At 47.8% G+C, this 70,089-nt stretch overlaps 2 protein-coding genes, 1 long non-coding RNA gene and 1 pseudogene across 4 annotated transcripts; 1 reads left to right on the plus strand and 3 right to left on the minus strand.

Moving 5' to 3' along the window:
• Positions 1 to 1,380: 1,380 nt before the first annotated feature.
• Positions 1,381 to 24,796, minus strand: IVD (isovaleryl-CoA dehydrogenase). The gene is made up of 12 exons (XM_084776554.1): positions 24,358 to 24,796; positions 16,971 to 17,060; positions 16,700 to 16,751; positions 12,111 to 12,280; positions 10,458 to 10,551; positions 10,131 to 10,267; positions 8,496 to 8,592; positions 6,463 to 6,556; positions 5,602 to 5,683; positions 5,004 to 5,108; positions 4,829 to 4,901; positions 1,381 to 2,666 (listed from the first exon to the last, which is right to left on the minus strand). Exons 1-12 carry the CDS (start codon positions 24,502 to 24,504, stop codon positions 2,533 to 2,535), a joined length of 1,275 nt encoding a protein of 424 aa, XP_084632680.1. The 5' UTR covers positions 24,505 to 24,796; the 3' UTR covers positions 1,381 to 2,532.
• LOC311594669 lies at positions 12,287 to 21,702 on the plus strand. The gene is made up of 4 exons (XR_014778186.1): positions 12,287 to 12,631; positions 18,015 to 18,055; positions 18,143 to 18,268; positions 20,942 to 21,702. It is a non-coding gene; the product is annotated as an uncharacterized lncRNA (long non-coding RNA).
• Positions 24,797 to 32,394: 7,598 nt separating the features above from the next.
• LOC311593610 (small ribosomal subunit protein uS4-like) lies at positions 32,395 to 33,092 on the minus strand (annotated as a pseudogene). Its single transcript has one exon. The product of its transcript is annotated as a small ribosomal subunit protein uS4-like (transcript).
• A 19,432-nt stretch (positions 33,093 to 52,524) lies between these two features.
• On the minus strand, positions 52,525 to 65,542 carry KNSTRN (kinetochore localized astrin (SPAG5) binding protein). The gene is made up of 9 exons (XM_084777293.1): positions 65,244 to 65,542; positions 65,059 to 65,150; positions 61,925 to 62,051; positions 60,715 to 60,762; positions 58,118 to 58,223; positions 57,812 to 57,905; positions 57,424 to 57,479; positions 55,596 to 55,670; positions 52,525 to 53,195 (listed from the first exon to the last, which is right to left on the minus strand). The coding sequence occupies exons 1-9, from the start codon at positions 65,450 to 65,452 to the stop codon at positions 53,064 to 53,066; spliced, it is 939 nt and encodes a 312-aa protein (XP_084633419.1). The 5' UTR covers positions 65,453 to 65,542; the 3' UTR covers positions 52,525 to 53,063.
• Between the last annotated feature and the right edge of the window lie 4,547 nt (positions 65,543 to 70,089).

Below are 70,089 nucleotides of genomic sequence, written 5' to 3' on the forward strand. Positions count from 1 at the left end.
TATAAAGCTGCTAATGTCATGAGGGTCCTACTACCCAAGTCATTAGCAAATGGCTGGGATTACGGCTTTTAACGTGAACTTCTGGGGGACACTCTCAAGTCAGTAGGGTTCCAGCGGGCACGACTGACTGACGCGTTGCATTCTGTCAGCTTGTAGAGGCCAGAGGCCAGCTCTCCATCCACCTATTGTTTCCAGGACTCCAACGCAGGTTGTCTCGCGTGGTGGCAAGGCAGGCTTGCAGGTCCCCTGCCTCATTCTGAACACCTTCAGTGGGTTGTTCCAGAGACCTTTTCTCAGCTGGTCACCGTTTCTATTGCGTTCACGAGCGCAGGAGCGGGACCCGGAGAGGGAACGCTAAGGGGCCGCCAGAAGCTCAGGAATTCCCCTTCCTGGCCCTTGGTAAGGCCCTAACTCCACCTGTCTCAAACCTCAGCACTTGGCTGTGGGCCTGGACCAAGCACTGCTGGGCTGGGAGCCAGGAAAACCAGTTTTACTTTTGGGAACTGAGAAGGAGTGCGGCAACCCACTTCTAGAGTGTTCTCTGTGGCGGCCTCAGGGTACTACTAGCCTATCTGGCTCCTAGCTCCGATTCTGACCTTGAAAAAGGTCAAGATATTAAAAAATCAAAACAAACAACCCCCCACCCCCACCCCTGCAGAGGTTAGGCTGGGCATGGTGTCCCTTAATCCTAAAAACTTGGGAGGTAGAGACAGGAGGCGGGAGGATCTCTGAGTTCAAGGCCAGCTTGGGCCATACAGCAAGAGACAAAACAAAAGAAAACTCAGAGATGTGCTAGGTGGTGTGGTTTATGCCCATCACCATGGCACTCGGGAGGCAGAGGCAGGAGGATTCTGAGTTACAGGTTAGACCCTGTCTCAAAAAACAAATACCTCTCAAGCCTGGCCTCTGGATACTTAAGGTTCTCCTTCTGTCTTCCCACACTGGACTTCCCTACTCCTTTAAGAAAAAGCACAGGGTGGTGCATGTGGCTCACACTTGTAATCCCAGCCCTCGAGAGATAGGGGAGATCTTGAGTTCAGGCCACTCTGGTTCAAGGCCAGTCTGGACTACAGGGAGACTGAAATAAAAGCATGAGGAAGTTGGTAGGTGGAGGGAGCTGACTCAGTGGTACAGTGCTTGCCTAAATAGCCCAGGTTCAATCTCAGTGACATAAAAGAAAAGTCAAGTCACTGGGAGACAGGGGTCTGAGACTTCCCATGCTGGCCTCCTGTCCCATTACCAAAGGGCAGACATGGGGGCAGGGTTCTTCAAGGGCGGATGGAGGGGCTGGGCTCTTCAAGGGCACTCTCAAGATGCAGTCTGAGGGTCATAGCAAATGGCTGGCTTCTCCTCCAAGACACTGCTTTGGGCACAGAAGGCTTTACTTTGTAGTATGTTTAATAAAAAACGGCAACAGTGGCTGTGCAGTTGTAACAAAATTATCCACAGGGTGTCTCGAGAAATGTACAGTCAGAGAGGCTGGAGCTGAGCCAGGCAACCCAGCCCCGGCCACAGGGCCTGTCAGCTGCCCAGTCAGCTGCAGAAGGTCACATGAGCAGGCCCAGTGGTAGCTGTGACAGAGTGATGCAGACATTCAGGTACATCAGGGAGGCCAGCGTTCTACACTGTGTTGGCTAGACCGTGGACTCTGCCCTTCCTTGGCTCTGCCCTACAGGCATTCTGGAGCTGTTTAGACCTTGGAGGAAACAGCTAACAAGGACAGGTTTCTGCCTTTCCTCAAGAAAACAGACCACTAGGCCTGGTGGTGGTGGTACATGCCTTTAATCCCAGCACTTGGGAGGCAGAGGTAGGTGGATCGCTGTGAGTTCGAGGCCAGCCCGGTCTACAAAGTGAGTCCAGGACAGCCAAGGCCACACAGAGAAACCCTGTCTCAAAAAAAAAAAAAAAAAAAAAAAAAAAAAAAAAAGAAAGAAAAAAGAAAAGAAAACGAAAACAGACCACTAAAGCTGGGTATAGTGGCACACACCTTTAATCCCAGCAGTTGGGGAAGCGAGGCAGATAGATTGCTGTGAGTTCAAGGCCAGTCTGGTCTGCAAAGTGTCCAGGACAGCCAGGGCTACACAAAAAACCCCCTGTCTGGGATGGGGTGTGTGCGTGTGTGTCGGGGAAGATCACTAAGTATAAGAAAATTGAAAGAGGCCATGCTTCCGTTACACTTGAGCAGGGAGGGCTCTCTGCCAGCAGCTTGCCCAAAAAAAGGAGTTGGGTCCCTGTGTGTCCTCAGGTGCCATGCCAGAGGGTGAGAATATCAAATTTAGAAGTAAGGGCACAGTCACTGAAGCCCTCCCTAGAAGCCCCCAGAAAAGCCTTTTTGCAGTCGTTTTAAGCTTTCATGATTGGCTGGCAGGCTGGAGAATCCCACCTCACAACAGGGTCGTGGGCTGGCATGAGAAGGGAAGTTGGGCAGCAGAGCTTCCTTACACAGGCGAGAGGGCTGCCATGCCTCGGCTTCCAAAGAAAGGCCTCTTGGTGCCAGAACCAGGGGGCGATGGGCCGTGAGGCTAGCGGAGGCTAGCGGAAATCTGCGTTGAAAGCTCTACCGATGACCAGCCGCCTCACCTCGCTGGTACCGGCTCCGATCTCATACAGTTTGGCATCTCGAAGAAATCGGCCCATGGGAAAGTCATTGATGTAGCCATTCCCACCTGCGAACCAGATGTGGGAAGAGAAGAGACAGAATTGGAGGGAGAGGACAAGGTGAGAAAGCAAATGGATGGCCAAGGAGCCAACCTCCAGGATCTTTAGGGAATGGTTCCTTTGCATATAACCTATGTGCACTCTCCTTATGTGGACCTCACACTCTAGGCAGATGCTCTACCACTGAGTTATAAGCCCAGCTCATACCTTAAGTACCACTAGGCTGTTTGTGTATCTACTGTGGCATGTGTACCATTTAAACAGTTGCCGTATATTGGAATGTTTAGGGCATCATGACAAGAGAAGTCTAAGTTTAGCTCAGGTCCGATGTTTCTTTTGTTTTACATTTATTTATTTTGTGTGTATGTGTGTGCATGCATGCACATGTGCCCTGACACACATGTAGAGGTCAGAGGACAATGTGTGACATGTGTTAGTTTTCCTGGTAGCCAGCACAGTTACCCAGAAATCTATCCGCCCTCCTCCCACTCCTCCCAGTGCCAGAAAAATTCCAAACTACTGATGATCTTCTTTTCTGAACATTTCTTTCTGTTTCCTTTTTGAGGTAGGGTCTAAGCTGGCCTGTGACTCACAATGTAGCCAAAGACGACCCTAAACTTCTGACCCTCTTACCTTTAGCTTCCTGAGTGCTGGGATTAAAGGGGTATACCAACTGTGATCTGGTTGATACAGTGCTGGGGTGCTAGCTTTGTGTATGCTTGGCAGGGATACTACCCTGACCTATAGCCCAGGCTGGCCAAGAAGTTACTATGTAGCCCAGGCTGGCCTCAACCTCCTTGCAATCCTCTTGTGTTCATTTCCCAAGGACTGGGATTATATGTGGGCACTAGCATACCCAGCTTTTTCTTTGATGTATTGGTTGAACTGAGAAGAGTCCCAGGATTATAGCCTGTGGGGAAAGGTCTGATTAAAAAGAAACAAAAGCAACAAGGGAGCCTTGTTGGGGTCAGGAAGGCACAATAGGGCTGGTCTAGGAGGTTTCCCAGAGTGCTGAGGACCCAGACAAAGGAAGGGAAAAATTAGGGGGCTGTGGCTGTACACTGTCCACCTAGCATGCCCAAAGGTCTGGAACCCGCAGCACTATGCAAACAGGTATGGTGTGGCACATGCCTGTGGCCCCAGGACTCAGGAGGTGGGGCAAGAGGATTGGAGGTTCCAAGTCATCCTCAGCACACTGCATCCTCACATATGTGAGATCCTGCTTTTTAAAAATGCATGATGATGATGATGGTGGTGGTGGTGGTGGTGGTGGTGGTGGTGGTGATGCTGGGAAGTGTTGGCACACACCTTTAATCCCAGTACTTTTGGGAGGCAGGTGCCGGCAAATTTCTGTGGGTTCCAAGTCCAGCCTGGTCTACAGACTGAGTTTCAGGACAGCCAGTGCTACACAGAAACTCCCCCTTCCCCCAAAATGCAGAATCAGTGGCTAACACGGGCAAGAGAGGTGGGATTCAAACCTAAGCCTGTGCCTTTCACCACTGGCCAACAATGAACGAGGGTGCTCCACCTGAGGCATCTCTCTCCCCATTTCCTGGAGACCTTACACCAGGCAGGGAAGATAAGGACAGCTTGTAGCCTCTTTTCCTTTTCTTTGGAGTTAGGGTTTCTCTGCGTAGCCCTGGCTGTTCTGGAACTCACTGTGCAGACCAGACTGGCCTTGAACTCAGAGATCCACCTGCCTCTTTTCCTCCTGAGTGGTGGCATTGAAGGGGTGTGCCTCCCCCATGTGGCTCTTTTCCTCTTTCCTTTAAAAAAAAAATTGATTTTACATATAAAGGTGTTTTGCCAGGATGTTGGTCTGTGCACTGCATTCATGCCTGGCGCTCTCAAAGGACATAAGAGGGCGCTGATTCCCCCTCGAACTACAGTTACAGATGGTTGTGAGCTGCCACTTGGGTGTCGGGAATAGAACCTGGGTCCTCTAGAAGAGCAACCAGTGTTCTTAAACACTGAGCTGTGTCACCAGGCTCCACGCTCCCTTTAAAATACTAAGCATCCAGTTATTTACTGACTGCCGTTACCAAAACTTCCCTTTCCTCTTCAGGGTGGGCAGATAGAGCCTAGAGGTGCCAGCGTGGCTGTGGCTAGCTTAAGCAGGGTGAAGAGTGGAGAGGGACCCCAGGAGTAGAGAGAAGAGGGGGGCACTCACCTAAACACTGAATGCCATCCAGGGCAACCTGCGTGGCACATTCAGCTGCATACAAAATCACACCGGCACAGTCCTGTGGAATAAGGCGCTGCTCAGCCGGGTCCCGACAAGTACACAGGTGCCCACTCCACTAGATGACCCGCCGCTGCCCGCCCCCCCTTTCTTCTTCCCTCACCTTGGCAGTGATGTGGCCCTCATCACAGGCCTTGGCGACATTGTAGACATACTGTCGACATGCCATGAGCCGGGTGTACATGTCAGCCATCTTTCCCTGCATCAGCTGGGGACAAAGGGAGGCCATGGGTCAACATGCTGGGGACACGCTAATGACCAAAAGCAGGTGAATGGCAAGGGCCACCTGACAGTCATGAGGACAGGTATGAGGAGCCAGGGGCACGGAGGCGAGATGGGACCTGCCTAGGACAATGGAGACGGGAACAGTTCTAGGAGACTGTTCTAGGCCAGAGAGCTGTCCCTTAGAGTCCGGCTAGCTTCTAGCAGCTTCTTCAAACCAGAAAGGTGAGATGAGAAATACAGTTCCCTTTCCCCTAAGCCCCAGTGTCCTGCATGCTTTACTCTTCAGCCTCTCAGTGTCCAGTTCACTCACAACGTGATGAAACTCCAAAGCCAGGCTGAGTGTGACAGTAGCTGCATTCTACAAGCTCAAGCTCATTTTGCAAGGGGACAAGACCATCCCACAATGTGCGTCTACCTCCTCCACAGAAAACCTTTAATTCAGCAGAAGAGGGCACTTCGGCAAGTGTTCCACTCACCTGGAATTGGCCAATCTTCTGGCCAAAGGCTTCTCTCACATGCAAATAGGGGATGGTGTGGTCCAGGACAGCCTGCATGATCCTGCCACACGGAGAAAGACACTATGAAGAAGGAATGCTGTCAGGTGGACTGGCGCCAGAGGGTTAGGCCTGAGGGTTGGAGCGGGAGGGTAAGGAACTGAAGTCCCTGAGCAAAGGTAAAGGAACCTGAGAAACTCCCTACTTGGTCACACCACCGCCTGCCCAGGTTCATGCCCACCCATGCTCCTCTGCACCTTTCTCTGAGATGAAGTGGGTGTGGCAGTCTGGGCCTCTTGATTCATAACCACTCGACTAAACAGAACTGCTCCTCAGGCCTCACCTGCCATCTGTCACCTAATGTCATTCCCCTTTTGTGTGAAGAAATTAAGTGTAGGAAGAGATCTTATCTTCTTTTCTCTTCTTCTTCTTCTTCTTCTTCTTCTTCTTCTTCTTCTTCTTCTTCTTCTTCTTCTTCTTCTTCTTCTTCTTCTTCTTCTTTGAGACAGGGTTTCTCTGCATAACCTTGGCTGTCCTGGACTCAGGCTAGCCTCAAATCATAGTGATCTGCCTGCCTCTGCCTCCCTGAGTGCTGGGATTGAAGGTGAGTGCCACCACACCCAGCTAAGAGGAGATTTTTCTAAGACAGAGGATAGATCTTGAAGTAGCTTCCCTTGTGTCTTCTCTCCCTGTCAGGGCAAGGCTGCTAACCTAACAAGGAGTCTGGAGAGCTCAGGTCCCCCGAGCCTCACGCTCATCCACAGGTTCAGCAGCTCCCTCAATAAGCCTCAGCCTGGTGAAGCTTCAGGTTTACTCAGGAGGCCTCCAGCCCCTCACACTTACCCAAGGGGCCCACCTGCCAGCACCAGGCGTTCTAGGTCCAGCCCACTCATCAATACGTAGACACCCTTGCCCTCTTGGCTCAGGATGTTGGCAGCTGCGGGGATAAACGCCAGTCAGAGAGGGGTGTTCACAGCCTCTTTACTCTGATAAAAGGCACTGTGTCACCCAAGGCACAAAAGTGCATTACTCAACCTTCAAGTAGGGTTTTGAGTGAGAGGAAAAAAATGAATTTTGACACTTTTAGCTGGAAGCAGAGTTCTCAGGAACCCTGTCCCAACCACAACACTCCAGAGCCCCAAGCTGTTAGATCTGTCCCTTCTCACCCAGGACCCCCTGGATGAGAAAGAAGAAAAACTGATTGGTTTAGAAGTCGCCTGGCCCCTCTTTACTTCTTTCTATAGCTGATGTCTGCTAATAAATCAGAAAACTCATCATCCTGAGGCTGCCTGCTTGGGTTTGGGGTCACCTCTCAGCAATGTTCATGAAAGCTGCATTGTCTACGAGTTGGGGTGCTAGTGACTGACTGAAGTGATGGAATGAGCTAATCGTGAGACATAGTTATAGTATATAAGTACAGGTTATTGGAAGCAGCCATGCAGGGGGAGGGAGAGGGAGAAAGAAAGAGAGAGAAAAGTGCACAGAGAGGAGAGAGAGGAGGAGGAAGAGAGGAGAAGAGATACAGAAAGAGAAAGGAGAGCAGAGGAGAGAGCGGGGAGCCAAGATGGCTGGATTGTATAGTGAAGGGAAGGCCCTGCCCCTGGGCTGGAAAGTTCAGGGTAGAGGGCTGGGCTTGCCAGCCAGGCCCTGCAACAAGTAGGGACCCAGGGATGTCTGAAATCAAAAGGCAACCAGACTGATGCTCCAGAGCACCTACCCCCTAATAAGGACTTGGGAGGTGTAGGCAGTACATTTTGCAGAGAAACTTGACAGCTTAATCTGCCTTTAAGGCTAGTGGATGATTTTTTTTTCCTTTCTACAAAAGTGGGTCTGCATGGGTAACCCTTCCTAGAGACTCCTCCCCACAGCATACTGTTTCAGGATGGTTTACGGGTGATGCACAAAGCAGTCCTAATTGATGACCAGATCCGAGGCCTCAGCTCTCTCACAGTGCTACATGGTGTCACGTTTGTAGCTACAGCACAGGGGAGAAAATAGTCCTGCAAAATCCAATTACCTCTCCTTCATCGAGTCTGGCTTCTGTCAATTTATTCAGATGGGCTCTTAGCGTCATTACCGAGGGTAATTCCGGGTGTTGTGGTTTGGGCATGAAATGGCCCCCCTGCGTGTTGGGTGTGCTGAAGGCTTGGTTCTCAGTGCAGCAGGGTTCTAAGGTGGGGTTAGGGACGTGACTGGGTTGTGACGGCTGATCTCATCAATGGATTAACCCGATGATGGATTCATAATTTGATGGCATTAATGGAGACAATGGAAACTTTCAGAGGAAGAACCTCCAGGGAAAATTGGCCATTGGGGTGTGTGACTGTGAAGAGGCTAATGGGACTCTGGCCTCTTCTGTCTCTGCTTACTTAGCCTCCATAAGATAAGCAGTTCTCCCTAGGCCTTTCTTCCCTCACGCTCCGCCTCACCACAGGTGCAGAAGCAACAGAGCCAAAGAACCACAGGCTTGACACCTGAAACCATGAGTCAACCAAGTTCTTGTGCCTTCAACCCGTTTCTGTTGGGCTATTTACGACGGTGACAAAAAGTCAGACTAGCACATGTTGTAGGCTGTACAGCCGCGTGCACAGGAAGCCTGAAGGATGTCAGTGGACCAGGGTAGGCCTCACCTTTTGCCTTCAGCTACTGGCAAGGTGTGCTATCCAGGGAGGAAAAGCCATCCTTCATCTAGGCAGGCAAGCAAACAGCAGCAGCGACTGCGGCCAGGACAGACGGCTGTCCATCAGCTCCAGGCCCGCAGGCTAGCTGCCTAGCACGGGGCAGAGAATGGCAGTGCACCTCTGTACTGGTGAGATGGGCCTTTCCAACTTGCAAAGGAGCCAGGGTAAGGACTCCCTTATTCTCTGGACACTTACCAGGAACCTTGCAGTCTTCAAAGATTAGCTCACAGGTGTTGGAGCCCCTCATGCCCAGTTTGTCAAGCTTCTTGGAGGTACTAAACCCAGGCATACCCTTTACAGGAAACCAAAGGAGGCCCTGGTTAGACTTGCCGCAAGGGGGCCTAGTAGAGAGAAATCTCACTTGACCTACAGGTTTTGATGGCTGCCCAGCATGCCAGCTGTGTCTCACGCCCAAGCGCTCACTCTGAATGCAAAATTCCCGTCTTCACACCCCATCAACCTCGGTCCCAACTCCTCTGCTGCCAGCCTGCCTCTCCCCAGTTCTCAGGGGGAGCGGTTCTTTCTCAATGAAACATCCAGTCCCCAGCTCTCCTCAGTCTCCCCTGGGAAGATAGCTACTCACAGCCCGGGCCAACTTGCCCCCTGTTCTTTTGCCACCTGTCCCTAAAGGAATCCCAACCACCTACAAGCCTGGACTGGGATGACACAGAGGCACGTGCGTTGCCAAGCGCCCAGGGGAGCAATGGCACATGCGGTTCCCTGTTACCTCCTGGCCTTTTCAGTTCCAGTCAGCTGCTCCTCCTCCTCATGGAGTGTGCTGCCAGCCTTTGCACCATGTTCTTAAACCCTCTAGCGTTCCCCTGCAGCTGCGTCCCCAAGCCTCAGAGGCGCCAGCTTTCTTTCTTCACCATAGTTAGGCAGATGGCATGAAGCCAACACCTGCTCCCTGAACTATATATCTCCAACTGTTTCCAAGGTAGGGCATACGCCTTTAATCCTGGCACTTGGGAGGCAGAGGCAGACAGAGCACTGTGAGTTCAAGACCAGCCTGGTTTATATAATGAGTCCTAGGTCAGCCAGAGCTACACAATGAGACCCCAGCTTTAAAAAAACAAAACAAAACAAAACAAAACAACAGGGGCTGAAGGGATGGCTCCAAGGTTAAGAGCACTGACAGCTCTTGCAGAGGACCTGGGTTCAATTCCCAGCACCCACATGGCAGCTTACAACTGTCTGTAACTCCAAGATCTGACCCTCACAGACATACATGCAGGCAAAACATCAACACACATTGAAAACAAAACAAAACAAAACTTCCTGGTTTTCTTTGAAAACCTTGCTATTTCCTGTTTTTAGTTTTTTGAGACAGTCTTGCAGCATAGCCCTGGACCTCACTACGAAGACCAGCTAGCCTCAAATTTACAGCTGCCTGTCAAGTCCTGCTCAGACTACAAACACAGCTCACCTTGTCTGGCTCGCTTTAAAACCAAGCCAAACCCAAAACGGAACTCTTGAGTTCTAGTCTAACTCCTGATGGGTCTCGTCCTTGCCCATATTATCAGAACTATGGTGAGATCATCATCTGCGTTCCCGTGCCTCAGTCTCTCCCACCGTTCCCACTCGGCACAGGAAGAATATCTTCCAGTGTTTTGTTTTCCCATTTCCATCTTCCCCAACTTACTGACTTCAAACTTGACCCAGCCTCTCTGGGTCTCTTTTTTAAAATTAATTAATTAATTAACTAATTAATTTTAGGCCACCTTCCTCAGCCTCAGCTCGCCCACCACATCCTGGGAGGGAGCGAGGGAACTACCACTGTCACTCTGCTTAGAGGTGGCATCTCTGTGACCCCTCGCCCACCACCCTCACCTTCTCCACGACGAAGGCTGTGATGCCCCGAGAAGGGGGCACAGCAGTCAAATCTGTCTTGGCATAGACAACCAGGACATCTGCATCGGGGCCATTGGTGATCCAGAACTTGCTGCCGTTCAGAAGGTAGTAGTCTCCTAAAGGCAGGGCAGGATGTTGGCTGTTTGCTGAAGTCTCCTGTCCTGGTTCAGCCAGTCAGGTCACAGGATGGCTGAGAACCAGGACTGGGGAACCAGCCGAGAGGACCCCCCCCCCCACAACAGCTACCCTCTCACAGTGAGTCTGTTTTTCTGCCTTTCCCAGATACCTTGGGGCAAGTGACCTTACCTTTCTTTTCTGCTTTTAGCCTCATGGAGACAACATCAGAGCCAGCATTGGGCTCACTCATGGCCAAGGCTCCGATGAATTCACCACTGACGAGCTACAAGGAAAACCAAAACCTGCCTCCTTAGGATCCCGGGGACTGCCTCTTCCTGCCCACTTTCCTCCCCTCAAACTGCCCCCAGAGCAAAGCAAGTATCTACAAGACCTCTCTCCTCGCCTGCTTCCCCCACTTTTTGGCACTGTTGGGGATTGGCTCCAGGGTTCTCACACCCACTAAGCAAGGGATTTACCACTGAGCCTTCTCCTCGCTTCCCAATCTTTGTATTTTAAAAATTGTATTTTAATTTGTTCTGTGTATATGCACATAGTCTACTGTGTGTGTGTGTGTGTGTGTGTGTGTGTGTGTGTGTGTGTGTGTATCAGAGGACAATGTGTGGGAGTTGGTTCTTTTTTTGAGACAGGGTAGAGCCCTGTGGAGCCCTGGCTATCCTGGACTTGCTTTGTAGAACTCACAGAGATCTGCCTGCCTTTGCTTCCCCGAGTGCTGGGACATAGGCTTTGGTTCTTTCTCCATCATGTGTATCAAACTCAGGTCATCAAGTGTGGTGGCACCTTTACTCACTAAGCCATCTCACTGGCTCCAATTTGCTTTTTGAAACAGGGTCTTCCCAAATCCTCCTGCCTTTGCCTCCCAAGGAGCTGGATCTCTACATACGTCACAAGCCAGCACATGACGGCTTGAAGGTCCCCAGCCCCTGTCCACTTCTTTCTTGTTTTTCAAGACATGGTTGTTCTATGTAACTCTGGCTGTCCTGGAACTCACTCTGTAGACCAGGCTGGCCTCAAACTCAGAGATCTGCCTTCCTCTGCCTCCTGAGTATTGGGATAAAGGTGTGCACCTTTAATTCCTTTTTCTTTTTTCTTTTTCCAAGACAAGGTTTCTCTGTGTAGCCTGGGCTGTCCTGGAACTCTCATTGTAGACCAGGCTGGCCTCAAACTCACAAAGATTTGCTTGCTTCTGCCTCCCCAGTGCTGGGATTAAAGGCCTGCACCACCACAGGTGGCTGCACCTTTACTTTCTTAAAGTCCTTGTCCAATGTTAGTAATCTATTTCATGAGTTAAACTCTGCCCTTGTTTTCATCTTATTTTTTTGTTTTGGCATGTTGTATATTTGCACATGTATGTGCCCATGTGTTCCTGTGTGGAAGGCACAGACACACATGTACTCATGCTTGTGGAGTCTAGGGGTCAACACTGAGTATCTTCCTCTATCGTTCTCCACCTTATTTAAATGTATTCATTTATTTCACCTGCGTGCATATCTGTGCGCCTGATGTGTGCAGTGCCCAAAGTGGCCAGAAGAATGGGTCAGATTCCTGGGGAATGCAGTCATAGAGGGTTGGGAGTCACCACGTAGGCACTGGGAATCGAACTTGGGTCCTCAGGAAGAGCAGTCAATATTCTTATCCAATGAGCCATCTCTCCAGCCCCTCATGTACTCCGAGGTTTTGACTTAAGTATTTTAAAGTGATCTCAGTCCCATTCCTAATTATATTTAGCTCAGGGCAGCAAGCTAAGAATGAGAATCCGCTTGTCACACGGGATGGGGTGGGGGGTTAGGGCCATGTGGGCTTCTTCATTCGCCATCTCCTCACCTTCGGCAGGTATTTCTCTTTCTGCGCCTCACTCCCGTTGCGAACGATCTGGTTGACACAGAGGTTGGAGTGAGCACCATAGCTGAGCCCCACTGCTCCAGAAGCCCGGGATATCTCTTCCATCACCAGCACGTGTTCTAGGTAGCCCAGGCCAGAGCCACCAAACTGGACTGGAAGCACCACCGCGTGCAAAGCAGAAAGGCATCCAGGTTACGTTGGCACACAGTCAGGAGTCTTACCTTAACTGGCAGGGAAGATGCACCCTGGGAACTATCCCAAGCTTCCCTAGCAAGGTTGGAAGGCTCTTGCCAGTGTCTCTGCTTAGAAGGTCACACAACTGGTTCTGCTTGCTGCTGAGGGCGTGCTGCAATTCAGAAGACCATCGTCTCCGACACTGGATTATCTCAGACATCGTCAACGAGGATGAGCAAAAACCTGAGCACCTGTTCGCTCTTCCAGACGTTACGGAAGGCAGAGGCAGACGGATGAAGGGAGAAGGCGAGGAAACACAGACGGGGCAGGTAGGAAGCGGGCTATGTTCCGAGCGCCAAGGTTAGCTACAGACTGTGCGTGTGCCGGGGCTTGGGAAGGTGAGATTGTGAAAAAAAGACTTGTGCTTTTTACTTGCCCATGTGCGTTTATGCACGTGTGTACGAGTGCCCTCAGAGAGCAGAAGTAACCTTCTTGGATCCCCTAGAGCAGCACTTCTCAACCTGTGGCTATGACCCCTTTGGAAAACCTCTATTGCAAAAAATATTTATATTACTATTAATAACAGTAGCAAAGCTGCAGTTATGAAGTAACAACAAAATAATGTTATGGTTGGGGGCAGTCAGCACAGCATGAGGAACTGTGTTACAGGGTTGCAGCGTTAGGAAGGTTGAGAACCACTGCTCTAGAGCTAGCCCTATAGGTGGTTGTGATCCACCCAACATTGATGCCTGGGTCATCTGGAAGACCTAGAAGTGCTCCCACTAACAGAGCCACCTCTCTAGCCCAAAGTGAGATTTTATAGCATAGCTCTGGGAACAAAGTGGGACTGATACATATAGATGTACCATACACACACAGGTGTGTACACATGTACATATGAACACACATACAAGTGCACACATATACAAATACATACACAGAGGTACATACATAAAATTAAAAAAAAAAGAACAAAAAAAATCTTAAAAAAAAAAAAAAGAAGCCAGGTGCAGTGGTGTACACCTGTAATCCCAGTACTTGGGAGGCAGAGGCTGGCAGATCTCTGTGAGTTCGAGGCCAGCCTGGTCTACAAAGATAGTCCAGGACAGCCAGGGCTCTGTTACACAGAGAACCCTGTCTCAACAAACAAACAAACAAACGAAAACAAATCCAACAAAAACCTAGGAAGAAAGAAAGAAAGGTTTGCAGGACAGGCACAGTAGCACACACCTGCAATCCCAGGCGTTGGTGGGGGGAAGATCATGAGCTCAGTGGTATCTTTGGCTACATAGCAAACTCAGTGCTGGCCTGGGCTACCTGAGGCCCTAGCTCAACAATTAACAAGGAAAGGAAAGGAAAGGAAGAGAAAATGAAAAAGAGAAGCAAAGTTTGTTTTCCTTGACAGCTGTTAAAAAAAAAAAAAAAATCAAAATGGCTGGGTCCCTGGTGCCTCAGCTCAGCTGCCTGTGTGAAGACCCTATAAACAAGCTGGCTCTGATGAGGAAATTGCGCTGCCCCGTGGTCTAGGGGAGCACAGCTACAATCCAGGCAGACAAGCAGGGAAACAGAACTCCTGTGTGGCCCCTGGGGCCGGCTGGCATCACTTGAAAGACAGAAAGAACACATTCAAGTCCTACCAGGTTACAGAGTGAGTTCAAGGCCAGCTAGGGCAACTTAGTGAGACTCGCTGTCAAAATAAAAATACAGGAAAAGGGTGGGGACATAGTGGGATATAGCTCAGGGTTAGGACTCTTGTCTGGCACAGGCGAGGCTTTAGGGTCAATCCCCAGTGAAAACAATAGCCCGGGCTTTCTCTTTTTTTTCCTTTTCCTTTTTTGGTTTTCGAGACAGAGTTTCTCAGTGTAGCCCTGGCTGCCCTGGAATTTGAGACCTGGAATTACCTCGACCTCAGAAATCCACTTGCCTTTGCCTCCTGAGTGCTGGGATTACAGGCATGTGCCCACCCCCCCACCCCCCACCCCCAGCTTTTGGCTTTCTTTTCTTTTCTTTTTTTCTTTTTTTTAAGATTTATTTATTTAGTATACAGTGCTCTCTCTGCCTGTACACCTGCAGGCCAGAAGAGGGCATCAGATCACATTGTGGATGGTTGTGAGCCACAGTGTGGTTGCTGGGACTTGAACTCTTAACCTCTGAGTCATCCCTCCAGCCCCTTGGCTTTCTCTTCAAAGATGCCCACTTGAAAGGATTTTATCTGATTTCTTTCTTGTTTTATAAGTTCTGGGGATCAAACCTAGGGCTTCATACAAAGTACACACTCTTGCCACGAGGCTACACTCTGACCCCTAGCTTCTTTTCTTTACTTCTTTTTTCTTGTCTTTCTTTTTTTTTCAAACTTCTGTTGTTCCTGTCTTTCATCTGAGTATTGGGATTTCAGGCACACTCTGTTTCTGCTATGTTGGGGACACACAAACATTCTAGCAAAATGAACTACATCCTCAACCTCTCCCTCAGGGTCTCATGAGTCTCAGGGTGGCCTTGAACCTACAACCTTTCTACCTCTATCCGTCAAGTGCTGGTGTTACAGGTGTTTATCGCACAGCCTAACTTCAGCCCATTGATTTTGGACTGCTTATTTGTTCCATTAAATATACTCAAATTGGGCCGGGTGTGGTGGCGCAGCCTTTAATCCGAGCACTCGGGAGGCAGAGGCAGGAGGATCGCTATGAGTTTGAGGCCAGCCTGGTCTACAAAGCGAGCCCAGAAACACCCCAGACTACAAAGAGAAACCCTGTCTTGAAAAACCAAAAACCAAAAACAAACAAACAAACAATATATATCTATATCTCTCTCTATATATAGAGATATAGATATTGATATATTAGATTTATTTTATTTTATGCACATGAGCATTTGCCTGCATGTATGTGAGTGCAAGCCTGGTGCCCTTGCTTGTCAGCTCTCATGGAATTGGAGTCAGTGTTTAGCTGTGAACCACCACGTAGGTGCTGGGAACTCGAGGTGGGTTCTTTGCAAGAGCCACACTCTTTACCATTGAGCTGCCTCTCCATCCACACTGCCACATCCCCTCTTTGAGCCAGGGTCTTAGCTCTATGGTCTAGGTCAGCTTTGACTTCCGGTCTTCCTGCCTAACCCTTCCAAGTACGGAGTGAGAAGAAGGCCAGGACGAAAAGTCAATCACATTGCTCTCATGCCCCAGGGGTGTGGCTGGATGAGGAGGCCAACAGTGCACATATTCATCAGGACCATCACCCAGACAGGGCCTTTTTCTAGAAGGCAACACAGAACTAGAATATACCAGTTCTCTGCAACCCTGCCCCAAAAAAGGAAAACCAAGTCATAGCACCCACAGGGGATATTGGGCAAGCCCAAGATCCAACTGAAAAACGTCATGTGCCCACCTTACCTGAGGACCCAGATATCTCTCTTGGTCCCATTTCTGACACCAAATGAGCTCTGCGGATAAGTTATAAGCAGAGGCCTTAGGGCGTCCCCCAGGGGGCACAATCTTCCCCCTTTACAGGCCATTGGTGAGACAGAGCTTAGGAATCATCTGGAGCAAGGTGATCTACAAGGGTAGATGCTTGACTTAGAATTTTCTAAACTCCCCAAAATCACCTAGAGGAGCCTGTACAGCATGCAGATGTGACAGGGTGTGAGGCTCTCATTCAGTCTTCAGCACGGAACAACAACAATAACAACAACAACAAGAAGAAGAATAAAAGTAAAAAGCAAAGCTGGGCGTGGTGGCGCACGCCTTTAATCCCAGCACTTGGGAAGCAGAGGCAGGTGGATCTCTGTGAGTTCGAGGTCAGCCTGGTCTACAAAGCGAGTCCAGGACAGCCAGGGCTACACAGAGAAACCCTGTCTCGGAAAAAAAAAATAACCAAACCAACAACAACCACAGAAAGCAGAGATCCTGGGAGCTCTTGCTCTCTGCCATCACTAATGATATAAGAATTGTCCCGAGCTTAAAGTCAAGGGGTGCCGCCTCAGGCTCAAGGGGGAGGAAGTTCTTTCCAAATGATCTTTCTTTCCTCTTCCTGTTTGGCTTCTCTCTGTGTGTATGAGGGCATGTAAAATGATGTATGTGCACATGTGGATGTGAGTGCGCACACCTGTGTACACGTGTGGAGGCCAGAGGAAGATATTGGGCATCCTCTTCCCGCGCTGCACCTCATTTCTTTAGGAGTAGGATCTCTCACTGAACCTGGGACTTGTGGTTTTTGGCTAGACTGGTAGCCAGTGAGTCCCAGCGAGCCCCCCAACCTCAGCCTCCTTCAGTGCTAGGATTACAGATGTCTCGGGTGGGGGTGGGGGAGGGGAGGTCTGGCTGTCACACAGTGCCGAGACCAGATCCCTTCCTGCCTGTTTTGGCAACAGAGGGAGTTCTCTTTAGGGAAAGAAGCCATACTCACGGGGGGCTGTGATGCCCAGGACTCCCAGGCTCCCCAGTTGCTTCCAGAACTCCTGTCAACAGACAGAGTGGGGCGAGCTATGAGAAGGCAGTTAGCTAGGTGTGGCCAGAACAAGACCGAGCTATTCGGAGGAAGGAACTATACTCTATACTCTTAGGAGTGAGAGGCCCCTGCCACCAGGAGACAGTGTGCACCTTTTTAAGCATAAGTGCAAAGCAGGCAGCCTTTTCCCCAGAAGCCTCCACTCCCACTCTCAACCTTGCAAACTCACTCTCAGGTTCTTGAACTCGTTGGTTTGATCGATCTCGTGAGCCTTGGGGGCCAGATTCTCCTGGAGGAACTTAGATATAGTCTGACGAAGCTGGAGGGAGAAAGGTAGACAGAGACCGCTGAAACCAAGACATGCTTGCCACTGAGGGCAATGCCCCTGTGGTTGAATTGGCACATTCAGGGAGCTAGGCCACGGGCAGTCTCACCACATAGCATCAAGCTGAGGCTTAGGGGCCCCACTAAATGACGCTTCCTTAGAGGTGGTTGTGTAGGCAAGTTCTATGCCAACTTAACACACGCTGCAGTCAGCAGAGAGGAAGGAGTCTCAACAAGAAAATGCTTCCATAAGATGGGGCTGAAGGCAAGCCTGCAGGACATTTTCCTAACTAGTGATCAGTGGGGGAGGGCCCAGTCTATCGTGAGTGGGGCCACCGCAGGGTGGGGAGTAGTTCTGGGTTCTATAAGAAAGCAGGCTGAGCAAGCCACGAGGAGCGAGCTAGCAAGCAGCACCCCTCCATGGCCTCGACATCAGCTCCTGCCTCCAGGTTCCTCCCCTGTGTGAGTTCCTCTTCTGGCTTCCTTCAAGGTAGAACTATAAAACCAAATAAAGCTTTTTTTCCCTCCCCAACTTATTTTTGGTCACGGTGTTCATTATAGCAATAGTAACCATGATTAACACAATGATTGGCTTCTCTTTCTTAAGGAAATGATTAAGACGTTATCATTTTTTAAAAAAAGATTTATTTATTATGTATAGTGTTCTGTCTGCATGTACACCTGCAGGCCAGAAGAGGGCATCAGATCACATCATAGATGGTTGTGAAAAGATTTATTTCTTATGTATACAGTGTTCTGTCTACATGTACACCTGCAGGCCAGAAGAGGGCATCAGATCACATCATAGATGGTTGTGAGCCACTATGTGGTTGCTGGGAATTGAACTCAGGACCTTTGGAAGAGCAGGCGGTGCTCTTAGCCACTGAGCCATCTCTCTAGCCACCAACATTATCGTTTTGTTAATTTTAAGATTGATTTTTGCCCACAGTGACCTTGAACTCCTGTACCTGAGTCTCTCAAGTATTGAAGGTGAGTTTTTTTTTGGTTTTTTGGTTATTTTTGTGCCACACTGACTTTTTTCTTTTTTAAGATTTTATTTCTTTATTATGTATACAGTGCACATCAGATCACATTATATAGATGGTTGTGAACCACCGTGTGGTTGCTGGGAATTGAACTCATGACCTCTGGAAGAGCAGTCAGTGCTCTTAACTGCTGAGCCATCTCTCCAGCCCCCTGAAGGTAAGTTTTAAAATGTTGCTCCTCTGCGTAAAAGTACTCCATGCTTTCCTGCGATACTCAGAGTAACATGCAAGCCCCTAAGCCAGCCCGCATGGACTGTCCTCTGCTGGCCATCCAGCATTCCCCTTACTGCACTCCGGGCACCCAGTTCTCCCCCCCCCCCCCCCCCCCCCCGCCTTGCACTTCTGGACACTTGTCAGTCTCTTTTCCATCCTTGAGACTTTGGCTGAAAGAGATTTCTCAGTAAGATCAGAAACTAGAGATCAAGGACTGTGCGTTAGCAACTCGGATCTCAAGCCTGAGGTCTCCAAAGTCTCTGCCGACCACACAGCCGTGGACTCCAGAGTTTCTTCTGTTGTTGTTAATTTAAAAAAAGAATATTTATGTATTTATTCCACCTGTGTATGGGGGGGGCACGACTGCACATATATGGGGGTCAGAGGACAACTTTTGGGAGTTGGTTCTCTCTTGTTGCCATGTGGGTCCTAGAATCAAAGTCAGGTCAGCAGATTTAGTGGCAAGTTGCCTTTGGCCACTGGTCCATCTTGCCAGCCTACTTTGAAGTTTCTAGAGGTTTCCCAATATGGACTAGGGCTACAGGAGAATCACGTCCCAGGCACTTCATGCGGTCTCTAAGTGGCACAACCTTCATCCCCAAGCCAGGGCTCTGGTTCGGCTACAACTGTTATCCTGCTCTTCCCTTCCCTTTCCTCTTTCATTTGGCTACGAGAACATGACCCAGCTACTTAATAACTAACCTCTTCCCACTTTGAAGCCAGAGTTTGCAATGTCATCGAGGCCTTCTTATTACACATCACAGAAGGGCTGGATGAGGCGGCTCAGCAGGTTAAACACCCGCCTCAGAAGCCTGAGGTTAGTTCTCCCTGAAGCCAGGAAGAGGAAACAGACTCTACAAAGTTGCCCTCTGACCTCCACGTAGACACACATATTCATGCAACAGTAATACAGTTGAAAAAAAATATTTTTAAAAAGACAACACTATAAAGTTTGGTATAGTGGTACGGAGGCCCATGGCTCTCTGTGAGTCCAGCCAGGTTTGTATAGTGAGACACTGTCTCAGATGGAGCGGGGGAAGGAGCGAGGACGAACACGTTATAGGAGGAGATATGTTCAGAGTATGTGGAGAGTCCTCATGCAACAACTTAACACCACATGCAATGAATATACACAGATGGCATGTGTTTTAAGGGAGGGAATGGTGCATTATAAAGCTGGATATAGGGGTGCATGCATGGAATCCCAGCAGCATTCAGGAAGCTGGGCAGGAAGACTGCTAAAATTTCCAGGCCAGCCTGGCCACTTAGCAGCATCCTTTCTCAAAATGCAGAACCGTACAAAATACAAGCTGTAAATGAAGGCAATCCTCCTTAAAGTGTTCAGGTTAGAGCACTGAGACAACACTGACTTAAGAAGGCAAGTGAGGCATGGACAAATGGCCCAGGGGTTGAGAGCGTGCACCAGCTAGTTTATATCCATTTGATACAAGCGAGGGTCATGGGAAAAGGAGCCCCAATAAAGAAAATGTCTCCATAAGATCCAGCTGTAAACAAGCTTGTATCTTTCTTTCTTATTTTTGGTTTTTCAGGACAGGGTTTCTCTGTTACACAGAGCCCTGGCTGTCCTAGACTCTCTTGATCTCAGACTCACAGAGATCGCCTGCCTTTGCCTCCCCAGTGCTGGGATTTAAAGGCGTGAGCCACCACCGCCAGGCTCTCAGCCTGCATTCTTACTGTAAGAAACAGCATCCTGCCGGTTGTTCACTCTTTTTTTTTTTTTAATATTTATTTATCATTATATATACATTGCTCTGTCAGAAGAGGGCACCAGATCTCATTATAGATGGTCATGAGCCACCATGTGGCTGTTGGGAATTGAACTCAGGACCTCCGGAAGACAGACAGTGCTCTTAACCTCTGAGCCATCTCTCCAGCCCCTGTTTCTTCACTCTTGAAGTAGAAACTATTTAATTTATTTTTATTTTACCGGAGCTCACAGTTGAGAGACTTTAAACCTTTTTTACTTTACTTTTTTTTTTTTTTAAAGATTTATTTATTTATTTTATGTATATAACTGCTGTATCTGCATGTATGCCTGCATCCCAGAAGAGGGCGTCAGATCACATTATAGATAGTTATCAGCCATTATATGGTTGCTGGGAATTGAACTCAGGACCTCTGGAAGAGCAGCCAGTGCTCTTAACCTCTGAGCCATCCCTCCAGCTCGCCTCTTTTCTTCTTCTTTCTTTCTTTCTTTCTTTCTTTCTTTCTTTTCTTTTCTTTTCTTTTCTTTATTTTTTTTGAGATAGGGTTTCTTTGTATAACAGTCCTGGCTGCCCTGGAACTCTCTTTGTAGAGCAAACTCAGAGATCTGCTTGCCTCTGCCTCCTGAGTGCTAAGATTAAAGTTGTGAGCTATTATGCCTGGCTGAGAGACTTTAAACTTTTTTAAAGAGTTATTTGTTTATTTTGCCTCCATATGATCAGGCTGTATACAAGCCTGTATTTTCTTAATTAGTGATTGATAGATACAGGCCAAGCCCATTGTGGGTGCTCCTATCCCTGGAATGGGGGTCCTGGGTTCTTTAGAAAAGCAGGCTGAACTGGCCATGTTGAGGAAGCCAGTAAGCAGCATTCCTTCATGTCTCCTTCATCAGCTCCTGCCTCCAGGATCCTGCCCTGTTTGAGCTCTGTCCTGACTTCCTTTGATGATGAACAGCAATGTGGAAATGTAAGCCGAACAAACCAATTTCCTCCCCAAGTTAGTTTGTCATGATGTTTCGTCACAGCAATGACAACACTAATACATAAGGTATACTCTTTGTTGATAAGCTATGATGTCTGGATATCTACGTGGACAAAATGCACTGTTTGCTTATGGTATTCTCAGTTCATGATGAATTCTAGATAAATTGTACCCATAGCTAATCTATATAGTTAAATCACAAGACCTTCAAAACTTAAGAATAAAAACAAACAAACAAAAAAAAAAAAACCAGGTTTCTTCTTTGGAAAAAAAAAAAGAGTTATTTATTATTTTATACAGTATTCGGACTGCATGTGAGCTAGCAGACCAGAAGAGAGCACCAGATCTCATTATGGATGGTTATGAGCCACCGTGCAGTTACTGGGAATTGAACTCAGGACTTTTGGAAGAACAGCTAGTGCTCTTAACTGCTGAGCCATTGCTTCAGCCGGTGACTTTAAAAACGAGATTTTGGAGTTTTACAGAGACTTCGGATTTTTTTTTTAAAGTTAGATTTTTCATTTTGTTTGTTTGCTGTTTTTTGCTCTTCAAGACAGAGTTTCTCAGTGTAGCCTTAGCTGTCCTGGAATCAATGGCTCTGTAGAGAAGGCTGGCCTCTGCTGGGCATGGTGGCGCAGGCCTTTAATCTCAGCACTCTGGAGGCAGAGGCAGGCGGCTACACAGAGAAACCCTGTCTTGAAAAAGAAAAAAGAAAAAAAGCAGGCCGGCCTTGAAGTCAGTAATCCACCTGCCTCTGCTGCTAAGTGCTGTGATTAAAGGTATGTACTAGCACAGCTGGTACTGTTTTTTGTTTTCATGTTTCTTTTTTTAAAATTAATTATTCACTTTACATCCCAGCCATAGCTCCCCCCCCCTCTCCTCCTGGTCCCACTCTCCTCCCTCTTTCCCCTACACGCCTTCCCCCTACTCCTCAGAGAATGGGTTGTCTTTGTTTTTTTGAGACAGGATTTCTCTGTGTAATAGCCCTGTCTGTCCTGGACTGATGTGTAGACTAGGCTAGCCTCATACTCACAAGGAAGATTTGGCCTGTCTCTGCCTCCCGAGTGCTGGGATTAAAGGTGTGCACCACCATGCCCACTGAAATTGGATATTTTTTAAAGAGACAATTTTTAAAGTGTTTGAATTTGTAAAGTTGAGTTTTTTTGTTTTGATTTGGTTTGGTTTTTCAAGATAGTGTTTCTCTGTGTAGCCCTCAAACGCACATCGATCCACCTGCCTTTGCCTCCCTAGTGCTGGGATTAAAGGCGCACCATGCCCAGCTGTAAGGCTGAGTTTTTAAGGGGCTTTATAAGTTTGTAAAATATTTTATCCTGTGATGTCTTTATTAACATGTGAAGTTGGGGATTAAAAAAAAAAAAGGAAAGCTTAACGGTAATGCGTTTGTGTGTCAAACTGACAAGGGGTCAGTTGTGCTGGCTAGTTTCGTGTCAACTTGACACAAGCTAGAGTTATCAGAAAGGAGGGAGCCTCAACTGAGAAAAATCTCTATAAGATTGGTGGTAGACAAGCATTTTTAATTACTAATTGATGGGAGAGGGCACAGCCGATTTCGGGTGGTGCCATCCCTGGGCTGGTGGCCCTGGGTTCCGTAAGAAAGCAGGCTGTGCAAGCCACAAGGAGCAAGCCAGTCAGCAGCACCCCTCCATGGCTCCGGCATCAGCTCCTGCCTCCAGGTTCCTGTCCTGCTTGAGTTTCGGTCCTGACTTCCTTTAGCGATGGACTAAGATGTGGAGACATAAGCCAAATAAACTCTGTCCTCCCCAGGTTGCATTTGGTCGTGGTGTCTCTTCACAGCAATGATAACCCTACCTAAGACACGGTGCTTTGCAGGTTCAACTCCCAGCACATACGTGGAGGCTCCCAACCATCCCTAACTCCAATTCCAGGGCATAGGAGTCCCTCTTCTAACCTCTGCAGGCACCCTGTACACAGACATACATTCTGACAAAACACATGTACACATAAAATAAATGAATCTAAAAGTAACTTCAGAAGGTGAGTGAGATAACCAGCAGCACACATCTATTTCCCCCCTATTGACACAGGGTGGCACAAGGACAAAAAAAAGCCACTCCATATGAACACAAATGTGTCAGATGCTTAAAAGCACAACTGTGGGAAAGTCACATCCTAAAAGTGCGTTTGCCTCAAAGATCTGAATAAAAGTATTATTTCCCAGGACACAGGGAAAGCAACAGCCCAGGAACCGGACAACAGGCTAGTGGAATAACAAGCCAGGACCTTAGAATCCCAGCAGATTCTAAGACAGAGATGCCCAGGGCTCTTCCTCCACTTAGGTTAACATTCACGGCAATACTTGCCCCTGGCCATCACTCCTGAGCAATTTCATTAGGACATCTGCAGTGGTTGCTTAATATTTTATATATTGCCAACCCATCCTTGGAAATTACTCACTGGCTTTTGTTGTTGTTATTGTTTTGAGACAGGGTTTCTCTGTGTCGCCCTGCCTGTGCTGGAACTCACTTTGTAGGCCAGGCTGGCCTCGAACTCTCAGTGATCCACCTGCCTCTGCCTCCCTGAGTGCTAGGATTAATGGTGTGGGCCACCACACTGGGCTGCTCACTGGCTTTGATTAGAGAAAACAGTCTGAAACCCAGCAATAAGAGTAAGCAACCTGGGTGAACACATTTTTCAAGATATTGTTCAGCTGTATGTTTTAGGCCTGGGTAAAGGGAAGAAGGCAGACTAAGATTGCATTTCAGAAGTCCTTAAAGTCTTCCACTCAGAAAACAACACCTTGGTGGTTATGGATCAACCATAATCTCAACCATACATACATTGAGAAATAGAGCTTAAAGCCTGGTGTGTTTGGCTCACACCTTTAATCCCATCACTCTAGAGGCAGAAACAAGCAGATCACTAGAGGTCAAGGCTAGCCTGGTCTACAAAGCAAGGTCCAGGTCACCCAAACTATACATACGGAGACCCCAGGGTAGAGGACAGATGCATAGAGAGACCAGGTTGGTGTGTAAGTGGATTCATCACTAGTGGATTGCCACTAGAGGTAGGCCGACCAATCCACCCATCCAAACACCACCAGTCTCCCAGGAGCTTTGGTCCTTATTCTTAGCAGGAGTTCAAAGTCAGGAGACTTCTGCTTTGGTGTCTGTCTCAAATCTTCCCTCGTTAGAGATAACGATGAAAGCAGAGGTTTGGGCATAATCAGTAGGGAGAAGGCGCGCAGTTCCTCTCCCTGGCTCCCGAGTGACACTTCCAAGGCCCGGCAGGCACTTGTCACTTGTGGGGTAAGACAGGGACACCAGGCCTTGGGGCAGGCCTCCCTACCTGCTTCTGCTCCTCGTTTAACCCGTTGATATCATCGTCCACAGGCAATATCGAGTGGGACCGCTGCGGGACAGCGAAGGGAGCCGGTGATGGCCGCAGTCTCCAACTATTCACCCTCCGACCCAGCAGCCGGAACACAGTCGCCATCTCTGCCTTGCACTAGGACCTCGGGCTGCTTTTGCTTGCGTTCCACCAATCCTGGCTTCATCACTCTGTCCAATCAGAAAAGGGGTGGGGCCTCAGCAGCCAATCATGCTCGGAGGCCAGCGCCAAACAAGCCAATCAGCCGTGAGGCGGTAGCTCCCGGGCTTGCAGCCTCCGGTACTCGTTCCTTGGGTACAAGAGTCAATAATGTATTATCTCGTTGTGTTAAGTTCGCAACCTTTATCTGCTAAGGATCATCTTAGTGGGAAAGGAAGTACTCCAACATAGGGCGCCTAGTTTGGAGGAATAAACGGTCCAAACAGATCTAGGCTTGCGGAGCCTTATGAAGAATCTCTTGATTTAGAGTCCGCAGTGATTGAAAACAGTAAGATTCCCTTGGTTTTTATGTAACAGGATTTGGTTCCTCCTCCAGAGGAGGAGGTTGCCAGGGATTCACTGTTATCCAGATTCTGCAAGGACTTTTTCTCCTGGGGGTGACAGGGCAGGAAGGGATGAGTGAGTGGTGTTTGGGGTTCCCTGAAAAAAGCCACGTGTGTGTGAAGATTCTACAGACTCATTAGAACTTTTTGATTGCAGGTTTACAGCCAAAATTATCTTGGAGTATCTTTAGTTTGTTTTTCCTTTTCCTTAATTTTGTTTTGTTTTGGTTTTTTTTGAGACAGGGTTTCTCTGTGTAGCTTTGGCTGTCCTGGACTTCCGTTGTAGACCAGGATGGCCTCGAACTCACAGAGATCCACCTGCCTCTGCCTCCTCAGTGCTGGGATTACAGGCGAGCGCCGCCACGCCTGGCCTTTAGTTTCTTTCCTAGCCATTTATCTCCAACTCTTATCTATACCTGACCCAATATTCTTGACCACCGGGTAAGAAAATTTATTTTTAACGAACTAATTAGTTAATTAATTAGAAACAGGGTATCTCTATGTAGCCCTGGCTGTCCTGGAACTCGCTGGCTTTGAGCTCAAAGAAATCTGCCTGCCTCTGCCTCCCAAGTGGTTCCACTACAAGTGTACACCACCACACCCACCTGTAATTTATTAATTTAGCAGACCACTAACTTTTACCAAGCCAAAAATATAAGAATGTCATCAGATAGCGTCTGAACCCCATGGCAGAGATTCCCCTGGTTTGCAATAACTCACCTGCCCAGTGTGGGAACCGAAGTCTTTGGTTCTGTGACAATGAACATATCCTGTAGCCATTCCACAGTGGAGTACATCATTAAGGACAATCTGATGCTGGGCATGGTGGCACACAGCTATAATCCCAGCACTCTGGGAGGCAGAGACAGGTGGATCTCTGTGAGTTCAAGGACAGCCAAGGCTACACAGAGAAACCCTGGGGGTGGGGTGAGGTGACAGGCATGAACAATCTGAATTTTGGTTCCCAGGACATGGCCACCCATATTGGCTTAGAATAAACTCTTAGTGCCTTTGAGGCGACAGCTATCTTTTATGTCTTTAGGAAGAAAGATAGGCTGATAGGATTTTCCACCTCTATGCTAATGTCCTCTGTCCCTGGAGTGTAACATCCAAAGTCCAGGAAGGGAGCTCTGAAGACATGTCTTGGATCTTTGCTATCTCTTTTAAGTGTCACCTGATACTTCACATTAAACTTCATTGTTCGAGGCACCCTCACTGGGCAGGGACTACAGCACAATGTGAAACATCCACTTAGTACCCACAAGGCTGCGGTTCAATCCCAGCATTTAAAATTAAAGTAAAAGTGATTGCGTACTTAATTATATAGTGTGGCACTCAGCACCACGTCCTCATTTTTAGTCCTTCCTGCCACATCTGATGTCCCCACTACCGGTTCCCGACACTAAAGTTACTCTTCCTCACAACTTGAAAGGGCTGCATTCTGGGTCTTCTCTGATGAGAGGTCAAGAACCCAGCACACAGCATGACCAGGAGCTGTAACTGCATTCGCCTATAATCTCAGCCTTTGGGGACCTGAGGCAGGAGGACCAGGACGAACACACAAAAATAAAAGCACACAGAATCACATTCCTCTTATTATTTCTACTCTGTTGAAATTAACTTACTAGCTGTTTTGAGATGGTCCTCGGTCTCGGTCTCTTGAGAGCCAAGGGGACTTTGCAGCTGAGAGTGATAATGGCTTCCCTCAGTCTCCCATCCACAGAATGAGAAAACCTTGAGTCTTTGCTTCTGACCTCTGCGGAGGATGTGAAACATTGCTTTGTAGGAAATAAGGATCAGAAGCTCAAAGATCAATGAAAATCCCTGTAATAGATGAGGTTCTAGACCAACCCCCCAGCCCAGCAGCTCCCACGCCAGTCTGGAAAATTTTATTTAAAAAAAAATAGTGAGAATACACTCGCATGCTCAAAATTTCAAAAAGCTAGAAGTTTCTTTACATCCTGTAAGTAGTACGTTTATTGTTTTCTTCAGCTTATTGTTACCAGCATCATTATTATGGTATGTGTGAGGGCAGCTCCTGTGTGCAGATACTGTGCACATGAACATCAGAGGACAGCATTATGGAGTGGGTTCTCTCCTCTTGATGAGAACAGGAGGTAGGAGCTGGGCAGGCAGCTTAGGGATGGGACCCTCGCCAGAGCCTTCTCTGGACAATATCAAACAGGTCCTAGACCAGGGAATGAGGCTGAGAAAGAAAAGATCAGAAATAATAAACTGAGGCGAGAAATCGTCGGAAACGCAGGATAGACTCGAGGGGGCCTGCAGTCAGTACCACACACGCGACGCTTGGCTTTATCCACCAGTTCAATGTATACACATCTCGGGCATGGGGGAAACAAAGCGGAAGGGCGCTCTCAGGAGATAATGCGGACATTTTCACAGGAAAAGCAGTGTAATCTCAATCGACTCTCGGCCTTGAGGCCACAGAGTACTTTTTCTGATAGTCTGAAGACCCTGAGTGTGCACTTGGCAAAACATCTTGCTTAACCATGGTCTCAGCAATCTGTGTGGTTCTTATGCTGGAACAAAGAGCCACGCATATGGACGGACCCTAAAACAACTCCCGACAGACCCTAAAACAGCGGCTTTGGAGACATCCTTGGTTCTCCAATCAGGAACGCCAGAAGGAAGCTCTAGCTCTCGTGTCCTCCTGAGTGAGCTCGCCACCTGGAAGCTGGGGTGAGGGTCGGGGCGGAAGCTCCATGAGCCCATCTGCCGAAGCACTTTGGAACTGGATCTTTGTGCTTTCGTGGCATAAATGGGTTATATCTATTCGCCAGTTTCCGCCCATCTCCCAAATGCTTTAGTTAAGTTCCATCTTTAGAGGGGGAGGAAAGACACAGCCATGGCAATCAGCTCCTTCTGGCCAAAACCTCTGGCTTTGGTGGAGACCTAAGCTTTCTAAAACATAAAAGGATTAATCCAGGCAGGCAGGCCAAGGGACCGCTCCTCAGGAAGGCCAGTTCACCTTGAGGCAAGCTAAAGAGATGGGTGGAGTCACTATCCCTTTAATGATTTACACACTTCTCCCTCTTAGAAGTCCCTCCCTCTAGAGCTGTCTCCACAAGCTGCCATGAAGTCACTGGGTCTACTTTTTCTTTCTTTCTTTCTTTTTCTTTTTTTCCTTGTCTCTTTCAGATGCAGGCCAGACCTTAAGGATGCATTTTCTGGTAGTTTGGCTTTTTTACTTTTCCTTTAAAGCCAGCTTAAGTGGCATGGTTTTTCTTCCCTTCTCTTTCCCTCCTTTGGGCAGCTTCAGAGACTCACAGTTTACCTCTCTTGGGGTTTTCCTTATTATTTATTTATTTATTTATTATACAATGCTCTGCCTGCATGTACACCTGCAGCCCAGAAGAGGGCGTCAAATCACATTACAGATGGTTGTGAGCCACCATGTAGTTGCTGGGAATTGAACTCTGGACCTCTGGAAGAACAGCCAGTGCTCTTAACCTCTGAGCCATCTCTCCAGCCCCAGGGGGTTTTCCTTTTTAAGCTCTAATAAAATTGTCTTCTTTGAATAAACTTTGGCTTTGTATAACTTTCAAGCTCTAACTGCCTCTTAATTCTCTAAATGGTAGAGAAAACTGTTCCTGCATCCTTCCCCGTCTCCACGGGCTCTGGAGATCACACTCAGGATGCCAGGCTTGGGTAGCCTGTGCCTTTATCTGCTGGGCGGTCTCACCAGACTGTATTAGTTTCTTGAATCCCCCTGATGCAGCAGTGCAGGGAATAGTTTAGTAGGTTGGTCTTTTGCTTGGCTTGGGTAGACACAGCCTCTTCTGCTAATAATGCTCTTGGCAACTTCTCTCTGTTGTCTCTCCGCACTGTTGCAAACACTATCTTTCCAAACAATGCAGCCTTGGACCCCAACCTACATCAGGCTACAGTGCACCCCTCTATGAACAATAGACAGAGCCTATTAGATAATTCCCAATGTATCTAGTCCTAAAGAATGGAAAGTCATAACTGGACAAGACTGTTTTTCAGTTCTTGCACTGTAAGGCGAAACTGTGTGTTTGGGAGAGCTCCCTATTTACTGCCTTATACTTAGGCATAGTTTGATGTCCATATGACTAAAATCCAGGGCAGAGGGAAATGGTTACATAGTCTGTCGGACAAAACAGAATCACTCTAACTATGTTCCTTAGTAACCAGATTCTTAAACCCATAAAAGAATTCTCCAAAGAATAATATGGGCCCTTGACTATGCTTTGCTTTAAAAAAAAAAATAAAAAATAAAAATTTCCTCACTACTTTGCAATTTGTGTGAGCCCTTATTTTAATCCTTTTGAACAAGAAGCCAAAAACCTGGAAACAGGCAGCCTAGATCTGCCCACTGGTAACACTGTGGTGCTTTATGTAGGCCCACGTGATTATGCATATGTTATTATCAGGGTGTTATGACACATAGCTATAATCTCAGCATTGTCAAAGCAATGGCAGGAAGATCAGGAGTTCAAAGTCATCCTCAGCTGTATAGCACATAGAAGACCAGCTAGGCTGCGTGAGACTCTGCCGGAGAGATGGCTCAGCAGTTAAGAGCATCTGACGGCTGAGTTTGGTTCCCAGTGTCCACATGGCAGCTCACCACTGTCTATGTCTAGTCCCACGAGATCTGATACGCTTCGCTGGCCTCCTTGGGCATTGCGTGCATGTGGTACACAGATACACGGTGGGGGGTGGTCTGATGTATTTTGATGCTAATTACTGCTTGCTGTCTGACCCACCTTTTGCTTAATAAAAAGCCATCCTGCCTGGACAGGGCAGGAGATAGGTGGGGCCAGGAGAGAGAGGGATCCTGGGAAAAGGAAGAAGAAAAGACTGCCATGAGGAGAAAGGAAAGAGACCTGAAGTGAAGAGAGGAAGGCCGCCATGGGTCAGCTGGAGGAGAAGCACATGGCTGGCAAGGATGGAGAATCCAGCCCAGATGAAGAACATGAGCAAATATATGAGATTATGGATGGGAGGTAGCTTGATAGAAGTTATTAGAAACAGATGGCATGGGATTGGGGCAGGGATCCCATACCTGCCTCGCTACTGGAAGTACTTTAGAGGATTAATATCTACTCTGCCCTAGGTTAACTAAGGCTATTTTAAAATATAACAGGTGTCTGTGTCTTGATTGATTGCCAGCGGGTTAGAAAATACTGCTGTAATAATAATTATAGGCCTAGTAATAAACATTATTAGGCAATATTGGTATTTTAACAGCAACAGAACAGAGTATTCAATCATGCAATATGTATCTTCTTAGTCATCTGTATCTTATGTTGTTGTTTTCTGGCTGAGTTGGAGAGCTTCCACTCTCAGAGGGTTGCGAGGCTCAATCTATCTTGAATGGTGGTGCAGTCTATTTACAAGCCTGCTGGCTCTTTAGAAATCTCTTTCTGTGTCATTTTACCTAGCTATTCTACCCTTCTTTTGAGCTCCTCCAAACCCAAGAGGGCTCCTTAGCAATCTTTCCTAGAACTGTTTTACCTGTGTCCTGCTGGCTGCTTCTCTGTTGTTCCTGCGAGCCCAGAGAGAAAGCGCTTACCAGGAGCTCCTTCCATGAGGGCTCTTCCAGAGAGAGGAGGGAGAGAGAGAGAGAGAGAGAGAGAGAGAGAGAGAGAGAGAGAGAGAGAGAGAGAGAGAGAGAGAGAGAGAGAGCACTCTCAAAGGTCCAACTGCTGTATGTCTCTGCTCTGCCAGGCATGGTGGCGCATGCCTTTAATCCCAGCATTCAGGAGGCAGAGGCAGGCGGATCGCTGTGAGTTTGAGGCCAGCCTGATCTACAAAGTGAGTCCAGATCAGCCAAGCCTATACAGAGAAACCCTATTTCAAAACCAAACAAAACAAACAAAGTCTCTGCTCCTCTCCCACACCCTTGGCAGGCTGAACCATGTCATGGTGTGGGGGCTCCAAGCCAAGTCAGCAGAGGCTGAACCATTTCATCTTTACGGTGGGGCAGCTCAAGGCCACCCAGCTGATTTACCTCTGTCATAGAGAAAAGACCACAAGACCTCTCTCTCCCAAGCAACTTGCCTTAAAATATGCAGGTACCTTCCATTCTTTAGCATTCTTATCTACGGAGGCTTTCAGAGGCACATGTAATTGCATCTGATATCCACTTTAGTTTTTATATTTTGCTAACAATTAGGTTTTCTATGTACAATAATCAAGTATCCTGTAACACATGTGGGTGCTGAGAGTTGAATCTGGATCCTCAGGAAGAGCAATCAGCGTTCTTAACCATTGAGTCACATTTTTTGTTTTTGTTTTGTTTTGTTTTTTTGTTTTAGTTTTGATAGCCTATCACTGTGTATCTCTGACTGGCTTCTGCCTCAAGTGCTAAGAATATAGGTGTGCACTACCACACTCACCTCTCAGACTCTTTCTCTTCTTTTTAATTAAAAGTAATTTCTGTATATGGGTTTTGTGTGTGTGTGTGTGTGTGTGTGTGTGTGTGTGTGTGTGTGTGTGTGTGTGTGTGCTCGCATATGTACCACATGTGTGTCTGGTGCTGGAGGAGGCAGGAACAGGGTGATTGGTCCTCTGACACTAGAGTTACAGATTGCTGTGAGCCACCATATGGGTGCTGTGTATCGAACCTGTGCCCTCCAGGAGAGCAGCCAGTGCTCTTAACCACTAAGCAATCTCTCCAGCCTCCTCCAATAGTGCGTTCTCCCTCTCTCTCTCTCTCTCTCTCTCTCTCTCTCTCTCTCTCTCTCTCTCTCTCCACGGCCCATCTTGCCCAGTGATCTGGGCATCACAAGCCACCTTTCTCTCAGTGCCTTAACTTTGATTTTTACCTCATTTTCTCCCTCCTCATTTTTAGAGTCTTCTGACAGGCTTCAAGTTTTGGGTCCCAGACCAGCTGTTTATCACAGATCTGTTTTGTGTTCCTTTTCCCCTTAACCTTAAATGAATGGTAGGCCAACAACTCCAACACACCTTTTTTTTTCTGACTAATTCAGAGGCTACTGCAGAGGACCCCACTTGCATGCCTTGTACCTTTTGTAGTTCCTCCTCCTTTTTGTGAGTTCTTTTTGGTCGGATATGGGGAGGGAGTGTACCCCTGTGTGGATGAGCATTGTTGGCATGGGCACAGCCTTGCCTAGGATACCAATGCTTCAGACTCATGGGAGAGGTGAGGCTTTCCCCTGGTCTGAGTACAGATGCTGAGGAATGGTTTATCTTTAGCTAAAAACAGTCTGAGCAAATGTACCTACTGCAGCTTCTTCCTCCTGGATGACTACACGACCATAGCCCCTGGGCCCTACTGAGACCTCCTGGCCACACCATCTAACCTGCCTCCTGGTTCATGCTATATGGAACAAACAGGCTGGGTATCGTGGCTGCTGGTGCATCTCCAACCTAGCCCCTAGCCCGTTGCCAAACCAGTTTGAGCTTTACATTACTTGTGCCTGCCTGGTCTGTCTGTCTGTCTGCCTTTTTAACCAAGTGTAAACTGTTTTATTAGTCAACTGGAAAACTAGACACTCCTCCAGTCCACGAAGGTATTAGTTGAATCCTCTTCCTCATCAGCACCAGCGCCAGCACCAGCACCACCCTGGCCTTTCTTGGCATTCTTCCTCCCCACTCAGCCTGGGCGGCCACCACCGTAAGGAGAACGGACGGAGAAGTCAATGTGCTTCTGGGAGTCCAGACGGACAATGAAGGATGGGATGTTCACCACCTGCTTGCCGACCCTGATACAACGCTGGCAGAAAAGCACACCGGCATGGTGGGTAGATTTGGACAGGCCCGGTTTAAAGACCTGGGTTTGCAGCCGCCTCTCCAGGAAATCCTCTATCTTTAGGCCCAGGGTGGAATCCAGCTTCATCTTGTCCTCATCCAACACCCCAATACGCACAGGTCGCCTCAGTAGAGCCTTCAAAAAGACGCCGTGGGTCCTTTTCATCCAGCGTCAGCAGCTCCCGGGCAGCCTTGCCGATCTTGGCCAGCGTAAGTCTGACTCTCCACACCCCACGTTTGTTCCGGGGCCTACATTCTCCCATCAACTTCATTCAGTTCCTGGTCGAGATGAGATTTCTCGAAGGGTCTCCATGGGGTCACAGAGGTTTGGAGACAAACCCCACTTCCGGCAACCGGCAAGTTGGCTTCTCTAGGCCCGCTGCGCCTACGAACTCACGCTGGTGACCATGCCTGTCTTTCTTAATCTTCCATGGTTCCTTGTCACGTTTCCAGGACTCAGCTGCATAGGGCAGTGACAGGCAGACAGCTCAGCCTCAGTAGCACGTCTTAGTCCCCAGAGCAGGCAATGCAGCTTCTGCCACAGCTCCCTCACAGTCTTATTCTCTATGTGTTACGTCATAGACTTGGACATGCTCTCCGGCCCAATGTCTACTCTCTGGATGGCCCCAAACTCTTGGTGGGCCTCATGCAACAAGGAGGCATTCCTCATTAGATACAGAAGAAGACAGCCCCACTGGGACTCCCCCCTACAGCCTTCCGGCTCTGACTCTCCCTCTGGGCGGACAGCTCAGCCTCAGTGGTACGTCTTACCACCCACAGCCAACGCTACTACAGCAAGGAAGCGCCGCCATTCTGTGCCACATGGAGGGATGGCCACTCTAGGATTCCCCCTGCTCAGAGAATATTTCACCATGTGCATCAAAAATCACACATCCATACCTCCCAGACTCCTCCTTGGTTTTGTCATGTCCCTATTTAGGCATCAAGTATTGTGAGAACCTTTGTTTAAAAAAAAAAAAAAAACAGTCCGTAAGAGAAGTTTTGGTTTCTTTGAAAACTCAGTTCTGTTATGTCAATATGTTTTTGTTTTAATCCCAAGTGGGAGATTTTAGTTTGGGCTTTAGTCTGTCCACAGCTGATAATCGCCTCCTGCGGGGCATGGACTCTGAGGGAGATAAGTCAGAGAGCCAGGGGCCAGAAAGTGTGGCTTGCGGCGGTGGTGGTGGTGATGGCGTGTGATGCGTAGCAGTCTGGAGAGACCAGAGACAGATGGTGTGGTGGCTTGGAGACGCGGTGACCTGGAGGAGACTGCGTGCTGCGTTTGCTGCTGACAGAGATTGGTATTGCCCCTAAAAGAACCCGTGGGCCTTAAATAGCTGGGAGAAGTAAAGGGGTCTGTGTCCCCTCTCTCCTTTGACCTTTCTCATATCCAGGGTTAAGGGGTTGGTAGACGGGAGGTAGAGGCTTCAATACCCCAAATAAAATAGAGTTTAAAAAAAGAGTGTCAACACTGCCCGAATCACAGTATTGTCATGACTGGCTTAAAGAGAAGGAAAGAAAAGTAAAATAACTCAGGGGGAGAGGGGGGAAGGAGAAGAGGAGAGAGGAAGAAGGGGGGGGCAATTTATTTTATGAAACCAGGATAACAATGATACCAAAATGTGACCAGAAAGTTTACAAGAAGAAAATGACACAAGTCAGTATTTCTCAGGGACAGTCACCAAATGCTAGCCACATATTAAAATAGTGCATCTAATGTTATTCCAAACAGACAATAGAGTCAACCCCGGTGAGAGAAAAATCCTGAGGTGTTTTAATTCAAGAATCAGAGCGTAGAGGGAGGGGGAAAGGCAAGTTAATTAGTTAGCAGCTGCAGATAAACCTCACCTTAAAAGCTGTCACAGCTGATTGCTGGCGCCTCTGCACCTTGTTAACCTATAACCCAGATGACTGCAGAAGCAAGCGTGCGGCCCTGAGGCAGGAGGGGTGGCCCGGTGGCCAGGAGGACCTGAAGGACAGCTCCCAACCACCTGTGATTCCAGTTTCAGGGGATCCTAGGCCTCTGGCCTCCAGCATTTTAGAGTGATGCACTCAGGTGCACTCCCCCACCCCCCCACCTTCCGCAATTAAATTAAAACAAGAGACTTTCTGCTTGTAGATTGCACTCCTGCCCAGATCTTCCTTCTCTGCCCTCTATTCTATGGCTGAAGTGGGTTATTTTCCTTTCTTTATACAACGCTTAGGGGAAAAAAAACGCTTTGGTGGCTGAAGAGATGATGGCTGCTGTTCCAAAGGACCCGGGGTTCAGCTCCCAGCACCCACATAGTGGCTCACGCCTGTCTGTAACTCCAGTTCCAGGGGATGCGATACCTTTACAACCACACTTATACAATCAGGCAGAACACGAACGTACATAAGATAAATAAGGAATTTTTAAAAAGAAAGAAAGATATGCTCATAGCTTTAGAGATGTGGACATTCCAACTGCTCCCCAGCTTTGCTGCTGTTGCTGGTGGTGCAGGCTGCAGAGGCCTCAGTTAGAGGCTCAGCCTAGTGTGGACGTTCCAACCGCTCCCCAGCTTTGCTGTTGCTCGGCGTGCAGGCCGCAGAGGCCTCACTTAGAGGCTCAGCCTAGTGTTCCTAGGCTCTTGTTTTAACTCCCGTGAGAAATGAAGACACTCGTACGAGACACTCGTACCTTCCCTTTGCCTGTTTGGATTATTGAAACAAAGGACCTCAAGAAATTGCAATCTCCTCCCCGCCCCCACCCCCAGTCCCCCTCAGGAATCTCATACTTGGAGGAGGAAAAATCTGAGCCCTGATGCCAGTAAGTGAGGAAGCCTGTCTTCCAGAGATTTTTACATAGCTCTGAAAATTTGACTACCCTGCAGGAGAAAGTGGAGCAGATAGTGACGCTGGGCACTGCCACATCTTGGCCAGGACTAGTGTTAGGGGACAACTCCTGTCCTCTATTGAAACCTAAGCCTCATGCCAGGACTCCCAAAGGACCCTCAGGGAGGGGTGTTACAGCGTCATTTCTGTTACTGTAATATATATACATATGTATATATATATTACCATACAGGGTTGGGGAGATGACTTAATGGTTAATAGCGGTTGCTGCTCTTGTACAGGTCCTGAGTTTGGTTTCCAGCATACACACTGCGCACTTGTATCAGCTTGTGACTCTAGCTCCAGGGGATCTAAAGTCATCTTCTGTTTTCTGTTGGGAAGAGCATGCGCGCGCACACACACACACACACACACACACACACAGAGGGGGAGGGGGAGGGGGAGGGGGAGGGAGAGGGAGAGGGAGAGGGAGAGGGAGAGGGAGGGGGGGAGAGAGAGAGAGAGAGAGAGAGAGAGAGAGAGAGAGAGAGAGAGAGAGAGAGAGAGAGAGAGAGAGAGAATTTATTTTAGCTCACGAAGGTTGCAGTCAATCAAGACAGCAGCTCAGCAGCTCGGCTAGTCCCGCTACTTCAAGAGCAGGGAGAGACACACACATGTCTCTACTTCTGCTCAGTCCAGAGTCAAAAACTCTTCACTCCTATGCAGCCCAGGACCCCAAACCAAGGACTGGAGCTGCCCACAGTTGGCTGAGTTCTACCACATCAATTAACGCATAATCACGTCAGCTCCCCCACAGACATACACACTCAGGCCAACCTGATGAAGACACTCTCTCACTGAGAATGTCTTCCAGGGTGATTCTAGGCTTTATCAAGTTAACAGTTAATGGGTGGAGGGGTGCCACATGACTTCTTTGTTCCCTCTCCCTTTTTTTTTTTTAACTATCATTTGTTTCTTTGACTGACTTGTTTGTGGTCTAGCTTGTTATGGTCTTGGCTTTCAAGACAGGGTTTCTCTGTGTAGCCTTGGCTGTCCTGGGACTTGCTCTACAGATCAGGCTGGCCTTGAACTCAGAGATCCCCCTGCCTCTGTCTCCGAGTGCTGCTCCACCACAGAGCTGAGAGGAAGTTTTGACTACAGGAAGCATGACCTCCTCAGGGAACAGGAGCTTCCGGAGAGGTAGCCAACTCTACATGGATTTCTTGTTTGGCTTATATAAAACCCGAGGGACTACCTGGGGTCACCACTATTATTTCTGAGTTGTTCATTTTGTGTGTGGGGGTGTTTTGCCTTCATGTATGTATGTATGTGCAGCACAAGCCGGGTGCCTTCTGAGGGTTTCAGATCCCTTGACACTAAAATTCTAGACAGCTGTGAGCCACCAGGTAGATGCTGGGAATTTAATCTGGCCGCCTTTGAGATCAAACATTCTTCACCGCTGAGCCATCTCTCTAGCCCCGTGTGTTAATTCTTTTAGTGAAGTGATTTGACAGGGACTATTTCATGTCAGTGTGCAGGTTAGGTCAGAAACATCAGCAGGAACCTGTGTTTCTTTCTTCCTTCTTTCAAGTCTCATGTAGCCAGGCTGGGCTTCAACTTACAATAAACATCTTATTATCTATTTCTGGCTAGTCTGAAACTCACTGTATGGACCAGGCTGGTTTGGGACCTGCAGAGGTCTGTCTAGCTTTGTCTCCTGAGTGCTGAGAGTAAAGGTGTGCAACACCCCACGCTTCATGGAAATTCACAGGCTGGTGGTGTGCTGGTGTGGGTGGCTGACACAGGAGGATCAGAAGTTTAAGTCTAGCTTGAGTCCCAAGTCATTGTGTGGCCGCTCTATGCAGGTGTTAGCTGACTAATCAATCCCAAGTACACATTTCCCAAGGGACGACTCTAGTTGGAACAAATCAGACACTGTACAGCTTGACAAAGGGCATAAATCTAAGCATAAGCCTCAAACTGTAAAAGTAACTTCTATTCCCCTGGCTCAGTTGTTGTCTGGGAAGCTTACTGCTTCCTTCTGCTAACCTAGGCCTAGTCCTGGAGGCTTCTAGCCTCCGGACAATCTAACCTCTGCCTAGAATGTTCTTGCCTCTGTGACTTACTGCTTAATAAGCTCATCCTTACTTGTTCTTTCTGAGCTCTGGGCTGCCTGGTTCAACTCAGCTGTTCTGGCTCAAACTCTTCCCCAGCTGACTTATTTAACCTGACTTCTCTTTGGCCCAGAATTGGCCATCTGATCTAATCTTTTGGCTTCTCATTTTCTGGCTCATGTCATCTTCACCTGAGTTCTCTCTCTCTGCAACCCATCTTTCTGTGACTGTCCTGGTAAAACTGCCTCTTAAGGAGCTTTCTTTTCCTCTCTTTTCTCCTGATAGTTGGGCCTATCCTGTTCTCTTAAATCGTCTTTGATTCTGGTTTGTTACTTTCTCTGCCACTCAATTAGACATCACTTTCAAACATGGGTGCTTTTTTTCCCCTACAAACTAACTTTACCTTCATTGGTTGGGATTAAAAGTGAATACCACTGTTCCTAGACCTAAGCTTTTCTTTACTTGACATCTGCTCCATACCAGGTTGGCCTTGAACTCAGATCTGTTTGCCTCTGTCTTCTGGATTAAAGATGTGTTTGTGTTCCAGCCAGATCACACAGACCTAGAAGGTCTTTGGATGTGCTCTCTTCCCAGAGCAGCCATGTTCTGAATTAACATTCTTCTACACAAAACAGAGAAAGGATGAGTAAGGCCCAGCTAGGAGGAGATGGCCACAAATGCCCACAATCAAAAGGAAGATTCACTCCCTTCCCATCCTCTTCTCATGCAGAAAGGGGGCTTGTTAAGTATAGATTTATTTCATAGGCATTAATTTGCTTTATAAGAAAAAAAAATTTTTTTTGAGACAGAGTTTATCTGTGTCGCCCTGGTTGTCCTGGAGCTCACTCTGTAGACCAGGGTGGCCTCGAACTCACAGAGTTCTGCCTATCTTTGCCTCCCAAGTGCTGAGATTAAAGGTGTGCACCACCCCTGCCCAGCAAGAATTTCATAAGCTTCAATTTTTTAAATAAACAATGATTTTTTTTTTAGAGTTTTATATCTGAGCAATCAATTGGTGGTAGAGCTCTTGTCTACTGCAGATGAATTTGGGCTTGATCCTTAGCAGGGAAAGGGGGAAAAAATCCTGAGCAGGTGTGTGCCCCTGGTATCCTAGCACACGGGAGGGTGAATCCAGAGGATGACGGTACCTAGGAATCCAGTCACTTCAACAGCACAGGAAGGCATCTCAAAACACCTCCATTGCCACCGCCACTGCCACCGCCACCGCCGCCACCACCATCACCATTGCTGCCACCAGCACCAGCATCAGCACCAGCACCAGCACCAGCACCAGCACCACCCCTGGAAAACTCAACCAAGGCCAGTGCCAGAGGGACTGCTATTGTGGAGAGGCTCAAACTTAATAGCAAGTTTTTTCAATATAGCTTTTCCTCGGATGGGAGGGGGGAAATGTTTCTATGGGAGGGGCTGTTTTGTTTTAAGATAACGTCTCACACTGTAACGCAGACTGCTCTCTGACTTGTAGCAAGCTTACTCCTGTCTCATTCTCCCAGCCAGGGTGATCAGCACTAACCACCATACTCACCCAGCTTTGTTTTTTGTTTTGTTGTTAGTGATGATGGTGGTGATTAAAAAAAAAAAAAAGATTTATTTATTTATTATTTGTACAGTAATCTGACCGCCTGTGTGCCTGCACACTGCAAAACCACCATGGGGTTGCTGGAAATTGAACTCAGGACCTCTGGAAGAACACACAGTGTTCTTAACCTCTGAGCCATCTCCCCAGCCCCTAAATTTTTATCTTATTTATCTCTGAGGACAGGATGTCTGTAGGCCAGAAGTCCCTCCTCAGATTAAAACTGGTTGAATCTAAGATGGCTGCCTGAGTGACCAGCAGGTAACCTCCAACTTCATGGCAAGCCATACGCAGGCCACGTGGCACAGGCTCTATTCCCAAACATTTAGGTCTACGACCTGTTGCCTCAGCTTCCCTGTATTCCAAAAGAAATTAAGAAACAGAATTGGCAGAAGAAACTGGATTTACGGTTTAGCCAATCCAAAGAGAGGAAGAACCTGATTAGCCTCCACTGTGCATCCAGCAGCCTTAGCCTCTTTAGCCGCCTACGAGGTCAGAAGGCATGCCCGCCCGCGCCGCTTGGTGGGATGGATCTTTTGAGAGCTATGGAGCTTTTCTCAGCTTCTGGTGAGCTTAACAGAGATAGCGAGGGTGCTGAATGATCAACAGTCACTAAAGCTACCCAAGCCAGGACCTTCCAAGTTTGATGCCTGACACGAAGATTAAAGGAAGGCAGGCAAGGAGTGGGCAGAGGGAGCTTGGAACTATTAATGAGGGTGTTAGATAGAACTCCCAAGAGTGGGAGGAGCTCCATCAGGAGAGTGGGAGGGGCTCCACCGGAAGAGTGGGAGGAGCTCCACCGGAAGAGTGCCCACAGGTTGCCTTGCCCAGTGGTCTGAATGCAGACTGAGGCCTGTTGGGATGCTCTCTTGTGCACTGTGTGAAGCTTGTCTTTGTACCATGCAAATGTTGATTTGGGTACCATCAGAGAGCTGAGTACCAGCCAGACCTTGGTATTGTTATTTTTATGTTGCAGCACCTGTCTCAGTGTTCTCTAAACATTTTCTCCATCACCATTTGATTGGCTTAATAAAGAGCAGACCTGCATATAGCAAGCAGGAGAGGGTAGGCAGGGCTTCTGAACAGAGGTAGGAACCCTGGAAAAGAATCCGGCATGGGAGGATTCGCCAGCAAGACTCGAGGAGACAGAAAGCAATATGACAGGCGTTGGGCCACGCCGTAACCCCATAACCTTCATCCCCATGGCACGGACATGTTTTCAGTTGGTAAAAAGTGAACTTCCACCTGAGAGAAGGGGATCTTAAGAGGTTGACAATGCAAAATGTAGGATTCTTTCTTCATCCTGGAATCCCCTTTGCAGTGGCCAAGGAAGGCTGGAAAGATGGCTTGGCCATTATGGATATGTGCTGCCCTTGCAGAGGACCTGTGTTTGCTTCCCAACACCCATAATGAGTGGCTTACACTCTCCTGTAACTCCAGCTCCAGGAGATCCAATGACTCTGACCTCTGAACGCCCTCATATATATGCACCTGCACAGATATATATGTGCACATGCATATACGTAATTAAAAAGAAAATAAAATCTTGTGACCTTTTTGTTTGGGTTTTTGGATTTTTTGTTTGAGAAAGAGCTTCTCTGTGTAGCCATGGCTGCTCTGGAACCCACTCTGTAGACCACGCTGGCCTCAAACTCACAGAGATCTGCCTGCCTCTGCCTCTTGAGTGCTGGGATTAAAGGCATGCACCAACATGCCTGGCTTCGAAAATAAAATCTTTAAAAAGTGAAAATAAAGACACTGCAGAGAAATGTTAAATTACTTTGCTCAGCATCCAGCATGTTTTCCACAGGGTCTTGGAGGTACAGCCATGGCCTGTGAGCTCACTTGGGAGAAATTGTATGCAGTTCTGTCCCTCTGTGGCACAGCTGATAAAATACGGTACCCAGGCTGCAAGCGTACCCCAAGGGCCAGTGCTGTTCCTCGGATAGTTTCCTAACTGAAATGACCAAGCAGGAGGTGTAAGTGTAGCAAGTTTTAATGATGGATGAGTGGAAGGCATGAAACGTCAACAACAGATCTGATACTCATGAGAAGTGACTTATGGCACAAATAAAAATCACATCCTTTTTCATGGGAGATCCACAGGGACCATTATGAAAAGAGGCCAGCCAAGTTTTTGGCTGCCTTCTGAGAAACCATGACACCTCTAAGCCAGTCAGAAAATACCTCTTTGAAGACACCAGGGAGGGACGCTTACGTTAACTGCCAACATCCTAGACATTGGAGCAAGGATGCCTCAAGGACAGCAGTTACCAAAGACACCTTGCATCACATACAGGCAAAAGAGGACATGGTACATAGGACTGCCCTTGACGCTGAGGAGCTGGAATCAGCCCCAGAGGGGTGGTTGTTAGCCATGTCTGACTGAAGTGTGTCCTCTGCACTGTAGCTTCCACATTGGGAGATGGGGTGGAAGCACCCTAGACAGTTCTGGGCAGGCTCAGTAGGCCACCACAATCCCTCCCTAGGTAAAGGCCGTCTAAGTCAGTTTTCTTTTCTTTCTTTTTTTTTTTAAAGATTTTTTATTTATTTATTTATTTTTTTTATTATTTTTTTAAATTAATTTATTCATATTACATCTTGATTGTTAGCCCTTCCCCTGTTTCCTCCCATTCCTCCCTCCCTCCCACTTCCCCCCTTCTCCCCTCCCCTATGTCTGTGATTGAGGGAGACTTCTTCCCCCTATGTATGCTCTAAGATTATCGAGTCTCTTCTTGGTAACTTGCTATCCTTCTTCTGAGTGCCCAGTTTTATTTTCTTACTCTGTACTTTTTTGTTTGTTTGTTTGTTTTTGGTTTTTGGGATTTTGAGACAGGGTTTCTCTGTTATCTTGGCTGTACTGGATTCACTTTGTAGACCAGGCTGGCCTCGAACTCACAGTGATCCACCAGCCTCTGCCTTCCGAGTACTGGGATTAAAGGTGTGCGCCACCACGCCTGGCACACTCTGCACCTTATTAAGGGGGTCCTCGGGGCAGAATTTAACTCTACCTGTGTTGGGGTGACCACATAGTTACCCATCAATTTCTGATCATTCCTGAATGTTCTGTTCCCATACTGAGGTAAGACTTCTTAGCTGGGTGTGGTGGTGCACACCTTTAATCCCAGTACTCAGGAGGCTGAGGCAGGGGGATCTCTGTGAGTTCGAGGTCAGCCTGGTCTACAGAGTAAGCCCAGGATGGTCAAGGATACACAGGGAAACCCTGTTTTGGAGTTCCTCCCCTCACCCCCCCACCCCCCCAAAAAGAAAAGACTTCTTGCAGACTGGGCTATTAGTGTTACTCTACGTGTCAGGGATCCCATTAACTGTAAGTAATTTATGTGTAAGCATCGATAAACCTGAATACCATCCCTTATAGTGACATGAGTTATTCCAAAAAAGATGGGAGGCCATATCCAAATATATACAGTTCACTACTGTTCTCCAAAAGGCCATCCAAATGGTGGCCTTCAGATGCAACTGAAGGCAGGAGTCCCTTTGCTACAAGAAACCCAGTACTCTCTACAGCCAGAAACAACGATAGGGTATCAGCCATTAACTGATAAATTTATTTTTAAAAATGTTTTAATCAGGTCTTGTCAATGTCCATGTAATGCTGTCATCTTTTTTTTCTGTAAACATCTTAGTGGGGGTTATCACTTAGCACAAGACCTTTTTGCATTCATTTTTCCTGGAGAGACACAATTGCCTAGTCACAGGCTGGAGAGATGGCTCAGTGGTTAAGACCATTGGTTGCTCTTCCAGAGGACCCGGGTTCAATTCCCAGCAACCACATGGCGGCTCACAACCATCTGTAACTCCAGCCTCAGGGACTCTGATAACCTCTTCTGGCCTCCGCAGGTACCAGGCATGTATGTTGTGTGGTGCAAAGACATAAATGCTTGCAAAACACCCATACACATGAAATAAAAATTAAAAACAAACAAACAAAACAAAACAAAACTCCTACGCACCCCAGACGGACACAAGAACAGACTGAAATACTAGCATACCAAAGTCTAGATTGGGGAGACTGTCAGGTCCCCCAAAAACTCAGGACACCTCCCATGCCGCACCTGTGGCTCCTCCCACCGCTCCTCACCCTGTCCTCCACAGGCCAGGGGCTTCCCTTCCCCTCCCCCAGCTTCTCTTCCATATACAACCAGCCATTTTGGCCACAGGCTCTCTTAGTTCTTCCTGACTCCTCCCTTGGTCCATTTGCCCTCCTGCCCGCCCCACCCCCGCCCCTTCTCCTCTCCTGGCCCAGTTCACTCTGGACCCTTTCAGACACCGCTGGCTGAACTCTCCCTCATATCTACACTAAAACCTCTTCAAGCCAGGTGCGGTGGTGGCACACAGCTGTAATCCCAGCACTCAGGGAGGCAAAGGTAGGCGGATCTCTGTGAGCTTGAGGCCAGGCTGGTCTACAAAATAAAACAAAACAAAACAAACAAACAAACAAACAAACAAAACCGAATCTAGGACAGCTAAAGCTACATAGAGAAACCCGGTCTGGAAAAACCTTAAAAAACAAAACAAAAACCCCACGAAACCTTCTCTTCTACCATACCTAGGAGAGGTCATTTTCCTTCAGAGGCGACTGAGTTTATTGGACTTGCTTATAGGTGGGTGAGGGGTGAGCTAGGGAGGGTGGGTAACCAGCTGCATCTCCGTAGGGAAGCTGCACTCTGTCTGGAGTCCTACTTTCAATTAGCCCTCCCTTTTCCATACTGCCTTGCAGCTGCTGAGAGCGTGAGGAGGAGGCAGCACAACAGCTAAGACCTTAGGCAAGGGTCTCCTAACTCTCCTTATCTCCATCTGCTAGAAGGAACGAGCAGTTTCATTACTATTACCACAGGCCTGGCTACCACTGTATTGCACTGCTCTGGTTGTCATGGCTACCAGGGCAAAGTCCAAGATGGTATCTTGTTATGACCTGTGAGAAGTAAATGAAGGCTGTTTCCCCTGCAGCTCTCAATCATTATACAGTCTCAATCAAATGCTCTTTGACACCACAGAGCTTAGTGTCTTGGATCTAAAAGATGCTTTCTTTTTGTATCTACTCAGCCCAAAGTCACACTATTTGTTTGCTTTTGAATGGGCTGGCCCTCAAACTAAAGTTATACACTGATATGGTTGAACACTCCTCCTTCATCGTTCTTTTTCTTTTAATTTACTTACTTATCATTATATATACAAAATTCTGCCTGCATTACACCCCCCGGGCCATAAGAAGGCATGAGATCACATTATAGAAGGTTGTGAGCTACCGTGTGGTTGCTGGAAATTGAACTCAGAACTTCTGGAAGAGCAGACAGTGCTCTTAACCTCTGAGCCATCTCTCCAGCCCACGGAGCTAGTTCTTAAGGAGGGAGCAGGTCATGAGTGTGCTATGCCAGTAGCATGTATCAACTTATTTGTACCTTTCCACAATGCCAGACTGTGTTGTTTCTAGAGAGGGTTTCTGTCTGTAGCCGTGGCTGTCCTGGACTGCCTTTGTAGACCGGGATGGCCTGGAACTCACAGTGATCTGCCTGCCTCTGTGTCAGGCTGGGATTACAGGTGTGTGCTGGACAGAATGTGTGACACTGTCTCCTCCAACTGTTTCCATCCTTACTAAGGTGAACTCTATCCCTCCGGAACTAGAGCCACTGAGGCCAGACAGTGTCTACAGGGTCACAGTCTCTGTGAGGAGGCCCTGAAAGGCCCTTGTGTGAAGCTATGAAGATGCAGCCTTGAAGTGGAGAAGCCAAGGTGTTGGAGATGATGGCGTCACAAACACCTGCCAGGAACTGAATATAGAGGAAAACCAGGCAGTAAGTTAGAGGGGCAGAACCAGCTAAGCCCTTTGATCCTGAAGGCTCAGACACTGGACAAGAACTATAGGATTTGGTGTTTGTCCTGCTGGGTTTTGGTCTATATTACCTTATTATACCACCATCTTTCCTTTTTGGGATGAGATATAAATGTGATTGTATGTTGGAATTATATAACTTGGCTTTTGATTTCACAAGAAGGGTCAGTGTAGAGGAATGTTAGTTCAGAACATGGCTGCTCTGGCAAGAGATCACACCTAAAGACCTTCTAGGTCTGTGTTCCAGCTGGAATACAAACATATCTTTAATCCAGGAGACAGAGACAAGCAGATCTGAGTTCAAGGCCAGCCTGGTATAGAACAAATTTCAGGTAGAAAGCTTAGGTCCAAGCATGGTGGAACATGCCTTTAATCCCAAACAAGGAAGGTAAAGTTAGTTTGTGGAAGGAAGCACCCATGTTTGAGAGTGATGTTTAATTGAAAAAGTGACAGAATAGGATACACTCAACTCTCACAAAAACATGGAGGAAGGGGAAACTACTTAAGGACGAGAGAGAGAGAGAGAGAGAGAGAGAGAGAGAGAGAGAGAGAGAGAGAGAGAGAGTGTGTGTGTGTGTGTGTTTACAGAGAGAGGTTGAATGACAGAACAAGCTAGACACAAGTGAAGACAGAACAAACCAGAGAATAAGAAGGATCTAGAAGATTAGAAAAGATTGCTAGAGGTAGTTTGAGGTGAAACAGCAATTTAGAGGCTGAGAGAGAAGTCAGAGTCAGCTGGGAGAGGAGTCTGAGCCAGAACACCTGAGTTGAACCAGCCAGCCCAGAGCGCAGAATGAACTAGAAAGGGTGAGCTTGTTAAGCAGTAAGTCTCAGAGGCTGAAAACATTTAAGGTCTAGGTTAGTTTGTATGGAGGCTAGAAGCTTCCAGAACTAGGCCTAGGTTAGCAGACAGAGGCCGTAATCCTCTGAGACAACAACTGAAACAGGCGAATAAAAGTTCTTGTTATAGATTAGAGTTTTAAAATTGCCTTGAAGCTGGGCAGTGATGGCGCACGCCTTTAATCCCAGCACTCAGGAGGCAGAGGCAGGGGGAATCACTATGTGTTTGAGGCCAGCCTGGTCTACAAAGTGAGTCCAGGACAGCCAAAGCTACACAGAGAAACCCCTGTCTGGAAAAACAAAATTGCCTTGAGTTTCAGAAGAGACTTTTGGACATTTGGAGAGTGTTAAGACTGTTAAAGATTATAGGGACTTTTGAAGTTGAATTAAGTGCATTTTGCATCATGGGATGGCCAGGAGTCTATGGGGACCATGGTGGGATGTAATGGCTCATGTAGGTAAACATTAAGGTTCCAGTGGGTGATACTGTTTAGGAAGACTGTGGAATCTTTAAGTGGAACCTTGCCTGGTGGCAGTGGCTCACGCCTTCAATCCCAGCACTTGGGAGGTAGAGGCAGGTGGATCTCTGAATTCGAGGCCAGCCTGGTCTACAAAGCTAGTCTAGGATAATCAGGGCTGCTACACAGAGAAACCCTGTCTCAAACAAAATAAAACAAAACAAACAAAAAGAAGTTGAGCCTTGAGCCGGGCGTGGTGGCGTGCACACCTTTAATCCCAGCACTAGGGAGGCAGAGGCAGGTGGATCGCTGTGAGTTCGAGGCCAGCCTGGTCTACAAAGTGAGTCCAGGACAGCCAAGGCTACACAGAGAAACCTTGTCTTGAAAAACCAAAAACAGAAAAGATGAGGTCACTCTCCCTCACCTCTCTGTGGCAGCAACAGTGCAGGTTACTGTAGGTGAGATTTACAGGCCAAGCCTTTGGGTGGTTGTCTCTGATATAGGCTTGCTGATGGGAGGAACTGAATAAAGAATGGTTTAAAAACTTGCAGGGTGCTGGAGAGATGGCTCAAAGGTTAAGAGCACTGGCTGTTCTTCCAAAGGTCCCAAGTTCAATTCCCAGCAACCACATGGTGGCTCACAACCATCAATAACGAGATCTGGTGCCCTCTTATGGCCTGCAGGCAAAAACGCTGTATACTTAATTAAAAAAAATAAATCTTAAAACAAAAACAAACCAAAAAACTTGCAGGCGGATCTGGGTGTGGTGGTGCATGCCTATAATCCCAGCACAAGGGAGGCAGAGGCAAGCAGATCACTGTGAGTTCGAGGCTAGTCTGGGCTACACAGAGAAACTCTGTCTTGAAAAACCAAACCAAACCAATCAAACCAAAACCAAAATCACAACCAACCTGCCCCCTCCCAAAAAGCAAAAAATTTGTAGGAGGCTGGGCATGGTGGCACATACCTTTGATGCCAGCACTTGGCAGAGGCAGGTGGATCTATGTGAGTTCAAGGCCAGCCTGGTCTACAGAGTGAGTTCCAGGGGAGCTGGGGCTACACTGAGACTCTGTCTCACTAACAATGGAAAGAAAACTAAAGTAATAAAAACTTTCAGGACACGTGGTGCTTGACTCCTATCAGACAGTCCATAGAAACGGGACCACTATACTTCGAGCCTCTGCCTGGCTCAGAAGCTGGTGGCAATTTGAATGAGAATGTGCTTGCGAATTTGAATACTTAGTCTCCACTGGTGTCACTGTTTGGGGAGAGTTAGGACATATGTGCTTGCTGGAGGAAGTATGTCACTAAAGGTGGGCTAAAAAGTTCCTGCCCTCTGCTTCACGCTTGTGGTGAGTGAACTCTTACCTGCTGTTCTTACAGAGGAGCAGAGCTCAAGTCCCAGCACCCATTTCAGGCAGCTCGCAACCAGTTGTAACCCCAGCTCCAGGGGATTCGACACAGTGCACACACACAGTGGTCTCTTTATATACGACACTCAGAAGTCTCCTTTCTTCTTCTTCTTTTTCTTCTTCTTCTTCTTCTTCTTCTTCTTCTTCTTCTTCTTCTTCTTCTTCTTCTTCTTCTCCTTCTTTCAGCTTTTAGGAACTTTCTTTTCCTTTCCAACCCTAGATAGGAGAGAAAGGAGATTTATGGGAACAGGAGAAGTAGACCTTGTTGAATTCAGTTCCTGGGAGCAATTTCCCTTGCACAGTCGGCAGGATTTTAGCAGACCAGCAATTTCACCAAAGTTGCTGCTGGAACCTGGAACCTGGCACAGCAGCCAAAGCCCAGAGCGTCTCCAAGTGGAGGGATGAACAGCCAAACAACACCAAGACTCAAAAAGCTCCAGCCTCCTGTTGTATGTATATATACATATACATATACATACATACATACATACATACATATCCTCTCAGAGTCTCCACTAGGATGCTTTTCAGCTGGCAAAAACCAAGCCCCCCTCCCATGAAGTGGTTCAACTTCTTTTGTTTGTTTGTTTGTTTGTTTTTTTGTTTTTCGAGACAGAGTCTCTCTGTGTAGCCTTGGCTGTCCTGGACTCACTTTGTAGACCAGGCTTGGCCTCGAACTCACAGCAATCCGCCTGCCTCTGCCTCCCAAGTGCTGGGATTAAAGGCGTGCGCCACCACGCCCGGCTCAACTTCTAAGTGGATAAACATCACCTGTTCTCTCACAAGTCTGTTCCCCATGCCATACCTGGGATCAAAACAAAAACATCTACTACAGACTCTGAAATTCTTTTCTATGTCAAAGCTAAGGATCTAGACATTTTTTCCTAATTAAATGAACCTCCTCTGACTGCCTGATAGACAGGGAACCCTGTAATCCATTCCATATTTTTAAAAAGAGATTTACTTATTATGCATACAGTGCTCTGCCTGCATTTATGCCTGCAGGCCAGAAGAGGGCACCAGATCTCATTATAGATGATTGTGAGCCACCATGTGGTTCTGGGAATTGAACTCAGGACCTCTGGAAGATCAGACAGCGCTCTTTACCATTGCGCCATCTCTCCAGCCCATGATTTTCTTTTTGAAAACAAGAAAAATGCTACCCCGATACAGGACACTGCCATCTTGGGTCAATTTCAACACTGCAGCACCCAGTAAGACCAGCAGCTGAGACAAGACCACTGTCATTCAAACCACAAGATGGGGTTGGGCTCAAATCTCTCCCCCACTTTTTTTTTTCTTTCTTTGAACCCTCCAGGAACTTCACACTGTAACTTTAACCATTCCAACAGTTGTCAAAGAGCCTGAAAGCAAATCCTTGGTTCCTCATTTTGAATCCACCTTGAAGTCCAGGGAAGAAAAAACCTGGAGAGGCGCACAAAAGGCCTGGCTCCTCTCTGATCTTTGCTCCTTGTTCCCTGTGTCTCGACCCAGGCACCAATCAGACGCCCTTTTCTATCCTCACTTGGCTGTTGGAACCACTGAACTGAATGGAGTCACTCAAACGTTGCTTGACGACCCTTATATTGTCCTCTAGAGGGCCGTACTCAAGCTCAAAGCAGCCGGGTCAGTCTGCGTCCAGATTCCTCAAGAGCAGTTACTAGTTACAAACAGGAGACAGAAACTGTTTTAGGGCAAGGGACTCCAGGAGCGGCAGCTCCTGAAATGTCCTCAGTCCAGTCAGTAGTTTTGTCCTTGCTGCAGGCTGGAAATTCCAGGAAAGCGGTCAGGTTTTTGGTACCTTGTTAGCTCTGCTGAGTGAGCAGCACTGCCTGGCAGCTCAAGTGAGGATGAGGATGCGATTAAAACTGAGAGAGGGCCGGGCGTGGTGGCGCACGCCTTTAATCCCAGCACTCGGGAGGCAGAGGCAGTCGGATCTCTGTGAGTTCGAGGCCAGCCTGGTCTACGAAGCAAGTCCAAGCCAGCCAAGGCTACACAGAGAAACCCTGTCTCCAAAAACAACAAAACAAAACAAAACAAACAAACTGAGAGAGAGGGCACCTGGACACCTCGTGGGTGGTTCATCTGGACCAACCGGTTCCCCAAGCCTGACCCTAGTCTCTGCCAGAGCCCTAAAACACGCATGTGGTTTAGCAGCTGCGCAGTGGTGTCCTGGGACTCGCCGGCCCCGCCCCTGCCGTCCATTCTTCCTCTTCATTCCCTGCAATAAAACTCACCCTGTGTGGGTTGTGAATTTCATTCTTCCACTCCACAAGACAAAATCATGGAGCCTGTGGTTCAAGTCGAAGTTCATTGTGACTGTGGGTTTCTGACACCCTAAGTCCCGAGTTAGAATCCCCCTCCCCGGGTGAGAAAGCCGCCATGAAACTCTTGGAGACCGATTCTCAACCTGTGGGTCACGACCCACTTGGGTGTAGGGTCTCAGGGTCTCTACTAGGATGTTTTCAGCTGGCAACATCCAAGCTCCCCAACGAAGTGGTTCGACTTCTAACATCCCGCTCTCCCACAAAGTCTGTTCCACATGCCACACTTGGGATCAACACAAAAAGATGTTTCTCTCTCCTACACCCTCCCTCTCTTAGCTCTCCCTCCTCCTCTCTCTTCCTCTTTCTCTCTCTCTCTCTCTCTCTGGGGTACCCATCCCCCCTTTCCTTCTCTCCCTATGCTCATTTAATAAACTTCATCTAATATTTGTTGCCTGGCATCTTATTCTTTAATCATTAAAAATTACGACTTAAAACAGTAGTAAAATTACAGTTATGAAGTAGCAACAAAAATAATTCCATGGTTGTGTGAATCACCACAACATGAGACCCTGCATTAAAGGGTCACAGCGTTAGGAAGGTTGAGAACTGCTGACCCAGGATCTTACTTCCTCTTGTCACTAAGATAAAGAGCTTCTTTCCTCTTCCCAAATCTCAAAAAGCCCCTTGTCTTTCTAGGCTGCCTCAGCGCTCTCTGCCCCCACCCCCCCACCCCCGCCTCCTCTACCTCTCTCTCCTCTCTCTTATGAGTCTCATTTGACCCACACTGGGTTTGAGCTCCAAGTGGGATGGGGGTGGGTGGGGGGGTGAGAGGCCTAGCTCTATCAAAGGTCCAATCGCTACCAAAGAAGTCTCTAGCTCCTCCCCTTGGCAAGCTGAACACTGGGTGTGGGGGGGGGGAGGGGGTGTGGGGTGTGATGGGATGGGACTCTGAGCCAAACTATCTTTATGGTGTGGCAGCTCAAGGTCACCCAGCTGACTTTGCCTCTATCACAGAGCAAAGACCACATGACTTCTCTCTCCCAAGCAACTTGCCTTTCTTTAGCATTCTTAGCTTTGGAGATACACCTAACTGCATCTGACAAATGCAGTAACGACTTAGGTTTTTCTATTATGCTAACAATTTAGGTTTTCTATGTACAATAATCAAACATCCTGTAACGTTAGCTCTTTAAGATCAGCATGGGTGGTGTGTGTGTCTGTACATGCATATGCGTACATGCTTTTGTTCAGCTGGTGGCAAAGGCATGGAAAGCAGGTTAAAAACAAATCTTTTGCAACCCAGAACTCATTGATCACTATGTGGTTTGACACATCCAAGAATGAAATATGATACACAAGACAGCTCAAAGTGATGGTGTGGGTCACCTGCTCCCACAGCGGATCCCATGGCTGCTATTGGGTGTCCTTCAATCACCTGCATGCATGCGCAGAAGCAGAGTGGACTCCCATGAGACTGCAAGACTGTCAACTCCCTCATCTGAATTTGGCTTGCCATTCAGGACTTCACTAGTCTTGGGAGGATGGCTCATCGAAGGAGTAGATGTGTGTCACAAAGGAACCCAGAATGCACTGCTTCACAGCCATCCTTCCTGGAGTCCCATCCTGCACATGGTGTGTGCAGCTGTACCCACTGAACCTTTAAGTTAAGCCAATTTAAAAAAAAAACGATTTATTACAATGTTCTGCCTGTATGTGTGCCTGCCCACCAGAAGAGGGCATCAGATCTCATTACAGATGGTTTTGAACCACCGTGTGGTTGCTGGGAATTGAATATCCAGTGCCCTTAACTTCTGAGCCACATCTCCAGCCCAAGTTAAATCATTTTATAGATTTGAAAAAGATAAAACATAAGTATGGGACAGCACCTGGTTTCATTGAGGATGAGGGACTCTGGGCAGCTTTAGTGATTCTGAAGGAAATATTGGGCAAGTTTGAAGAAAACAGAAAGCTCAAAACAATGAGAGATAGCCAAAGCAAAGGCTATTTCAGTTGAGAAGGGAAACATGGCTGCACCTTTGGTGACCCTAAGAGGGAGGCTGGCATGTGTGCCAGGCCATAGACTGTGGGGTCTATTGCACGAGGCTCTGGGTTGGCTGTGATAATTGCAGACATAGAGACAGAACACAGGCAGCCATTGGCCACAAACACAGTCAACATAGAGTATGGCGTAGCATACACTGCTACAAATGTGGAGGAACCAGGAATCCCGGAAGGCAAGGGGCCTTGCCACAAGCATGTAATGGAGAAAAACATACACTGGGGAATTCAGAATGCACTGAACTTACGCCAGTGTGCTCCACTCATCTGTCACACTAAATGCTATTTAATCCTTCCCCCTCCCCCTTTCCCTTGTATTTTTGAGATAGGATCTCTGCAGCCTGGCTAGCCTCTTACTCAAGGAAATCCTCCTGCCTCAGCCTCTCAAGTCCTATGATTATAGACATGAGCCACACTGAGTTACAAAGGCTATTTTCATTTCCCCAGTCTTAGAATATTAATATTCATAGACACATTTATTTCAAAAGCTCCAGGTGTTGTTTCAGGTAGGTGTTACTTTGTAGACTTCCACTCCATTTATTAAGCCAAAAACCTCAAGTTCGTACATTTAGCTCAACCAGATGGACTAAAAGGTGAGGAGGACGGCATGGCTCTCAGTGACGTCATCTCCCCACACTGCATGCGCTGTTGTGAGAAAGCTTTCCTCCTGTGTTTCCCAGGGAGAGCCTCTGTCTCCATGGCGGCAGGTTCAGCATCCCGGTTCTAAGGGCGCTGCTCTCTCTGTCGTGCAGGAAGTGAAGTCAAACTCCCAGGTCCTCTTGCAGGAGAGCTGGGCAATCTGAGGGTAGGCCAATCTGCTTAAAGGAAGAATCCCAGCATCCCTTGCCCCTACTGGATTAACTGCTGCAGAAGGTCTTACATAAGGGATGGCAACACGGAAGATATCCTAAGTGGCTTCCTGAGAGAGCTTTCCCCAGGACGAAGGAAGCCTTCTGGCCGTTTGCCTTGCATTACATTTCTAAAAGCTGCTCCATTTCCTCCAGGACTACTGTGAAGTCACTGGCTTGGTCTTTACATAAGTTTTGTTGTTCCAGGAACTGGCTCCTTTCTTCTTCTGTCAACTTCAACTTTACCTTCAAGGCCTGAAAGAGACGGTATTCCAAAAGAAAACCCATCACAAAACTCACAAGACAACACAACACTCGGGCTGGAACATTACACTTGGGCGGCACAGAGGAAGACCAGCCCTAGTACTGAACACAGCACCATTTCCTGCCTTGGAATTTAACTCTGCTGGCTTGGGGAATTTTCCCACTCCTGAATTTAAACCGGAGTAATGAGTCTCCTCCACCACGGTGTCTCTGGCAAGCAGAAGCAGTCCAGACTGGTGTAGACCAGGCTTCAGACTTAGAGATCCTCTGAGAGGCGTGTGCACTATGCCTGGCTTCTAAGTTTTTTTTTTTTTAAATTTATGTGCATGTGCGTGCGTGCATGCGTGTGTCCTCAGATGCCTGTGGAAAGGAGAAAAAAAGGGGGGGGGGCGCACGGCATGCCTCCAGCAGCAAGCATTCTCAAGCCCTGAGCATTCCTCAAGCCCTACAATCTGGATATTTTGCTCAGGTCTCTTGAGAAACACTTTGTAGCACGGATTTCACGTAGCCTCAGCTCTGAGCAGCCGACAGTGTGCTCAGACTTACTCCCCACCCTGGGCTTTGCAATAGCTTTGTCCTCAGGAACATAGAATGATTAAATAGTGGAGGAAAAGCATCTAAAACAGAACCTGGCTTAGTACAAAGGCTGAGTTAGTTAACAATGACACCCCTGTGAGGACAGGTGAGGTACTATCCTTAGGGGAACTGGATTTTCTACTATCCATGCAACTTTTCTATAAATCTAAATTTTAAGACAGTTCATTAAGAACAAACACATCCGCTGGGCCCGGTGCTACGCTGCCTCTGTGGTGCGGTGCGTGTGGAACTGGCCTGCCCAGCCCCATCAGCGCTCCCGCCACCCTGGCCTTATGCCTTGGCAGGCCCTTGCATTTGCTCCTTTCTGCCCACCTAAGTGCGTCTGGCTGGTGGTCAGTCATGGTCCCACCGATCCAGGTATCAGCAGTGTGAGCCATGACAGGCTGTTCGCATGGAGCCCAGGCTGGAAGGCAGAGTCTGTTTTGGGTCCCTCCAGAGGGGAAGAAAGGAGCTGACCTGGGTCTGATCTGGGAGTGTGTGGTTTAGGACATCCCTAGGGGATTTATCCGTCTACAGCTGCTGACCCCTGAGCCAGCCCCACCCCAGCAGGGAGCCACAGCCATTTGATGTCTTCCTCCTCTACCTATTTCACCTCAGAACTGCAGGAGCCAAGCCCCTTCCCCTCAGCCTTTTCCTCCCCAGGGAGCAAAGCCATAAAGGGTTGGGGGCCACTCTATGGCACCTCTCCGGATGCTCTGGCCTCAGGAGATAGAACTGACTCGGGTGGGGGGGTGGGGGGGTGGGTTTGCCTTCTCAGAGCTGCTCCCATGGCAGAGCTGAGGCTCTGAAGTTGTTACAAGGTATAGGCAGTATAAACAAACAAACAAACAAACAAACAAACAAACAGGAGCCAAGCGCCAGGAGAGGAGAAATAGCTCAGAGGGTAAAGGTGCCTGCCACCAAGCCTAAGGAAGTCCCATGCACTGTGGCATGTATGCACTCCCACACACACCCACACATCCACACGGGTGGGGGTGGGGGGTGGGCGAGGGGATATGCAATATCAAGGCGTGGGAACTGCAGATGTCTCTGCATTGAGTACCCCCTGCTCCTCCAGACAGCTGGAGTTCAGTTTTTAGCACCCCTTCTCAGGCAGCTCACAGATGTCTGTAGCTCCCGTGCTAGGGCACCTGAAGCCTTATGTCTCCTGTGGGTACCTGCACACATGTGACCTACATTCACCCAGACACATACACATGAGTAGAAATAAATGTTGAAAAATATAAATAAAAAGAGTCAGGCATGGTGGCTCACACCTATAATCCCAGCCCAGATGAGGCTGAGGTAGAAGGTCAGTCCAGGGGTACTGACTCTATTGAGGGGGAGGGGAGGAGAGAGAGAGAGAAGGGAGGATGAAACAGAAGATGGCTCAGCAGCTAAGTGGCTCTTCTCCAGTTCTCAGGACCCAACATGGCAGCTCACAACTGCCTGGAACTCAGGTCCGGGAGATCCACTGCCCTCTTCTGACCTCTATGGACACTGCTTCTCACGTGCTGTATTTGCATACACTTAGGCAAAATAAACTTTAAAAAGAAAAATAGGGCCGGGCGTTGTGGCGCGCGCCTTTAATCCTAGCACTCGGGAGGCAGAGGCAGGCGGATCACTGTGAGTTCGAGGCCAGCCTGGTCTACAAAGCGGGTCCAGGAAAGCCAAGCCTACACAGAGAGACCCTGTCTCGAAAAATTAAAAAAAAAAAAAAAAAGAAAAAAAAAAAAAAAGGAAGGAGTATTCCCCCAAATCTACAACTGCAGTAAGCTGGCAGCGTCGCCTTAAGGTGCATCAATCAGCCCTTACCTGCAGCTCTTCCATCTGCTTCTTGGCAGTTTCAATGAAAACCTTCAGTTCATTTTGCAGAGTTTCTAGCAGCAGCTAACAAGGAAAGAATATAGAAAGAATTGAGCGGGCTATAGTGGCACCAGCGCTAATCCCAACACTCGGGAGGCAGAGAGGGAGATGGAGATCTGTGAGTTCAAGGCCAGCCTAGTCTACAGGGTAAATTCCAGGATGGTGGAGACTATGCAGTGAGACCCTACTTCAAAAGTGAGGGGGTGAAAAATATGTAGAAGAGAAAAACAAATGTAATAGAGGAGAGAGACAGATAGACACACAGACACACAGAAAAAGAGAAAAAGGGAGGGAGGGAGGAGGGGAGAGACAGACAGACAGACAAAAAAAGAGGAGGGGAGGACTTAGATGGTGGCTATCGAGTTTTCTATTCATGACTTGTACTGAGCATTGAGTGGACATCCCAGATCTGCACTGGTCCCCTCTGAGGAACCCAGCCACTGAAGACCCAGATTCTGATGGGTACTTACTGCTCTTAGGAATTGTTCTCTATACCACAGACTCCCTTATTTACAGTGATAAAGGTCCCTATGTCCCATTCAATACATCATTTTTTATCTAGGCAACCACAACAGTCCAAGCCCAAGAAGCGTGCTTTCTTACTACAGGTCCCTTCCCTAAGATATGGAATTTAGCAGGATGGGCTGGCGCACGCCTTTAATCCCAGCACTCGGGAGGCAGAGGCAGGTGGATCTTTGTGAGTTCGAGGCCAGCCTGGTCTACAGAGCTAGTTCCAGGGCAGTCATGGCTACACCTGTCACCAAAAACCCTGTCACAAAAAAATTAAAAAAAAGAACCCCCTGCCCAAATTATTGTTGTTATGATGTGTGCATGCCATGACGTACATAGAGGTCAAGAGCCATCTCTGTGCACTGGCTTCTCTTCATCCACCGTCCCTTCCACGGATCAAACCCCGGTGGCGATGCTTGGGCAGCAAGGCCATCCTAAGACAGCTGACCAGCATTTAACATGTATGTGAACCTAAGTGTGTAAGTGTATGATATGTGCCTGCAGGCCAGATGGCAACTTGGGGGGAACTGGGTTTTTTTCTTCCATCATATAGGTTCTGGAATGGAACTTGGTGGTGAGGCTTGTACCAAGCACTTTTACCTGCTAAGCTAGCTCAACAGCTCTCTAGTTTTTATAAAGCACTTATTTATTTTCTTGTGGGGAAGGGGAAAATTCCTAACACCCTGTGGAGGTCAAAGGACAAACTGCAGGAGCCAGCTCAGGGACTGAGCACAGGTCACCAGGCTTGGTGGCCAGCACCTTTACCTGCTCGCCCGTCTCACAGGTCCTTTCTCCACTCTATTTTTCTTTTTTCTTGGTTTTTCGAGACAAAGTTCATCTGTGTAGCCTTGGCTGTCCTGGACTTACTTTGTAGACCAGGCTGGCCTTGAACTCACAGAGATCCACCTGCCTCTGCCTCCCTGAGTGCTGGGATTATAGGTGTGCACCACTGTGCTGCCCGGATTCTACTTGATTTTTTTTTTTTTTTTTAATTTCTACCAAATTCCTATGTAACCAAAATTGGAACCCCCAATCCTTGAAAACCCGCTCCTCTTGTAAGTTTTGGGAACTATATAAGCCCCTTGTCTCTTGGGCTCAATGCTGTTTTCTCAAAGCCTGCTTTAGTGACATAGCCCTGCCTGACAGAAAATAAAGCTTGCATAATTTGACCCAAGAACTTGGGTGATGGATGATCTTTCCTCTTGCTTGGTGGGTTTAACACTGGGCCCTGGCTGAGGGCTTGCCCAGCCACACTCTTTGCTCTCACCGTGGAGTCCTCGTGATCTGTGGTGGGTTTCTGCTGTGAGGCCAGGGTCTCGCTACCTAAAATGGACAGATATAACAAAGTGAGCCTCCGTGGACAAGTGTAGCCATATTCCTGAGGGAAGCCTCTCCAATGCCTGCTCCTGGAAGCGTTCCCCTGAGCATGTCTCTCACGGCTGCCCTCAGTGCTGCGTTTTTCTCATGTTCTGTCAGGCAGGCAGAAACGGACATTTCCTAAGAACATTAAGAAGCACTGAAAAAAGTCTTCAGGCTTGGCCGAGCAGCTCCTGCACCCATAGGGCAAAGACCCCATGCTGCCAACGTAGCCCCAGGAAGGGCACCTGTACCTTCTAGAAGGCAGCTCTAGAAGGCTGCTAGGTGCTGTCTCTTACCTGGGTTGAGGCCATTGCTCTCCAAAATCGCTAAGCAGTTGTCCTGGAACTTCTCCAGTAGTTCCACTTTCTGGGTCAGGTCCTTCAGTTCTCCCTAGGGAGTGGCACAACGACAGATCAGGAGGCAGACACACACACACACACACACACACACACACACACACACACACACACACACACACACGGTGAGCCCCAGCAGGAGCCGGCTTCTGCTAGGTCTGCAGCAGGCCGGCTTGCTCCCACCCAGCCGGAGGCCACCCACATCACTGGGGCCAGCTGCTGAGTCACGATGGGTGGGCTCCTTACCTGAGTCTCTGCCAGCTTCTGGTGTAACTGCTTGTTGATGGCCTCCAGGACCTGGTTTTGGTCTTTTAGTTCCTCCTCTGGCTTTTGCTTAGGCAGCAGCTTGGAGCTGAAGTTAAAGTTGCAGTGAGAGGAAGAGGTGGAGGGTGTGAGAGCACAGGCTACAGAGTTACTCAGATGGTTCCAATCCGGCCTTCCTGGTGGTGTGGTCTGTAACCTGAGGCTCTGGGTCCTCACTTTTTTTTTTTTTTTTTTTAAAGACAGGGTTTCTCTGTGTAGTTAGTCTTGGCTGTCCTGGACTCACTAGTAGACCAGGCTGGCCTCGAACTCACAAAGATCCACCTGCCTCTGTGGGTGCTTGGGTGCTTCCCAAGTGCTGGGATTAAAGGCGTGCACCACCATGTCCAGCTTAAAAGATTTTATTTATTTATTTATTTATTTATTTATTTATTTATTTATTTAATGTAGATGCATGCTCTATCTGCATACACATTATTTCTAAGACTAAGACAGACCCTTAATTTCATAGTATTACTACAAATAAAAGAGATATGCCAAGAACAATGCTTAATTCACCTGCTGGCACGTGGTGGACATGCCATCAACAGCTGCAATCCTTAATAGTAAACCTTCACTTTGAAGGCCCTGAGTTTTCAGAAACATGTGCGAATGCGAACACGGTGTGTCTGTGTGCACGCTCATGCAGAGGCCAGAGCAGGACCTCACGGATCTTTGTCTACTGCTCTCCACGTCAGTCCCTTGAGACAGGATCTCTTACTGAATATGAAGCTCACCTAGACCACCAGCCAGGAAGTTCCAAGGATCTACCTGCTTGCCCCTCCTAGTTCTGGAGTTAGAGGCAGGTGTGGCCATGCCCAGCATTTTTAACCAGGGTGCTGGGCTTCTAACCCAGGCCTTCAAGTGCACATAGCAAGTGTTCTTACCCACTCAGCCATCTCCCCAGCCCTGTAATTTTTTTTTTTGGTGGGGGAGGGTATATATTTTTAAAATAGGGTTCCCCCTATATCTTAGTTAGGGGTTCTATTGCTGTGCTAAAACACCATGAACAAAGCAACTTGTGGAGGAAAGTTTTGGGTTTTTTGTTTTTGTTTTTGCTTCCAGATCACTGTTCATCACTGAAGGAAGCCAGGATAGAAACTCTGTTGTTTTAAATGAAAATCCCAACCATTTGATTTTACCAATAAAGACTCGGGAGCCAGATGCTGGGGTGAAAACCTACTAGTTCAAAAAGGCAGAGAAAGCACCCAGCTGACCTTCCCACTCAGCTCACACTATGATGGAAAAGGCCCCAAAGGCTCATTTGCTCAGCTGACAGCCCATGAGGAAAAGGCCAAAAACAAAACAAACAAACAAACAAAAAAAAACAACCAAAAACCAAGACCAAAGGCTTGCTAGCTCAAAACCCAAAAAGCCAAAGGCCAAGAAGCTGAGGCGCTCAAGACCCCCTCTACTGCTACACAGTCTTAAATACGCAACTCAAAGTCCCTCCTTTTCTTTAATCCCTGTCAGCTGGATTCTTGCTCAGCCTCTTGGCCTAGGGTTAACTTATTAAAATCCTGTGTACAGAGAGCTCTTGGATTAAAGGTGTGTGTTAGGGCTCAACCACGTCAAACAAGACAGGGTTTTAGAGTTTGCAGTCTCAGGATCACAATGGGCTCAAAGACAGGTACTGACAGTTCACAATCTTAGGGAGCATATATCCTGCAACAGAACACAAGCACGGCAGGCCCCCCTGGAGGCAGGAGCTGATGAAGAGGACACGGAGGTTGCTGCTCACTGGCTTGCTCTGCCTGCCTTCTTATAGAAGCCAGGACCACCAGCCCAGGGATGGCCCTCTCGCATCAACCACTAATCAATCTTACAGAGGCATTTCTCAGTTGAGGGCCCCCCTTCCCCAGTGACTCCAGCTTTTGTTGCAGGATATTTGATCCCACTGTGAACCCCAAAAACCTGACTGTGAACTATAAAAACCTGTCTTTTGTTTGCTGTGGTTGAGCCCTAACACACACTGTTAATCCAAGAACTTTCTTTATTGTAAACAGGTGGTTATGGTGTGGCTCAGCCCTAGCACACACCAGTCCAAGAGCTATCTGTGCACAGGATTTAATGAAGTTAACCCTAGGTCAAGAGGTGGAGCAAGAAACCCGCTGACAGGGTTCAGATAGAGAGGAGGGGCTTTGAGTTGAAGCATGTTTAAGACGCACGCACGGAGAAGAACAGCTCTCGAGCTCTTTGGCTCTGGGGCTTTTGGCTTTTCTCCTCCTAGGCTGTCAGCTGAGCTGGCAAGCTTTGGGCTTTGACTTTTTTGCTTTTTCCTCTGGGACGTGAGTTGAGTAGGAAGGTCAGCTGGGTGCTTTCTCTGCCTCTCTGAGCTGGCAGGCTTTCCCCCCGGCATCTGGGTTCTGAGTCTTCATTGGTAAAATGGAACAATTTGGGATTTTTGTTTTTTAAAAACAACAAGTGTGTAGTGTTATAAAACTACACTGAGTACACGGCATGGTACCCAGACTTAAACAAGCCTGAGGTGATCGTCATCCACACTTGCAAGCCTCCACCCTCACAGTCTACCCCATGCTCACCCCTTTTTGATGTTGCTCCTGCTGGCAGTCTCTGCAGCTTTCACCAGCCTAGGGAAGCAGAAGCAAAGCAAATCAGAGAACGACAGCGCTTGGCGCCATGGACACGGTGCAGCAGGGGGCTTGGCTTCACTGCTGTTCTGAGGCAGGGTTTGAACTCCCAAATCTCCTGCCTCAGCCTCCCCCAGTTCTGGGATCACAGGAGCATGCTACCACACCTGGCTTAAGAGATTTGAGTGTCTCGAGGAAAGAACCAAGGAGCACATCCCCATAAATAGCACAGGCTGAGCGCCCAGGGCCCACGCATGCTGGTCTCACCAGCAAAGACCTGACAGGCGTGAGCTTGCTCCAGATAATCATGGCTCTCTCACGTCAAACACATTCACCTGGGAGGGGAGGATCCTTGGCTGGATCCTGGGGCTGGCTTCTGCTCAGTCCTGGGAGTATGGCTCGTGGCCAGCCTTGGCTTTCAGGACCATGACTGCCTGCTCAGGTGCTGCGGCTGGTATACACAAAGCCAGTGTGGCAGGGGAAGGAATGACTTCCTCAGAGCCCCAACTGTGTCTTCTCCAGAAAGATCAACAGAGGGTCCCCACAAGCAGTTCAGCAGTTGCAGGGTTCTCATTTAGGAGGCCATCTTTGTCAGTATGGAGCAGAGGCTCCTATACTGTTTTGTTTTGCTTTTTTCCTTTTAGATTTTTTTTTTTTGGAGAGGAGGAGGACTTTAAGATATATTTTTATTTTGACATGAATGTGTGTTTTCCATATGTGTGTGTGTATATATATGTATGTATGCATGCATGTATGTGTATATATATGTATACACACACACACACACACACACACACACACACACACACACACACGCATCAAACGTGTGCCTGGTACCAAGACAGGTCAGAAGAGGATACTGAATCCCCTCAAATTAGGCTTGAGATGGATGTAAGCTACTATGTTGGTGCTAGGAACAGAAGTAAAGTCCTTGAGAGAGCCAGAACTGCTGAGCCATCTTTTCAGCCTCTATTTTAAAAAAGTTTGGTGGCCAGAAGTTTCTAGAAAGATCGATCTCTCTCCTTGTCCCTCCTCGTCTCTGCTGGCGAGTCAACCCAGGCCCTTGAACATACAAGGCAAGCACTCCGGTACTCAGCTACATCCGCTGGCTCTAGCAAGAAGTTCTGACCAGATCCTGTGACCCGCTCTGACCTGCTCTTACCCGCTCTCGTGTCTTGGTTTGGTGACTTTCGTAACATCAGGCTCTGAACCTCCTGGGTGAAGGTGTCTATACACATCAAGTTCTTTGGATTTAACAGGTAGTTTAGAAGTAACTCGAGTTTGTGCATCTGAAAGGGAACACAGAATGAAAGAAAAGCACCATGACCCAGCAGCTGCCTTGCTCTGATCTCAGTATAGAAATACAGGTTGTTTCCAGAGAAAAGACTCTACACTAATTGGCTTTAAAAGTGTAAACTGGAGAGGCTGGAGAGATGGCTCAGAGGTTAAGAGCACTGTCTGTTCCTCCAAAGGTCCTGAGTTCAATTCCCTGCAACCACATGGTTTACAACCATCTATGATGAGATCTGGTGCCCTCTTCTGGCGTGCAGGCACACATGAGGGCAGAATACTATCAATCTTTTTTTAATGTAGAAACTGCTCTTGACTTAAGAGCGATATTCCTGACTGCCACCAAATGCTTGGCTTGCAGGTCTGCACACAACTTCAAAGTTCATTACAAGTGGAAGTTCCATGTGCCTGGTGATACCTCAAACTGACAGGCCACAGGTATGTGAATATGAAGACAGTAGGGAAAACCTAGCTGGAACCGACCCAAGGTCCCATACCCATTCTCCCCAGAGAATCTTGCTGCTTTCTCTTAGGTGCTGCCTACTTCCCAACTCTGAGACATTTTTATGTCCTGGTGCCCAGTCAAGTATCTGGCACATGGCCAAGGCTTTATGAACCAGCCACAAGTGGAAAAGAGGGAACACAGTGTGTTCCAATGCCCTGTATTTGTAAACTATTTCCTCTCTTCTTCCCTGTGCCAGGCTCTAGCTTTCCCACAGCCCCTTTCCTTTCTTGATTCCTCGTTAAACTTAAGAGGTTTCTATGTGGCACTCTGCTGATCTCTGTGCCAGGCCAGGCGTCCACACTAAACATGGTCTAGCATTTACATGTCATAGGACCTCTTGTGCCCCTAACCTGTAAGCTTTTCTATTTCTTTCCAGCTCAGAGCTTTTCTAGATTACTTACCTTCACTGTGAAATGGCTCCTGTAAGCTGGCTCTATAGAGGTCAAAAGCCATGACAATTAAATAATTAAGTTGAAGAGATGAGGTATATAGTGCTGAATTGTATTGTAGGGCAATTTAAATTTGGTAAAAGTTTTAGTCTAATAACTTGCTGCACAATAATTTGAGGTAAATATAATTCCTTGGGTTAACACATTTTGTTTATAGGCACAGTTTATAGGGTACTAGGAGTCCAGTGTCAACATTTGTAATACCACTCAAATGTTAGTGGGGTCTTTCCAAGGTATTTGTTGAAGAAAGAAGTTACTCGGTGGTAATATCTTGTCTTATCTCAAGTAGTAGTACATTAAATACACTAATATATCTAGTCCATGTGAAAGAGGTCATAGAACATTGGGAAAAACACCAGTAATTCATTCATTGCAATCAGCTCCAACAATCTCTGTATCTGCTGAACCCTGAGGACTGAACTGTAGGGGGAAAAAAGTCAGTAGAATTGAACAAAGATGGTTTCCTTAAAAGAGAGACATAAGGGTAGTTAGGTGGCTGATGTAAAGGAAGAGAAGAAAATTTGTCAAACTTACTTATTCAGCCCCTCTCCCCAAGGGCCTTGATGTTTATCCCTGGCCTGCAACTCGCTATTTAGATCAGGCTGGCCTCCAACGTGCATCCATCATCTTCCCTCTGCCCCGAGAGCGCTGGGATGACAGGTATGCACCACACTCAGCTTCGTTTCCAAGCTTTCTTTTTTCCCCCTTTGTGTGTGGAGGCCACCTAAAAACTTCAGAACTGTCGCAGTACCTGTGCCCATGAAGCTGGGACAGCGAGTGCAAGCAGAAGAGAGAGGAAAACCTGGGCTTTGCTTAGCAAGGCTGGTCACTGCCAGCTATCCGCAGCCCTGTGACAGAGGGAGGGAGGGGGGAGGGGGAGGGGGAGGGGGGAGAGGACAGAGAGGGGTGGCCGCAGATTTCTGTGAGTCCTGGCTCCACTCCTTAAGTAACACCTCAGCTGACTATACTAGGGTATTCCTATGAAGCCAGGGCAAAGAGCAACCCTTTAAGCCTGGCAAAAAGCCTATTTTATTTTACCAGCTACTGCTTTTCAACCAGCTGCATGGAATCATCTGGAAAGGGCTAAAATCTCCACTATGGACCCCAATAGATGACTTTCAACCACAAGGAAATCAACACAGACCAGGAGGGGAAAAGCAACTACAAATCGTTTTCAGTCATGCCTTTCTTCGTTCAAGATTCTCAGTAACTGGCTAAGGCCACGTTCTCTCTCACTCCACTCACAGATGCTGACAGTGTGCTCAGGAGAGCCACTATGTACCTGTTAACCCCAACAAGGAACCCTGGTTCTCCCCACCCCACCCCCACTACTCAAATGATTTCCTTCTCTGACAACCCACACCTGCCAACCATCCAACCCTAAGCTAGAAATAAAAAGGATAATTGCATAAAAAGCGATTTCTAGGGCTAGAGAGACAGCACAGCAGCTAAAAGAGAGAATTACTCTCCCAGAGAACGGCAGTTTGATTCCCAGCACGCGTATGAGGTGGCTCACAACTGCCTGTAACTCCAGCTCCAGAGGATCAAGACTCTTGGCCGCACCTCCACATACAATTTTTAAAAAGTCAATCTTTAGAACAGAGTTCTAGAGAGGCAGGTGCGGTGGCAGCGAGCAGGAAATCTCAGCACTCGGGAAGGAAAGCAGGAATATTGCTGCTGAAAGTTAACGTTACACCGAGGTACATAGTGAAAAGGAGGAAAGAGCGAGGCCAGCCACTGGGCATGGTGACTCATGCCTTTAATTTCAGCATTCAGGAGGCAGAAGCAGGATTTCTGAGTTCCAGGCCAGCCTGGCCTACAGCAGTTCCCCACCACCACAGCACACACAAAATAGCTAGTCCTAAACAACAATCAAAATTTGGATCTAATTGCGGAAAGGCAAAAAGGGGCGGGGTCAAGAGTAGGAACAGGGCTCAAGGCTCAGCCTGGTTGGGAGATGAGGGGCGGGAGGTCAGAGTTAACCAAACGCCGCCTTAAAAGGCACACTCTCCTGCTAGCACAGTCCACTGGCCCCGGCCACAGGACACCCACCTGCGGGCAAACCGCCCCTCGGCAGCAAGTGGGGCTGAGCGTCGCACACTGTCTTAGCACTGGCCATCTCGTCCAGCTGGCTCGGCTGGTCCCTGGAAGAGCAAGGCGGATATTAGCAGCGGCAGAGCCCGCCACGCCGACCCGCCCGCACCCCGCAGCCCAGTCCCTGGCCCGCAAAGCCGAACCCCGGCGCCGGCTGCTCTGGCCCGCAGTCCTCTTCGTCCCCTTTCAAAAGATGCTCCGCAGCAACCGCCCAGCCCTCGGTAGAGCTTGCCGCCGTGCTTTCAAAAGGAAACTTCCGGGAACTGGGCGGGAGGGGGCGCGGCTCTGAGCCTGTGGGCGGCCCTGTTGTACGGAAGACAATTTCCTGTGCCTCGACCTCGGGAGCCGCCATGCTGTACGGAAGGGTCAAGCTGCTGCCCCGAGCCTGCGGGTCAAGGATGGGCCAGGGACCCACTGGGCTGGCTTGAATGGAGCTAATGAGCCACCTTGTCATGTTCAGGCCTGGCGGCAGAAACGTGAACTCGCCTAACGTCCAAGTCACAATCCTCTTTATTTGGTCTGTGATTGTTAAAGATCCTGCCAGGAGTACAGGAGTCCTGAATAAAAACTATCAGATATCAGGTAAAGAGTGTATCAGTGGGCTGAAATACTTAACAACCTGTGTCTGGATTTAATTAGAAATTAAAGTTACTCATACAAAGCAAGGCAGAGTTCTCAGTCATCTCGTTAAAACACAAATATGGTGACCTGGCATAGTGCATACGCCTTTAATCCTAGCATTCCAGAGGCAGAGACAGGCGGATCTCTGTGAGTTCAAGGGCAGCCTGGCCTACAAAGAAAGTTCAGGATAGCCAAGGCTATATAGAGAAAGCCTGTCTTGGAAAAAAAAAAAAACAAACAAAACCAACCCAACCCCCCTAAAACAAACAAACAAACAAACAAACACATACAAATACCTAAGACGCAGCAGCTAGGTGCTGGGCTCTTAACAGGGTGGGTGGGATTAGGGGAAGCAAATTCCAGGACTGAATTAGCTCTGCCCTCTTGGAGTTTACAATCTAGAAGAGACACCGACCAGACAATTGCAAATATATATTTACCATCCATAGTAAGGCAATGAAGGAAAAACACAAGCTGCTACAAGAAAGAAAAGCAAAGAAACACTTTAAATTGGTAAGAGAGGGGCAGGATGCTTGACAGGGAGATGGAAAGGTCAAAGAGCAAAGGGGAGGAGGGTGGACCCAGAGCAACACCTGCAAACTGTTTTTATAGTGCTCTTTCTTTTACACTCTACGTTATTTGGGGTGCTTAGGCCTCAACCTCCTTTCCAACCCTCCAACCCTACATAGGAGAAAGAAAGTTTGTGGGGAGAGAGAGCCCCCTTTACTTCTCCTGGATGTTTAGGGTCAATTGGATTCTTTTAGGCGATACCTTCTCGATCAACAGCAGATGCAGCCAGCAGTCTCCTCTAAGCTGCTGAGCCCCAAAGCGTTACTCTCTGTCTGTCTGTCTGTCAGCTCCAAACTGCTACACACCACGCTGCATGCACGCTGTGCTCTTATTTATATCCTCAGAGCCCTAGACCACGCCCCCACCCACCCACCTGCAGGAGGAAGGACTTGCCAGCTGCCAAAACCCACGTCCCTCATGAGACCATTAACAGGTGTGGACAGGTTAAAGCTCAAACTAAGATGTCACACTTGGGGTTAGAACAAAAACGTATTTACAAACACCTGTACGCTCAATTTTCTTATCAATTATATTTTATTATGAACTTATTAAATGAGCCTACCTCCCTAACAACCCAACTAACCCAAACAACCAGAAAAGGATATTAAAGAACGCTATAATGAAACCTTAAGGATATCAGTTTTAAGGCGTAGTCAGCAGGATTTCAGCAGACCAGCAATTCCACCAAAGTTGCTGCTGGAACTGGGAGCAGCAGCTGGAACCTCAAGCCTCAACTGGAGTCCAAAGCCTTGAAACTTTCCCTGAAGCGGTTCTCTTTAGGAGCCTCTTGAAGTGCAGGGGTGAATAGCCAAAACCCAAAACCCAAAACCCAAAACCCAACCAAAAGCCTCCCTCTCCTCTCAGTGTTTTCAAGCATGTTTTTCACCAAGCTCCCTCATGAAGTAGTTTGACTTCTAAGTGGAAAAACTTCTTGCTTTCTCACATCTAAGTGGTAAACATCCTGCCTTCTTCTCCATCCCACTCTTGGGATCAAAACAGAAATAGGTTTATCTCCCCCTTCAAACACATATTTACATAGCACAATGGAGTTTACAAAGAAACCAAAACTCCCATTACATGTTTTCTTCATGTGTGCCCACAAAATACCAGTGCTGTGATGTTTTCTGTTCACTGTGGAGGCAGGGCTTCACATAGCCCAGGCTAGCCCTGAGCACCTGATCCTCCTGCCTCTACTGCCCAAGTACTGGTATTGCAAACATGTGCCACCTTATCTAGCCCAGAACAAGTTTTAAAAATGATAAACTAGGTCAGGCGTGGTGGCGCACGCCTTTAATCCCGGCACTTGGGAGGCAGAGGCAGGCGGATCGCTGTGAGTTCCAGGTGCCTGGTCAGTGAAACAAGCCCAGGACAGCCAGGGCTACACAGAGAAACTCTATCTTGAAAAACAAACAAACAAACAAACAAACAAAGATAAACTAGCAGTGTGTGGTGACTCATGCCTATAATTCTAGCCTTGCAGAGGTGAAGGCCGGAGGATGACTTCGTGGTCAAGCTCAGTCTTGGCTTCATAATGAGTTCTAGGCCAGTGTCCCACTTAGGGCACCAAAAGCAACGTGGGTGTGAAAGGGTTCGTTTCAATTACTCTTCCATATTATCGTTCATCATCGAAGGAAGTCAGGCAGGAACTCAAGGTAGTGTAAGGAACCTGGACACAACTGATGCAGAGGCTGAGGCCGGGTGCTGTTTGCTGGCTTGCTCCTCATGGCTTTGCTCAGCCTGCTTTCTTACTGAACCAAGGGCCACCAGCCCAGGGGTGGCCCCACCCACAACGGGACTGGGCCCTCCGCCATCAATCATTGATTATGAAAATGCTGTACTGTCTTGCCTAAAGCCCGGCCTTATCATCCTCTCAGGACTCTTCTTTGAAGCTGGTTTTTTTTTCTTTCTTTTTTTCTTTTTTTCCTGATGAGGAATAGCAACCAAAGCACTTGGGGATGGAACATGAAGGATGCAGGATGTCAGCATCTCAGCATGCTGGAGGAATGAATCTGTCAGGTCTGATCCAGTGTCAGTGTCCGGTTCTTTTATTCTGAAAACATATAATTTCTCACAAGCATTATACAGTCCTAAAACTATGAATGTATGATGTGTGCATGATGCACAGAACAATTAAAGGCTGGTTCTCTGCTCTTTGTATGAGCAGAAGAAAGACATCTGTAAATCTTTATTCCTTTCTCAGCTAGTCTCACAACTATTCCTTATTCTGCAGTTTGAGTTCATATAGACATAGACTCACTTAAGTTAGCAGTTTCTCTTTTATCTTGGTCTGTTTCATTTTGACCTCTTTTAAAGATGAAACATAACATTACCATTAGCAATGAACATACAATTATCATCATATTGAAATCAAAACAAGATTGTATAGTTCTAAATGTCTTTCTCTAGGCTCTATGGCACCTGATGCATAGGCTAGGCTGCTACCTGTTTCCCAAGAAAATGCATCCCCTTTTAGAAACAAGCTGGTTTCCCTGAGCAGAAGGAAAAGGCATTAAGCTTTAAATAAGCTTTATATAAACTCTCATTTTGAGCTGGGCATGGTGGCGCACGCCTTTAATCCCAGCACTCGGGAGGCAGAGGCAGGCGGATCGCTGTGAGTTCGAGGCCAGCCTGGTCTACAAAGCAAGTTCAGGATAGCCAAGGCTACACAGAGAAACCCTGTCTCGAAAAACCAAACCAAACCAAAACAAAACAAAAAAAACCCTCTCATTTTATTTTGGGGTTTATGTATATTGTAGGTATCTTGTACCTGGCTTTTCACATTTGTTGTGGGTGGTTTTGTCTCACCCCTTCTGGACGTGACAGCCACTCAGCTTCATGTCTGCCTCCCCATCCAACCTTGGTCTTTACTTTGACCAACAAAACATATTTCTTAGGCCAATTTACCCTTAAGCACCATATGTCTCATGGAAGTTTAACTTTTAAGGAGATTGGCTGGCCTTTTTTAGAGCATTTTCATCACTTCTTATTCTTTTTTTTTTTTTTTTACATAAACCTAAGATTGATGTGTATCTATCATTTAGATCAGTAAGCACATATAATTCATTGTTAAGAAGAAGGAACATATCGCTGGGCATGGTGGCACACACCTTTAATCCCAGCACTTGGGAGGCAGAGGCAGGTGGAGCTCTGTGTGGTCGAAGCCAGCCAGCCTGGTCTACAAGTGAGTCCAGGATAGCCAAGGCTACACAGAGAAACCTACCTTATCTCGAAAAACAAAAACAAAACAAAATAAAACAAAACAAAAAACCCAACAACAACCAAAAAAACCCAAAAACCAAAACAAAAACAAAAAAGAAGAAGAAACATATCAAAAAATTTGTCAGTTTAAATCTTAAGCAGTCTCTTGTAAGTAATTTATCTTATCAGTAGGGCGTCAAGCCTGTGGAGGCCAGCTTGGAACTCAGGAGTTCTGCCTGGCTTTTGTCTCTATTGTGTTGGGATTAAGGGCTGGTGCCACCACCACCACCCCTGTTGAAATATTTCATCTCAATTTAGTCAAAATTTTTAGAAATCTCAGCAAAAAATCAAGCAAGGAAACCAGAAAAGTCTAAGCCTTGGGTCATTTGTGCCAACTTCGGCTTTAGTTAGTGAAATCCTGCCCAGGATTCCATGGAATTTAGTTACTGTTATCTCTTTCTGGTGGGCCTTTTCCAGAAAGCCCTGACAGACACCTTGCAGCTAAGGAGCTCTAACTTTCAGGTGTAATCAACTCTGTGAAGAGCTCAGTCCCTTCTCCTTTTCTAGTTGTTAGTAACTTAGCCTCACATCTCTCCGTTC

The sequence above is a fragment of the Acomys minous genome (genome assembly GCF_964271855.1).
Source record: "Acomys minous genome assembly, chromosome: 3".
Taxonomy (NCBI): domain Eukaryota; kingdom Metazoa; phylum Chordata; class Mammalia; order Rodentia; family Muridae; genus Acomys; species Acomys minous.

What these genes read in the sequence shown, in the direction of transcription:
- IVD (XM_084776554.1), bottom strand. Translation starts at nt 24,504, where the DNA reads ATGGCGACTGTGTTCCGGCTGCTGGGTCGGAGGGTGAATAGTTGGAGA. An exon ending in CTGGCAGGTGGGCCCCTTGG is followed by an intron (nt 5,684 to 6,462) that starts GTAAGTGTGAGG and finishes TCCGTGTGGCAG; the next exon opens with GATCATGCAGGCTGTCCTGG. An exon ending in AGGGCCACATCACTGCCAAG is followed by an intron (nt 4,902 to 5,003) that starts GTGAGGGAAGAA and finishes CTTATTCCACAG; the next exon opens with GACTGTGCCGGTGTGATTTT.
- KNSTRN (XM_084777293.1), bottom strand. Translation starts at nt 65,452, where the DNA reads ATGGCGGCTCCCGAGGTCGAGGCACAGGAAATTGTCTTCCGTACAACA. An exon ending in CCAGAGCAGCCGGCGCCGGG is followed by an intron (nt 65,151 to 65,243) that starts GTTCGGCTTTGC and finishes TTGCTCTTCCAG; the next exon opens with GGACCAGCCGAGCCAGCTGG. An exon ending in AAACCAAGACACGAGAGCGG is followed by an intron (nt 60,763 to 61,924) that starts GTAAGAGCAGGT and finishes CTGCTTCCCTAG; the next exon opens with GCTGGTGAAAGCTGCAGAGA.